Source organism: Oreochromis aureus, linkage group 22, assembly GCF_013358895.1.
Source record: "Oreochromis aureus strain Israel breed Guangdong linkage group 22, ZZ_aureus, whole genome shotgun sequence".
Taxonomy (NCBI): domain Eukaryota; kingdom Metazoa; phylum Chordata; class Actinopteri; order Cichliformes; family Cichlidae; genus Oreochromis; species Oreochromis aureus.
Genome location: NC_052962.1, coordinates 33,225,735 through 33,297,823, shown reverse-complemented (window position 1 = coordinate 33,297,823; position 72,089 = coordinate 33,225,735). Strand labels below are relative to the sequence as shown.

At 39.7% G+C, this 72,089-nt stretch overlaps 2 protein-coding genes across 4 annotated transcripts in view; both read left to right on the top strand.

Moving 5' to 3' along the window:
* The first annotated feature begins 16,809 nt into the window (after positions 1–16,809).
* On the top strand, positions 16,810–45,180 carry LOC116332706 (major histocompatibility complex class I-related gene protein-like). Of its 3 annotated transcripts, none has more exons than XM_039605537.1 (6): positions 16,810–16,967; positions 17,590–17,856; positions 32,761–33,039; positions 38,896–39,222; positions 40,676–40,780; positions 44,143–45,180. In XM_039605537.1, the coding sequence occupies exons 1-6, from the start codon at positions 16,910–16,912 to the stop codon at positions 44,241–44,243; spliced, it is 1,137 nt and encodes a 378-aa protein (XP_039461471.1). In that variant the 5' UTR covers positions 16,810–16,909; the 3' UTR covers positions 44,244–45,180. The 3 variants fall into 3 exon arrangements, with proteins under 3 accessions (XP_039461471.1, XP_039461470.1, XP_039461472.1); XM_039605536.1 differs by having other exon boundaries at positions 40,673–40,780; XM_039605538.1 differs by lacking the exon at positions 40,676–40,780.
* Positions 45,181–61,982: 16,802 nt separating this feature from the next.
* The window catches only part of LOC116332660 (major histocompatibility complex class I-related gene protein-like), a 14,926-nt gene continuing 4,819 nt past the window's right edge, over positions 61,983–72,089 (top strand). The window contains exons 1-2 of the mRNA XM_039605463.1: positions 61,983–62,066; positions 63,147–63,416. Coding sequence (XP_039461397.1) covers positions 62,021–62,066; positions 63,147–63,416 — 316 coding nt within the window. The 5' untranslated portion in view covers positions 61,983–62,020. The remainder of the gene's footprint in view (positions 62,067–63,146; positions 63,417–72,089) is intronic.

Here is a 72,089-nt window from a genome sequence, read left to right as displayed (position 1 = left end):
AAGACACAAATAAGGAAACAGAAATTTGTGGTGCGATGTTACTTATAGTGTTCTAATAATCAAGACCAGGTGACCAGCACACACAGCATTATGGACACTCGTGGTTTTCTCCAGTTTTAACATTATAACATATATTCTTTATAGTTCTACACTAAGTCTATGGATATCTATCCACTGGGTAGTTTTTATCCTTTATTTGTAGGTAAGGGGCTTCTCTGAAAAAAGTTAGATATTCATAACTGATAATCAGTTATTTGCATGGGCAGAAAAATGTCAAGCTTCAACAAAAGAAACAAAAAAACAAACTCAAATGTAGACCTGAACTGAGAAAACAGGAGCTCTGATGAAAGCTGATCAGAACAAACTAATGCCGAAAAAGAATCTAGAAAAGAACAAAGACTATGGAGTCGACTACTGGGTCAAATCAAAGTCAAACGGACAAACTGATAACTGTCACAGGAAGAGACACACACAGAGCTGATTGGACACAGGTGAAACCAGGGAGGAAAAGTAAAGCCATAAGAAGAAGAAGAAGAAGCTCAGAACGAGCTGCTCTGTCTCTGTGGATCCAGATAGAGTGTACGATCATATGACAGATGGAACCAGGCAGGAGTCTCTGTGGGTTGTGATATTTGCAAATAACGTTGTGATCTGTAGTGAGAACAAGTGGAAGAGAGCCTGGAGAGGAGGAAGTGTTCTCTGAGGAAAAGAGGAATGAAAGTCTGTTAAAGCAAGACAGAATATACATGTGTGAATGAGTGGGAGGCAGGTAGAAAGAGGCAGAGTGGAGTGGGTGGAGACGAGTGTCAGGAGCATAACAGCAAGAGTGAAAGAGAAGGTTTACAAACTGGCAGTGAGACATGCTATGAGGTATGGTTTGGAGACAGTGGCATTAACGAAAAGACAGGAGGCAAAGCTGAAGATGTTAAGATGTTCAGAATGGACAAAATTAAAAATGAATCCTTCAGAGGGGTAGCTCAGCTCAGGCAGGGCAGTTTGGAGATGAAGCTAAAGAGGCGAAGCTGAAATGGTTTGGACGTGTGCACAGGAGGGATAGAAGATATTTTAAGATGAAGGATGTTAAATGTGAAGCTGCCAGGCAGAAGGAGAAGAGGAAGACCACAGAGGAGCCTCATGGATGTAGTGAAGGACAAGCAGAGGGTTGGTGTGACAGAGAGGTGAGACTGAGGTAGATAATCTGCTGTTGGGCCCTGTAAGGAGAGGAACTGAAAGAGTTCTTCAGCGTTTTCCAAACAGTGTATTCTCCAACTTTTCTTTTAGCTGCAGCTGCTGGTGGATGTTGAACGTTTCAGGAAAAAGTGAATAAAACAAGCAAAACAAGCAAAAACATGAAATGAGCAGTACCTCAATGACACTCAATGATGTTGGAAACTGCAAAGCTGAGTGCAGAATTTATAAGACTAGGAGCTGGCTAAAGTTATACCTGATTTTATTTTCAGTCATTTTCCTTTGTAGAGGACAAAAGGTTTCAAACTTGTCCAGGCCTTAAAATTCATCTGTGTTCTCCCTGGTAAATGCATAAAAATAACGCTTTTATGAAAACAGAGAATAACAATAGCTTCCTTGGAAAAAAATAAATTTTTAGTTCAGTATTGAATATTACACAAAATATATACAGGATGTCTTTGAATGGCAGAGGTGCAGATATGTGTGCATGTAGCACAGAGCCATGGCTCTCACAGGCCTGGATGTGTGCTTGACTTGTTTGGTCTGCTGCTCACCACACACAAGCAGAAGGAGAAATTTTGGATTTTTAACTGTAATTTCATAAGTTTTACACATTTTCCAGATATAAACTTCCCTTATGGCCATTTATACTACAAAAAGTACTTAGGCAGTTAACAGTTTAATCAAAAATAGGTTTCTGTTTTTCTCTTTCTATTATAGAAATGTCTGTTTTTTATGACTACAGTTATAAAAAAAAGTAATGTGAGACATTTATTTCTTACAATTTAACTCCAAAGATTCGTACTGACAGATTTCTTTCTTTGTCACGGCAGCCTTTTCTTTATCATGTAGAAAAACAGTTAGATATGTAACTTCTTTGGTGACTATAACTGGTTCGGCCCACTTAAGATCAAAGTGGGCTGTATGTGGTCCGCAATGTAAAATGAATTTGACACGACTGTTTTAGACCATCCATCCCTGAAAAGGACCGAGTGGAACGTCAATATATCAAAATTCCTCAGAGGGAGGCACAGAAATAATTAACTTGAAGTGAAATTTCACTCTTCTCATATGTGAGCAGAGAGCGTGAAACAGAAAGTCCAGCTGAACAGAGAAAGTTGATAACTGCTGCTGGGTGCGTGGGGTGTTTTTTTTTTTTTCAAGCTAACAAACACAAATAAAGCCTGGCTGTGTTCTGCTGTAATATACCCCACCCGATCATCTAATACAGACTACAAAACTGAACTTGAGGCGACTTTTGTTGTGATTTGGCGCTATATAAATAAAATTCAATTGAATTGAGTTGAATTGAATTGAACTTATGTGGGATTTTAAATTCTTTTTTCTTCTTTTTATTTCAGAAAAACACTTTGCACCACTCTGATCTGTGCATTTAAAAAAAGGAAAAAGTTTGATACATATTTTATATAAAAGTTAGTCCAGGACTAACGGTGTGTTCTGTACCTTACAGCTGCTGTCAACATCTGTGAACTCTCTGAGGGACTGGATGGACACAACACATAAACAAGCACAGTGCCTCAGAGTATACATGAGTATACACACCTCCAGCTAAACAAGTTAAGAGCAAAGATTGTTGTTCATTTTGTTCTTTATATTAATGTCAGTGCTACTTTTCTCATATTCTTCTGATGTGATGCATGTGTCATTCAGTTATTTCTGAAATAGAGAAAACCTGAATCGGAATTTCAAAACTGCGGTTTGTATGCAGTTTCTAGGTGATTAAAGGGGTGTATTTCTGTTCAGTTAATTTCTTCACAGAGACAGAGGCCTCCCCATGGACTTCAACACTATCCACTAACACTAAGCAATCTGCTCTACTTTCATTGTATTCTTACCTGTGACACAGGAACCTTCATTTTTATAAAGGTAAATATTTATTCGTCAGTTGCTCATTTTAAATGTGGTTTTCCTGTGAATATATGTTGTTGTGATTGTATGTATCACCAGTCATAGCAGGAGAGCTACAGCCGTCTTCGGTTCATCAGTCCTAGCTGATTTTCTGAAATTTTTAAGAATTTTGTTTTGTTTTATTTCTTTTTATCTGTGAAGTATTTTATTAGGCATTAATAAGCATTAAGAGTGTTACGGGTTCGAAATTGAGGATGAGAGTAAAACAATGATAGTCCAGAAAAAGGTCGTTCAAACAATTGATTTTAATGAATACACGCAGCATGGAGAGGTGCAAACTGCAAAACAGTTGTACATCTCTGCCCAAAATACACTCTAGATTGCTTTTATAACATCAGGGTATTTGTAACGCCCTTCTTGCGTTTACAAGCAAATCATTTGCATGTACAGAACATTCATGTATTTTAAGAATTAAATGCAAACACAGAAGTTCCTCCTTGTGGCATACTCTTCCAAATATGGTGATGATCTAAGGCCTTTGAGGTCACCATGGACTGGACATCCTTCCGTCACCTGTAACTAAGCAAACTCAAATACCACAAGAAGCTGAATACATTCAGGCCTTTGCTCAGCTACTATTTTACTGTAACAATGTACTCAGCCTATGAGTTATGATACATATATATTTAACTCAATCATTTTAAAGTAGTTATACTGCACCTGTAATAAACATGTTAATATTTGATTATGATAACCCCTATAATATAAATTATAACATAATGCCAACAGCTTCAATAAACACTTTGATAAATGATAATTAATGCAATGATAAGATGATGGTTATGTAAAATAATCCCTGTAATTCCACAATTCCCTCTTTTGACGTCTTCCAAAGACGTCACTACACCATTCCCAGGTCCACTACCTTCGCTCTGACCCTCTCTCTGCTACACCTTACTAACCTACTGTGTTCATCTAAGGTTCCTGTCATTATTCAAAGTTGGTTCCCAATATCATATCAGGCAAAATGATAAACCCTACTGCCACGTCTGCTTTGTTAAGCTCTTCAGTTAGACTCTGTACCGGTTTGCCAATCTGTGTGTACATGCCTCTACACTTTTAATGTCTAAATGCACATCTGGATGTATGTGCACTTGTGTGTCTATCTGCATCTATGAGTCAGTGGTTTTTCAGAAAAAAGGCGTTAAAGTGAAAAATGTTTCCTGTCTATAAACTCCTGATACTGGAGGGACTTTCCTGTTTGCCCCACCTCTTAGGTTTGGCCTTTTACACTTTTACTAAAGAAATTTTAACAGAGCCCAAAGAGATTTTTATTTTGCTCCTGTGCTTGACAGGATAAGGGAAGTTGTTTTTGTTTTGTTTTGAAATTTTTCCCTTCTGTGTGTGTGTGTGTATACATAAGTAAGGATATGATAATCAACGTAAGATCCCTGGTTTGCAAATGATTTTCTGCCCCGCTGCAGGGCAACATCATGTGGTGGTGAGTCTATGTTGGCTAGTTTAATACAGATATGTAACAGTTGCTTGATTACATGGCCCTCTCAGAGTTGCACAGTTTTAATGTATGTGGAGAGTTCAATACACATTTCTTGGCTAATTATTTTTAAAATTATTTATTTTCTATATTTTGAAACTATTGAGGTGCCATTTAAAATAATTATCAAAACTCCCTATCTCTACATATATATATCAATATCAAGCGCATATCTACACTTAAACACACACTCAACCATTTCTCCTTCACTTGTTTAAAATACTCGTCCAGTCTCAGCACACACCAACAGCAGATCTCTTCATGAGACCATCTTCAGGTGCATTTTCTAACTTGGTCCTCCTGACATGAGGTCTTATTTTTTCTACAGTTTTCTATGGAAATGAACCCAGGTGTTTTCACAGTTTAAACATAGGTTACTCACATTTCTAACCTGATTATTTCCCAATAAAAGTGAAATCGAACATTGCATTTGATTTCACTTATGTATTATCATGTTCTGGGCTCTATCCATTATATTAACTTTATTCAATCTCAATACTCTTTATGTGTGTGAGCAACGCTTTTAGCTTTATTAAACACAACCCGAGTAAAATACACACCATCCCCTGTCAGCCTAAATCTCCGCTAAAAAGCACACTTCAAAGTTTTCTATCTGGATTTACGCCTCTTTTGGCCTCAAGCATATACATAACATGCAAAGGTTACTGTTAATGCCCGTTAGACAAGTTTCCATTATCTACAACATTTTGTTTCACCCGGCTCGCCCTCACACGTTTCCTGTTCACTTATTGCATATTTATCTTTAAGACCTTTTACCTCAGTAGTTGCTAAGCAGAAACAAAGCAACCTGTGGTCCACCTTTACCCTGTAAAATAAACCCCTGTCATGTTTGTGTCTGTAAGCATGTTTTGCATTCATTCATTACACTCCCCGCCGTTCCTGCAAGTTAGGAGCTGTAAAGTTGAAAGCTGCATCAAGTCCAGGCCTTTGGCCTGGCCTATATATAAATCATGTGTGTTTGTAAGCGTGCATGCAATTAACCTGCTATGTTCTCATCTTCCCTCAACATGTATCACCTGGACACTCTCACCAGTGAAGCTTAAAACCCTTTTGGACGGAACATCAACTCTAAACAAGCACAGTTATGCATTGTGTATAAAATGAACTCAACCTGTAAATAGAGACGTCACTGTTATGACCAACATCGACCTCTGCACAGCTCAGACGCCAGTTGCAAGAGCTCTCTAACATTAGAATCATCAACTGTGACTTATATAGTGTTATTTCGGTACTTTATACTTCACACATTTTGAACGTTGTTTATATGGGGAGTTCTCTTTTTGTGTCTATATTTATTAATATGCCTTGTGCACTAAAACTTCCTGTTTTCAGTCTGGCTGAGCACTTGTTTGTGAGTAAAACTGGCCTCTACAAGCCTTCACAATTAAAGTACATGAAACAAGATAATGAGCCGATAGACATTACAAATGCTTCATATATACAGAGAAAAACCCAATAATCCACATTTCACTATTTTGTTCTTTGGTTCAGATTTGGATTCTGTATTGTTCTTTATTTGTTATTATTTATATTCAGATTGTTTTTTTGCTAGTCTTGGTTTGTTGTTGTCTGTTTGGGAGCTGACATAGTCTCTATAAATGAACTTCTTTTGGTGGAGTAGCATCAGGAGAGAAGCTCCAGAGAGGCATCTTCCATGTTAAAACACTAAAATATAACAAAAGAGATCTTCTCAACGTGTTGTATATTTTCAATATCTCCTTATTATTTTGTCATAAAATAAATCAACCAAATAACTTAAGCTGTGTGACCGCACCTTGCGTTTACGCCAGGCTGTGAGCTGCCCTGAATCACTTACTACACCCCCTTTCACCCAATTTAATTTCTCAATCTTAGTTTAAACTATTCCTGACCTTCTCCTTCTCTCGTCTGATCATCTCAAGTACGTCCTGTACCAAATTTGCTTCCTCTTTTCAAGTCCCACATTTAATTACAAGCTCCAACACATTTGCCCTATATGGCTGTTCCGACGTGTTTCCTGTCAACTTAACAGAGTTATTCTCAAAACTCAGAGCTGAAGTTCCCCTTTCCTAAGTCTGTATGTTCTACAAGAGAGCAAGTCGGTAAACAAGTTTATCATCACAAAGGTTGTTAGGTAAAGGTCACGTAGACATTTGCTTAGTAACCCTATAAGAGCACCTTTCATGTAGCTAATCGCATATATTAACACCCCCTTTTGTGACACATCTTATGTGTTACAAACTCAAAATCCTTCACTCGAGCTTAGGAAATTAAAAGAAAAGTTTAATCCTATCATATTATGTATAAATGCTCCGGAGCTTAAACCTGTGTTATAAGAAAGAAAACTTAAAACAGAAAAGTTATCAGTCATGTGTCTAACCTTAGTCCAGTCTTTATCTCAGTGTCCAGTCGGTCCAACCTATGGTCTGCCTCGTCCGTCCAGTCACCATCCATTTACACACATTCACTCACATGCATTAACATCAGGTATTGCTGACAGTGGAGACTATCTCGCAAATATTCAGTCTTCACTCCCAGCAACATCAACTCATTTATTTGTTTTACTTTGTTTTTAAGAAAATAGTTCTTTCTGCTTTTAGACTGGATTGGCTCGCGGCAATCCTTTTAGACAGAGACTTAGCCTTCTCCTCTGCCTATTGTAATCTGGAGAAGGTCACCGAGAATTTTTCAGCGCTGTTATCCACTCTTTTGCAGGCCTGCTTAGAACAAAATGAGAGAAAAAAGAGAGCTGAGTATTAGCTCATCAAAGTACAAAACAAAATCACCTGACAGGTTTTTTCTTTATAAGTGCACTGTTACAAAACCCCTTAAACATGTCCATGTTTATTAAAACTCCCTCTTTAAAAATAAAACAACAACCTCAAAAATCTTCAACAATCTTAAATTTCACCCATAGAACACACCCAAAACGTAAAAAGCTACACCGTTTCGTACACAATATCCCCTTTAAGCATTTTACCAAACTCACATTCAACCTTACCTATAAGCACGTTCTCACAATATGTCAACACTAATTTATAAACCTCTTAACCAAATTTGCATCTCTGAACAATCTACCCTCCTTTAAGGCCTCAATCACACACACACAGCAAGCTCCTCTGTCCACATTCACACGAGCTCTCAAACTTTTTGCATACTCAGCCATATCTCAACAATTTAACTTGGCAAGAGAAATACTTTTTTTTTTTTTTTTAAACCTCATGCCATTATTCAATTATTTTCATTTTCTTTCTATACTAATCACTTGTTTTGATCACTCAGTGCAAAAGCACTGCTAAGTCACTCTTTTTAAACTACTTTAATCACTTATCTTTTTTTTTTTTTTTTTTTTTCCATAGCTCACTCCCCTGTCATCTAACTTCTTTGAATCAACCTCAAGCTTTAAGTCTGTTTTAATAACCATTCACACCATTCTATCACTCATACAATTAGCAAGCTGATCTTCATTGCGTATGCTTGTGTTCTTAGCCAGGTTTTAATCACTATCTTATGCATTAATCCTCATGAGCTTGTCTTTGTAAGGTTAATACATTCTCTGTTTGTATGTGTATGTGTACGTGTTATTTTGCATATATGGCTTCGCAGTCTGTCAGACACCTTTCCAATCCTCCAGTTAAACAGTCAGTTTTCTCCTTCCCCGAATTACTAACCCAGACTTTTGATCTCCCACCTTAAATGGTAAATGGTAAATGGCCTGTATTTATATAGATAAATAAAGCACTCCTGGTCTTCAGCCAGGAGTTAGGGCTTGCTTTTCAGGTTCATGGACACATCATTCTGTGAACAATTCAACCAGAAACTTGCCTTAACTTATCCATTGCTGTTAACCTCTAACTTTCTTCCGACTGCTGCTGTGGAGAATTGATCCGGGTCTGCTTTACTCCTGAAAATAACAAAACTAAGACATTTTCATTATTATCACAAGTGCTTAAATGACCCATTTCTCTATCTCTGGTCAGAAATACCAATTATGCCATGCATGTAAGCGTGTTCTTCCTTGCATTTTATGTTAATTGAGTGTAAACTGCTTCTTCATTGAATTAATTCATTGAGTTCTTCGTTGCATTTCTATGTATTCATGTTAATGTACACTACGTGTAAGCTGTTTCTTCATTGCATCTTAAATTATAATCAGTTTTACTTCATGCATTTTTCACTGAGGTTTAGATTCAAACTATCTCACTTCTAATTCATTTCAAAAATAATCTCACATGGAACAATTTGTGTATGTGTATTTTCAATTCGTGTTTACCTCTTTTAAACGTGATTTGGTGGACATCACTAAACAATCATGAGTTCCCGCTTCAATTTTTATTCCAATTATATCCTATATTCTCGCAGTCAAACTCGTCCAGCTTCATCTCTCACTGGTCCTTTTCCATTCACAGTGTCCTGTTCGGGCTTCAGAGCCCCAGCAAACACAGTCTGTTTCTCCTCTGTTTTGATCTTTCAGTATTTCCTCTTCCTTCAGTCTTATTTTCATTTGCTCTGTTTTCTTCTCCATTCATCTTTTCTGTCTTTTCTTCCAAGATTGCTCCAAGCTTGGCAAATATGACAGTCAGTGCCTTCAAGCAGACATATCACGCTGTTCTTCACCAGCATGCATGTTGCATCACGTGCTTTCTTCCATGCTGCTGGACTCATCAGTCGTTGTCAGTGTTACTGCTTTCGCCTGCACTGTCTTTTAGCTTCCGTTACTTCTTCACGTCCACGATGTTCTATCGGTCTTCATCAGGCGATTGACTGTCCTTTGAACTTCTTCTCAGTTTAGGGACAAAGTGACAGGTGAAGCTGTAGAATTTCAGCCAAAAGTGGCCTGTTTTTCCCAATTGTTCCTCTATACTTTCTGCCGGTTACTCAAGGTTCAATGTTGAGAGAATTCCACCTGTATTGGCACACTAAAGCATACAATTAGTATTATATTCATTTTTTATCTTAAAACCTCGATTTGCTTCATCTTCTTAGAATTTAACTCTGTCCATTTCTCTGGGTGCTCCCCTGACATCATCAGTCACACACACACCTTCCTGTCACACACACAGCAGCACAGTATTTCCTATTTCTCTTTCCTGTTTCTACAGATTAATCAAACACTTGTTTTTCATATTTACAGTCTACAAACCCTCTTTAGTTTTACTAAGTCTTGGTCTAAAAACAATACACCTTCCTTTCATACACACTTTTAAATAGAGCTCTTTCAAACATAAAATAAACTCAACCTCTCATACCATCACTCAAGGTCAAATATCTTCATAGACCCAAAAGTAAGCATATTATTTCCCTAGTCAAAAGTCAAACCGTTACTCACAGTAATTTTTAATCTAACAGCCTTTGTGTTTTGAAACTAAAAGAGGAAGGACAGTGCCCAATTTAAACTGCGCATGTTGTCACTCAACAACACACACACAGAAAATGTAACTGTATATATTATCTCAAACTGAAACAAAACCCATCTAAAAATCCTAAAACATCTTACTTGACACCCCAAAACACACATAAACACAGACATCTTTATTAATTAAATTATCTCAAATTCAATTTCAGTTCTCAGAACCCAGGTAACGGTCTTAAGTATCAACAGTTTATGTATCCTATCTCAAAACCCATAAAAGTCATACAGTCCTGGCAAGAAATAAAACTTTACTTACAATATTGTCATAAACAAATCCAGCGTCTTAAATACATGCATCAGCCATGTCTAGCAGTCTCTATAAACTTCCTCATACTCTATTGACCTCTCAGCTGCCTTATTTGCATTCTCACACACACACACAATCTAAAAATAATACCAGCCTGACTCACAGACTCAGACAAGTCTCTTAATATATTTACACAGACGTCCTATGATTACAACTGCACAGATTTTAGGCCTCTCATTTCAAAACCTACACAATTTAGACAATTTTTAAGTTAACCCTCCAAGGGACAAACTCCCTGAGTTTTTGTCATCAATTTAACCAGTCGCCCGGGCCGTGGTCAAATATCTAAGACCCTACACAATTTAAAAGCGTCAACCAACTCAACCCCTGCCGAAAAGCTCTGTTTTGGGGAAACTTCACATCCCAGGCTTCCCCGAAGTTTTAAGTTAAAAGTTACACGCCCGAAACCCGGTTTCTACTGACCAAAAAAGTGCAAACCACCGTCCCGGACGGCAAAGTGGTCCAACCACTAGTTATTCTGGAGTGCCCCAAGCTCCACAGTGACCAACTGACTATCCCTCAACTGAGGACAAGGTCTAAGCGTCCTTGACCTTGGCAAGCGTTACCTCTGAGCAATGCACTTGTTAGACTCCCAGAGTCCCGTTCTATACAATTTAATTATTTTGAAGACACCCCAAAAATCACAAACCCACCATATCGGTGTCCAAGCCCGGCTTTATATTCAATTGAGACTTTAATGTCACAAACTTCACCAATTACCTATTATTCTAAATTCTCTTTATTCTAAATCCTCTTGTCTTCGCAGTCCAACTGCTTTTCCTTTAATCAGTACTGTCACTTAACCTTACATTACCATAACTTCAACTTCAATTCTCATGAGATTTTCACCAAAATCAAAACAGACCGTTACCAGTAATTTTCAGTGAGTAGACTTTTAATTTCGTCATAACCAATCCGGCACTATTTGGAAATAATTCAACAGGTAGTGCCTTACCTTTAAATAAGCCGGCTTATGTCCACTCACTTCGACCACTGACTCGTGTCTGTTCGTTCGAGCGCCTCGGACCCTCTCGGTCTCAACCTCCAACTCTCTCTACTCAACCCTCGGTCAATGCACCAAATGTTACGGGTTCGAAATTGAGGATGAGAGTAAAACAATGATAGTCCAGAAAAAGGTCGTTCAAACAATTGATTTTAATGAATACACGCAGCGTGGAGAGGTGCAAACTGCAAAACAGTTGTACATCTCTGCCCAAAATACACTCTAGATTGCTTTTATAACATCAGGGTATTGTAACGCCCCTTCTTGCGTTTACAAGCAAATCATTTGCATGTACAGAACATTCATGTATTTTAAGAATTAAATGCAAACACAGAAGTTCCTCCTTGTGGCATACTCTTCCAAATATGGTGATGATCTAAGGCCTTTGAGGTCACCATGGACTGGACATCCTTCCGTCACCTGTAACTAAGCAAACTCAAATACCACAAGAAGCTGAATACATTCAGGCCTTTGCTCAGCTACTATTTTACTGTAACAATGTACTCAGCCTATGAGTTATGATACATATATATTTAACTCAATCATTTTAAAGTAGTTATACTGCACCTGTAATAAACATGTTAATATTTGATTATGATAACCCCTATAATATAAATTATAACATAATGCCAACAGCTTCAATAAACACTTTGATAAATGATAATTAATGCAATGATAAGATGATGGTTATGTAAAATAATCCCTGTAATTCCACAAGAGTTAAAGGGAATGCTTTAACATTTTTATTGTTTAGAAAGTCAGGTATTATCTCAAAACCCTTTTAAAACCAGTGATGATGTTATATGACCACAATAAATGCAATTATTTGTAAATGTAATTATTTCTTTTTAAATTTAAGAGAAGCTAAGAGAAGTGCTTTATAAAGAAATAAAAATGTGTTTTATATTGGAATATTTCCTGTTCTTTACTTTAAATGTGTGAATGGATGTATTAATTCTTTATTTATTTATCATTTGTTGTTTACCTTAAGTTACACATTTAGAGAAATTATACTAATGCTCAAGAAAGATCTTCAGATAACTTAAGGGAAAAATACTCTTTCATTTTGTAGCTACCATCAGGCCGGGGTCTTTCTTCTACTTCCTCCCACAGTCCAACTGGTAACTCTAAATTGCCCATAGGTGTGAGTGTGAATTTGTTAGCCCTGTGACAGACTGGTGACCTGTCCCGGGTGTACTCTGCCTTTTGCCCTAAGACAGCTGGGATAGGCTCCACCAACCCCACAACCCTGACAAGGATAAGTGGAAAAGAATGGATGGATGTATTTCAATTAGTTTCCGTATTGTATAAAGAAAAAAGAAGAAATCTACAAAACGGTGGTCCGCCAGTAGCCCTGTATGGTTTCGCATGTTGGCCCACATTGACCACACATGAACAGGCCCTAAACACCATGGAGATGCGCATGCTCCGATGGAGCCTGGAAATGACAAGACGGGACTGTGTTACGAACAAAGACATACGGAAGCGACTAGGTGTAGTCCCAATTAAGGAAAAGATGCTCGAGTCCCGCCTGAGGTGGTATGGACACGTGATTCGAAGCGATGAGAACTCTGTAGCAAAAACGGCAGTGATGATGTTCGACCCAGAAGGATGCCAGCCTCGAGGCAGACCGAAGAAACAGTGGATGGACAAAATTAAGGAGGACATTAAGACCATCAACGCATCACCTGAGGACGCCTTGGACAGAACCAAATGGAGAAACCTTTGCCGAAGAGCGGACCCTGCACCAGCGGGAACAACGCCAGGATGAAGAAGATTGTATAAAGAAAAAACAAGTACTATTGTTGGGAAGCCTATCAGTGACACCTTGTGAAGTTAATCACAATCACTTTATTGGTTACCCTTCCAGCTTAAGCAACACAGCAGCCAATTTAACTAGTGATTCTGAGCCTTACAGTGCACTGGACATTTCCTTCTGTGTGGTGGCCAGCATTGTTATGCTAGTCTAGGCAGTCTAATGAACATTCTTGTGTCTTTCTGAAGATGTTATTAATTGTTCACATTTACAAATTCTGTTTGCATTGTTGTCTAATTATTGTTGTCCCACCGGGAGGAGAAACTTGGGTCCAAAATGGGATCCTATTGGTGGCTCAGCTGGTTAATAAAGAAGGACAATTACTTACTTAAAACAAATTCCTTGCACTATATAATTTTCCAGTCAGTGTTCGGGAATTCTCAGTGGTGCTTGGTGCCATTTCCTCAGGTACTTTAATGTTATATAAAAACGCTGACAGCTCAATATCTACCTCAGTCGCTCTCCCTGATCCAGCTGAGTCAGCAGTGGGAAAAATCTGCTTTTCCCAGGAACTTGGTAACAACAATAAGAGAATACGTAGTTTATTCCAAGAAGATATCGTTTCTCTCCCATATATAATATCGTACTGAAATCGATATGTTCCAGATATCAACTGGAAGACAGTCTGGATGATCCCCCATAAATATCTAACTGTAAATAAGGTGAAGGAAGTTTAATTTAAAATTCTTCATAAATGTTACCCAGCCAGTCACCACATTGTAAAATTTAAAAGAGACGTAAATACTAATTGCACTTTCTGTGGGGATCATTCAGAAACTGTGACACATCTTTTTTGGTACTGTTCTTCTACACAGAGATTCTGGAAGGAATTTAGCAGGTTTGTTTTTGTCCATATTTCAAGGGAGTTTTCTTTAAGATGGGAAAATTTTTTATTCTGTTTCTTTAAGTTCCCCAAGAAAAACGATAAATGTTTTTTTTATAATACATTTTTTAATACTTTTAGCTAAATTTTTTATCCATAAATGTAAGTTTTCTGATAAAACATCATATTTCTGTCATTTTCTAAAGGATGTGGAATTCAGGGCCGTGCAGAGACGTTTATAGGGGCAGTGCTCAAAGCTAAAAAGGGGCACATTGAACCAGGCTGAATAACAACAACACACATTCATCAAGAATCTAATATGGGATCGCATCATACTATATCACTGTTGTGAGGCAAAGCAAACGTAGCCTATGTTTTAGCTGATGGGTACAATGTTGCTGTTGAGGGGTTGCTGCTGCTCCTGCTGCTGATAGTGCTGGAGGGCAGCGCTGTGTTGATCTGAGACTGTAGACATTAAAAAGTCCACAGGAGAGATGGTAGCTGATTAAACAAGTGTCATGAGATAATAACAAAATGCAAAGATTGGTAACAGAGCTTGGAACCATAAGGCAACAAAAACTGAGAAATAAACTAGACCCTGCCTGTGAATCACTCTTTGCCTCTCTTCCTCCTTCCATCCCTCATCTCATCTATCACTCTCCACTTGCTGTCCATCTGAGAACAAGGCACAACTTGCTATTGCAATAAACTATAATTTAATTATCCACACTTAACAACTCCTACACTTAATCTATAATAAAATGATGACAGAAAAATGTTATAGAAGCAAAACATTTCAGTTGTGCTTATTATTATTTTTATACTGGAATACCTCTCCAACAACTGGTACATGTGTTAATGTTACCTGTGCTCTTTGTAATCCAGCTGCTGAGGGATCCACTGCCTTTAGTAGCCTCACACAGCTCCTACTGTTTCCTCCTCATGTCCTTACCAGCCATGTCTGGACAATGTTATATCATGAGTAATAATTCAAAAATCCATATACATAAACACACACATGCATGCACACACAGTGACATTTTAGACCTTCTTCAGAATACTGTATATACTGTGGGCATATGTTTCCATCATGGTGCTGATCCAGAATCCTTCCCTTATTATTTATTACTAGAGCTACAATAATAAAGCAATGAGGGGAAAAAAAGTAATAAATTTATAATAATGTATTTATGATGATTCCATTTGTTTCACTATCCACTCTGTGCAGGCAGAAAGCTTATTACATTTTTAAACTGTAGAGATACAATAATTTTGCTGCTGTAAAATCAGCATTTTGTCTTATTTAAAATATAAATCTAATATAATCTGTTTCTTAATGTATGTTCTTTAAAATACAGCGTGTTTTTTAAAATATTATAATTATAATAATCCATTATTATGTGGACATGCATATTAGATCGTTTTAAGTGAAATATAATCCCTCCAGAAAGGCAGGAAAAGCCCTGTAACTTACTTTAAAACTAAATATGTTCCTAAAACGGTGACAGAGCTACAGACCCATGACAGCCTTACCCAGTGACCCAGCAGCTATGACCAGCACTACTTGTGCAGTTAATAAAAGGACAGGTAAAGTTTGTCGCACTGTTGCACACACAGGACGCTCATTTGTTTCAGTTCGTCAGTTGCCACAAGACAGCTTACCAACGTGTACGTAATAAGCTAATACTCCGGTGTGCTATAGACTACAGTGTGCGCTGTACAGCTACTTACTGGTTTTGTCGCATCAGTCTGTGTCTCTGAGTTAATTTTGTGTTTCTCCTACAGCTCCGGACCGCAAAAAAATGCTTGGCGTGCACTTTGTGAGCTCGTTCGGCTCGTAACCAGCGCGTTCTGCCGTCAAGAGGCGATCATTGGTTAATGGTGATCATGTGACTGATGCAAGCCAGATCCTTTTATTTAGCAAAAATGTGATTAATAGTTAAATATTATTGTTGAGGGGCACAGACAGGACTCCACGCACACACACATTTAAAAAAAAATTAAAAATTTAAAAAAAATTGCCTCAACAAAAGGGCACTTTGGGCACCCATCAGGAAAGGGGCGGGTGCTCAAGCCCCTTCCGCCCCCCCCTCTGCACGTGCCTGGTGGAATTGTACATAAAATCAATATCAGACTCCACCAACAAAAAGGCTCTCAAAACAATACAAATATGTGAATTTTTGCATGTATTCATATAATTATTTCTTTGCCCCTGGTTTTGTGTGTTCATGTCCTGTTCTTTTGTATACTTCATCTGTTTGCATGTTGTGTACTCATTTTTTGTTCAATAAAGTTCATTAAAAAAAATCCCACTGACAGTCTATACAAAGTTTGACCATGGTTCAGAGTTTGCTCAGCAGAGAGTGATTTAACCCTTTCATGAATGAATTATGACAATCTTATTCAGTTTTTTTTTTCATAAGTATTTTTATTCATCTTTAGGCATGAAAAAAAGATGTTGGAACTTGATTTTTTTTTTTTTTTTTTGTCATTTTCAAAGAGTGTTTTACATGTCCACTTAAATGGACAACATACGTTTTGACTTATGAAATTGACAAACGAATGAATAATATACACTGTGTGTTGTGTTTATGAAAAGAAAACAGCTGAATAGCTGTCCACTGTAGTGACAACTATGCGTGAAAGGGTTAAAAATGTGCTGGTCAACTAGAGTGAAATGGACTGCTACGATTGGTCAGAATTAGCACGTGAGAATGTGATAAATGTTACCGTTTAAAAAAAAGAAGGAAAACACATTCTGTCTTTTTTTAACACTGGATGCTAGTCTTGATTTCGAGGACTTTTACTGTGAAAGAAATCAACAGGAAGACGCTATTTTACGTCTTCCTGTTGATTTCTCTAACGGGTTTCTAAAATGGGACCTCTCAGCGAGAACTAACAGCAAAATTATTCTAGCAGTAATCACAGGATCACGATGAGGATAATATGTTTTTATTCATGTTGCTTCTTTTTGTATTCCACGTCATCTGCAGGTAAAAAGAAAATCTTTTGAACTCATCTGACCCAGAGCAGGGCGTCAACTTTCGCTTACTTTAAAGCTCTTTTTAGCCTCAATTTCACGAAAATAAATTACTAATTTTCCGGAAAACTGCGGATAAAAACCTCACCAAAACGAATACCTTTTTTATTACTCACTGTGTGATAACGGAAACTACAGCTGTGTTTGATTATCGTTGGCGGTAGCAAAGTTTTTACTATATAACGTGGTATATTACATGCCATAACATATTTGCCCCGTTGAAGAAGTGTTTAGAAGGTTTTTGGCTGAATACACACATTACACACAATTTTATAGATGTTGGTTTAATAATTTATTGTCGATGTTACAAACGCATGCAAAACAGCTGCAAACCAGATGAGCAGATTTGGTCAAACATCTTCATCAGAGTAAAAAGAATGGGGTTAATTTTGTTGTTTTGCTTTTCTCCTGTTACATTTGATCACCGATCAAACAGTCCTCTTTTAGACTAATTTCCTTTGACTCCAGCGCCAATAATGCTAACTGAATCATACTGAACCAATCATATTTCTGAGATTTTCTCTGAATGTTTTATTTACTTTCATTTAACACTTTAAAAATTGTTTATTTCACAGTGAAACACTCACTGCAGTATCTGGTCACTGCATCCTCTGGGGTCCCAAACATCCCAGAGTTTATGGGTGCTGTGATGCTTGATGACATTCAGATGGGTTACTGTGACAGCATCAACAAGATATTGGAACCAAGACAGGACTGGGTGAAGAAGATGCTTGAAAATGAAACTCAGCTGTTGGAGATATTGACTCAGGATTGCTTTCAGGATCTGCCAAATAACTTTGGAAAGCGTATTTCTAGTCTGAAGGAGCAGTTCCAGAGTGAAGGTGCAGTATTACATATTTTTAGAACAATTATGTCAATAAACAAGCAAAAAGAAAACTAATTGATATAAAATTATTTTGTTAATTATCAATTCAAGATTTTTGAAGTCTTATTTTTGTACTTAATCATAAACCTTATTAGTGTGAGTGTTCTTTAAAAAGGACGATGAAGCAATAGTTTGAGTTTTGCAATAATTAGATAATAATTAGATATAGACAGTGATATAGTTTTTTTTTTTTTTCTGTCAAAAAATGTTTTAGTACGACTTTGGTAAGCTACGAAGCTGCACCATGCACCCAATGGATTGTCGGAGGATTACGGCTACCGTAGTCAGGAGCCTTGTGGACTTGGAGTAATCTGGGTCTAAACTCCGTCCTCTTCAGGCCCCAAAGAACACTGGAGCATCATTGAGAGTTAAAAACTCATTCTTTGACCTTTAATAAAATGATCAGTGTTGCTCTGGGCCGGTTCTAGACAGGCATATATGAGGGGGCAGAAATGTAAAGGGGTCACCTGGTGGCAATGGAAGCGAGAAAGGTGTGGGGGTTGGGTGGGGTGCTCTGGATTAGGGCTGCCACAAATGATTATTTTGATTGTCGACTAGTCACTGATTATTTTTGCGATTAGTCAACTAATCAGATCATGCATCCATTGGACGTAAAACGTACATCTTATTGCACCAGCATGCATCTGCTCTTATATAACTAAGATTAGCTTACAGCTTTAAGTGTTTAAGTTATGTGCTGACTAAAAATAAAGAAAAGATGATAGTTTTTAAAATTTTTAATAAAATTTGCAGATTGTCTTCGTGCAATTTAGTAAACACAGCCGCCTGCTCCTTGCTATCCAAAATATAAAAAACAGGACACTGGAGTAAATTCTCGACAACCTCACACTTCTGTTTAATCAGTTTGACTAACCCTCTGTTTGACATTTATTCTTTTGTGTGAAAACTATAACTTTAATCTCAGCCAAACTGATTTACTCGGAAACAAATAAAACACTGAAAAAAGCCAAACAATAGGTCTGAAAACGATGTGCCAGGGGTTCGCTGTTCTCGCCGGCTCTAGTGAGCCTTGAACCCCCACTAGCTATCGAGTTGGTGGGTAACAGACGTCTCTGAAAACGTTGGAGCACTTTTGCAAATATGTGATGTCTTGATAAATCAAGCAGATATTTGAAGTTTACACAGCTACTTTCTCGCCTGAAAATATCTTAAAAGTTTATTTTGTGACCCAAAAAGAGTAATATTAAAACTAATTTCCAACAATGGCGAATTTGCTGGCCTGCGCTATAAATTCTGGGATAGGTTGGGCCACGAAGAATACACCCGACCAATCTTTTAAATCTGCAGAAAAGGAGGACGCATTTGTCGGACGCATTTGGGGGAGTCTTCAAATTTGCTGCATCGCTGTGATGTAACAGGCCTACAAATGCAGCCTCCGAAGGATGTGGCCCCTAAATTTGGACACAGCTACGATACCAGAGACTGCTTATTCTTCTTCTATGGTGCTGACAGCTGGCATCCTTGTACATGCATTGCTGCCATCTTTTTTTAGTCCGTTATTACACTCTTAAATCCTACTACTTATTCCTCGTCTTTCAGGATCTTACAAATGACGCGCCGACTATTAAATTAGTCAAGGTGCGTTTTTGAAGGTGCTGAAGCACCCCCAAAATGGATCAAAGCACCCCCAAAGATTTCTTACTTTTTTTTGGCAGCATTTGCTGTTTGTGTCACACACTACTAAAAATATAAAAACCATACAGTAGTTGTTTGAGACATAATGTTTTAACAACAAAAGTATAGATACACCCCCAAAAAAAAAAAAAATAAAAAAAAAAAAAAATGGTTTGTTCCAGCTCCCCTACTCTGGCTCTAGCGCCCTTTCTGCCAGAGCGATGGTGGCTGAGACACAGCGGAGCGGAGGTGTAAGTGCCTGGCTTAAAACAGGACATGTTAATTGCATTTAACCTTCAGTTCCTCTTTATATAGTTAAGTAGGAGTCAGACCATGTTTCTTTTTAGTTGAAAAACATTACACCAGGTAACCTGCAGTGCTGAAAACATGTTTCCCAACAATGTTTGCTACCCTACAATCTGTCCTGCTCTGTAGTAAAATCAGCTACATTTGACCATCCTGTTGCTCCCATTGAAATTTATATAGCCTATTAAAAATCGACAACTTAAAATTGTCCGTAGCCTGCTGTTGTTACCACTGTCCTGTTTGAAATGGAATGAGAGAAGCTGCTTATTTTGTCATATGTGCCGATATTAAACCCAAGGTACTAACTAGCTAACTGACTGGATGTCCATTAACCTTATAACTCCTGTTGTGTGTGTGTGTGTGTTTGTGTACAGAGAGACAGCCAGGCTCATGATGGATATAAGGAAGTTTTTTCAAAAAAAGAGGAGCCACATTCAGGTAAAAGTATAAGATCAAATGATCCATCAATAAAGGATAATGTTGGATCAGTGTTTGAATATTTATATCTTTTCTTAGATGTACATGTGGTTTGGTTATTTGCCTTTTAGTCTAAAGTACACTGAGAGAGGACTTTTTTTATTAGTGATCTTAATCATATTTTTTCATATTAATGTAATTTTTTCATCTAATTGAATAAAATCTATTTGTGTATGATTGTCAGTCCAAAGAGGGAGAGAGGAAAGAGGGGAACATGAGGAGAAAGTACAAGGTCAGGAAGAACCAGGTAAGAAAACAGACAGGGAACAGTGACAGGCACAACAGAATCTGTTAAACTGACGAAGAGAAAAAACCCTAATTTGACTCATACAATCTGGAAGTTGTGTTTACTTTTTACTCACTATGAGCATCATTCATTATTCTCCCCCAGTAATTAAGGTTAGGATTCTTCTTTAGCAGCATTTAAATAACCTTTACCAGATTTAATGGTTTTGTTACAGACTTTTCAAAAAAGTGTTTTGCTTTTCTTTCACAAATGTGGGGATTAAATTGTGTTAAAATGTACAAAATAGTTATGTCACGTTTTGTGACGAGGACCCAGGCACAGAGAGACTTGATGAATTTAAGAATCTTATGATTTAATAAAGAAATTTGCAGACTTGCACAGAGATGGTAAAATTATGATGACTGATAACGGAGATGAAGACAACAGACGACGAGGACAGGGAGGAACAGGGGTTTAAATGCACCCAGGAGACAGTCAGAGAGAACTCGGGACAATTGGAGACATTTAAGGATGCAGGGACTGACAGAGACAGGGAAGACGTCTCATCATAAAGTTTATCTTGCCTGGCTGGGCAGCTCTCTGGGTACTCAGCACCCCCAAAGCTCTGATCCTAGAATCACCCCTGAATTAGTTGTTGACGATTTTTGATAGTCGACGTAATTCTGACTATTTGACTAATTGTGGCTGCCCTACTCTGGATAACTGTTTATGTCATGTAATTGGATTGCACTTTGTCAGGCCTCTACCCTAAGACTTGACCAATTTGGTGGTCCCACCTGAAGGCTAGGCTTCTGCTGGTCTAGCTTTTATGGTCACTAAGGCACGTAAACCCCCTGACCGCGTTAAGGTGGCAATCCCTTGGGAAAACAGAAAAGCAAAAAAATACAATGAAATATTGCTCATCAGATTCTAACAATTAAAACAGAACATTTACCTTAATTGGATGGCCTAATTCAAATAAATTTGCAAAATGAAGTAAGATATAGCCAATACTTACAAAACTAAAAAGGGTTGGCATAGTAAAAAAACTACATAAATACCTGTTTATCGTGGTTTCATGGAAAATCAAATTAACAGAGAGACATTAAACGCACCTCAGTGCCTGCCGTAGCTAAACGGGAGAAAGTACGTTCTTCGCAGCTGCACTTCGTCTCAGAGGTAGGTTAATAAATTGGATTTAACCTAACCACAATACTTTGACATGAGTTCTTTATAAACTTGAGTCTAACGTGAAGGCAGTGGCAAGATGCGTCGCATGGATGTTTAGCTGGGGAGAGTGGCAGTTCTCTGCTGAGTGCTGTGTGAGCCTGCGCACAACAGAGCACGGAGGCATAGAGTGAACGAGGCTTGAAACATATCATCTCATTTGTGCCTTTTTCAGTGGATTTTTCAGCTACTATAATAAATCTTGTCCATATTCAGTTTGTGGGTAATCTATTATTTTCTTTCTCAACTTTTAAAAGTTTGACTTAAGGGGGCAGGACGTTTGTTTAAGGGGGCATTGCCCCCTCTTGCCCCAGCGTATAGCCGGCCCCGGTGTTGCTGCTTTACCAGGTGTAACAATTAAGTTTAGCATCCAGGCATCCATGAAAATAGAATTTATTAAATTTAACAGAGTTCAAAGTTAGCAGGAAGTTTGCTCGCTAGTTTCCACCTAAACATGATATAGCATGTTCTGACTGAGAAATTTGTGAAAAAATTAAAACGTACAGCTCTGCTATCACTGCCAACATAAATGAAGACAGGAAACTAAACAGCAGTGATGTTTGTAGGGTTACTGAAGTTGCACTAGCTGGTATATAAAGATGTGCTACGTGAGATAATCTATCCACAATATGAGGTTAGTCATTAATATACTGAAACAACATGGGAATAGAGCAGCTGCGAGAGAATTCAACATCAGTGAATCAATGGTACGGAAGCAGAGGAAGCAAGAATGAGTTGAGTAAAGTTTGACTTATCTGACTGTTTTGTTTCGCTTAATGCGCCGTCAGTTTCTGTCAGTTTCAGTCAGTAGTCAGTTTCGATCTCTTGTTTTTCTTTTAATCTTGACACATTAAGCCTACTTTTACATGTTGCACATATTCATATTTTATTACTTATTCTTTTTACCTCCTTTGTGGCTTTGTGTATATTTAGTTTATCATTTGTATCTCATGATTCATTCTTGTTGTAGTTAGTATTTACTTTGTTGTGTGGTTGCTTTAGTTTATTATGTGTGCCTATGCCAAGAGGCACACATATTACTATTCCTCGGATTTATTATGTGTGCCTATGCCAAGAGGCACACATATTACTATTCGTCGGATTTATTATTATTATTATTATTATTATGTGTGCCTATGCAAAGAGGCACACATATTACTATTCGTCGGATTTATTATTATTATGTGTGCCTATGCCAAGAGGCACACACATTATTATTCCTGATTTATTATTATTATGTGTGCCTATGCCAAGAGGCACACATATTACTATTCCTGATTTATTATTATTATTCTTCAGTTTCCGCCTGAAATTTTGCAGCTTAATCTCGCCCGCAGTTTTCAGACAAGCTTCATATATGTTACCTCATTTTGTGCGGCTGGATCTGGAATGGTGTGCTATGACTTTTGGTGTTTATGACTATTATAGTTTTTTAAATATTAATATTTTAGTGAAAATTTTCCCAGCTCCTCTGCCAAACAGTTTTGACAATAGGGTTACATATGTTAGATCATTTTGTGCGGCTGGAGCTGGACTACTATGGTGCGACTTTTGGTGTTCATGACTTTTATAGTTTTTTAAATATTAATATTTTAGTGCAAATTTAGAAAGATTCTACTTTTGGCGCCATAGAAACAGACTTCATTTGTGGTGTCTTGGCTCTCTCTAGTGGTATACCCGGAGTAGTACAGGCGAAAAGATCTATCCTCGGCCCAAAACTCCATATCCCACAATTCATAGCACGCCTCTACAGAGGCCTCTACCGAAGTCAAACAATGGCGGCCACCACTTCGTTTTCTATGTCTTTTATTCGTGTTTCTAGGTCACAAACTAAACTTTTAAGACATTTTCAGGCGAGAATATAGGTGTGTAAACTTCAAATATCTGCTCGTTTTATCAAGACATCCCATATTAGCAAGAGTTGTCTTATGTGTTGCTGATAGCCAGCCCGGCTAGCATAGCGCCGCATAGCATAGCTAGCTAGCGCTGCTAGCGACCCTCAAAGCACCCAGGCTGGGCTTATAGTGACGCTGCTAAAATTTGTTGCAACACCCGATCGCCGCCAAGTCTGTGTTTTAGCTGGACTCATTTTTCGCTTATATGGGCCGATGATGGTGGTCGATGTGGAAAAAATAACTGAGTTGTTTGGTGGTGGAGCTGGCGGAGCTACAACAGAGGGCAGCTATCCACCGGTGTGTGACAGAAAGGACATGCCGCGAACCACACATAGGAGGTGGGGCAGGCCACCGCCGATCGACCGGTGGTTGCTAACCTGGAGGTCAATCGTGGATCAGGAAAGCGAAGGTGGTTGCTAACCTGGAGGTCAATCGTGGATCAGGAAAGCGAAGGCAGGAGCTGAGGGTGAACTGAATTTCAGGTAAGAAGTTATGAACTGCACTCTATTTGGGTCAGATATAAACAGAGTTTAGGTGTAGTTTATTTTCGTTGTGCTGACCTTTTACAATCGTACTGCATGCTAGCTAGCACGACAGCTGTGTGCGTGTAAGTTACTGATGTTGAACTTTATTATATTCATAAGGGTTGGTTCGTCAGAGTTGCCGTACAAACGGAATCGTCCCACATTCAGAGAAAACATTACGATTTATTCTGTCGTTACGAAGCCTCCCTGTCATTCTCTCGCCAGTTGCAACTTCACTCATGAAACTGATCAACGATCGGCTTTTCGCTCTTGTTTATCGCGCTAAAGAACAGCAGCACGTTTAAGCTTGATCAGCTGTTGTTAGAATTCATTTGATTTTAATTTCTAGCAGCTCCTTCAGTGGGAGACTGCGGCACCACGGTGTGGGATGGAGAGATTTGCAGGTCTTTCCTCCCCACTGCTGTCAGACTCACAACAAAGACTTTAACTGATCAAACACACACATGTGCAATAACACTAAGTGCAATAATCTTCCTGGCATCGTTGTATTTTTTACTCAGTTGTATATAGCATTTGTATTCTATTTTTATCTTATTGTATATTTTATTCTATTTTATTCTACTGTATATAGTATTTTATTTTATTCTATTCTGTACAGTTGTGTACTGTATTTATTCTTATTTTATTTTATTCTAATTTTTGCTTCATAACTTTTGCACTGTCCACTTCCTGCTGTGACAAAACAAATTTCCCACATGTGGGACTAATAAAGGTTATCTTATCTTATCTTAGTATCAGCTGATGTTTGCTGGGGCACAGCTGTAGAAGCGGCTGGTCCAAACCAGGAGATGTCCTTACTGAATCATCAGAGCTGAACTGGTGATGGAGAAACAGGTTTACCCTTTAGGTGACATGAATGAGTTGAAGGAAGTTATGAACTGTTTCTGACAGACAAATATACACCAAGCTCCTGTTTTTTGTGTAGCTGACAGCTGGTAACTGTGCAGGGGCGGATCTAGCAAAGCTTTGCCAGGGGCCAGGTAGGGCATTAACAGGGAAAGGGGACACAAAGATATACTTTTCTTTCTTACTCTCATATAAAATATTTAGCTTTTATTAAATAGTTATCTGCATCTTACAACCACAGTTTGTATAATAATACACAAGATTGGCTGTAGACCATTGTTCATCATTCAGAACACTGTGTAAAAATAACAAAAACAAAAAGTGAATGCACAGCCGGCTGTGTGGGTAAACCAACCATGTGTGAAAAGTGGTCCATAATGTAATGCTTCAAAGCGTGTTCATGCAAAATTGTCGGGTCTGCCATGGTACAATGGGACTTCTGCTCATGAACCTGTGTGCACAGCATCTGCAAATCGGCGCTGTCTGAAGTAACTTCATCTTTACACAAAACTGTAAGCTGTCATCTGTGAAGCGTGAGCGGTGTTTGTTTTTACCATAGTTCATGGTGGAGAATGGCTGCTCTTCTGAGTTTTGCTCTCTGTAGCTGTATGAATGGGAAACTACAGTGATTAGCAGCGGCATAGGCACACATAAAATTTCTTCTGAAATTTTCGCTTTCTAGTTATTATTATTATTATTATTCTCCAGTTTCCGCCTGAAATTTTGCAGCGAATCTCGCCCGCAGTTTTGAGACAAGCTTCATATATGTTACCTCATTTTGTGCGGCCGGATCTGGAATGGTGTGCTATGACTTTTGGTCTTTGTGAATTTTATAGTTTTTAAATATTAATATTTTAGTGAAAATTTTCCCGCGCTCCTCTGCCGAACAGTTTTGACATTAGGGTTACATATGTTAGATCATTTTGTGCGGCTGGAGCTGGACTATTATGTCATGACTTTTGGTGTTCATGACTTTTATAGTTTTAAATATTAATATTTTAGTGCAAATTTAGGCCAATTCATCTTTTGGCGCCAAATAAACAGACTTCATTTGTGGTGTGTTGGCTCTCTCTAGTGGTATGCCGGGAGTGGTACAGCCTGTGTACCCTTATTTGGATTACCGTAATGATGACAATTTCAACGGTGCGCACAGCGTCGCTGCTTTCAGGAGCCATTGGAATTTTTAAGGTTGCATAAATCATTCAAAAGTTACGGTAATGCTTGGTGGAAAACTCAATATCCCACAATTCATAGCACGCCTCTACAGAGTGAACAATGGCGGCCACCACTTCGCTTTTATATGTCTTTTATTCGTGTTTCTAGGTCACAAAATAAGCTTTTAAGATATTTTCAGGCGAGAATGTAGGTGTGTAAACTTCAAATATCTGCTTGTTTTATCAAGACATCCCATATTTAGCGACAGTGCTCTGACTACGTCGGTCCTGCCTGACAGCTAGCCGGCTACCTAGCTAGCTGCCGCGACTTGGCTGCAAATGGATAGCGAGGGACTCTCTCTGTCGTTTCACCTCCCGGTCTCTCGCAAATGCTCGCATAGAATCGGAGTTACAGCTGGATGTGGAAAAAATAACTGAGTTGTTTGGTGGTGGAGCTACAACAGAGGGCAGCTACCCACCGGTGTGTGACAGAAAGGACATGCCGCCAACGAGACATATGAGGCCGGGCAGGCGATTGCTAACGCGGTGGTCAATCATGGATCAGGGAAAGCGAAGGCAGGAGCGTGAGGTGAACTGAATTTCAGGTAAGAAGTTATGAACTGCACTCTATTTGGGTCAGATATAAACCGAGTTTAGGTGTAGTTTATTTTCGTTGTGCTGACTTTTACAATCGTACTGCGTGCTAGCTAGCACGACGGAGTTTATATACAGCTGTGTGCGCTAAGTTACTGACGTTGGACTTTATTTTATTCATAATGGTTAGTTCGTAGAGTTGCCGTACAAACGGAATCGTGCCACATTCAGAGAAAATATTACGATTTATTCTGTCTCACGAAGCCTCCCTGTCATTCTCTCGCCTGTTGAAACTTCAGTCATGAAACTGATCAATGATCGGCTTTTCTCTCTTGTTTGTTTATCGCGCTAAACAACAGCAGCACGTTTAAGCTTGATCAGCTGTTGTTAGAATTCATTTGCTTTTAATTTCTAGTATCAGCTGATGTTTGCTGGAGCCACAGCTGTAAAAACGGCTGTTCCAAACCAGATGTCCTTACTGAATCATCAGAGGTGAACAGGTGATGGAGAAACAGGTTTACCCTTTAGGTGACATGAATGAGTTGAAGGGAAGTTATGAACCGTTTCTGAGAGACAAATACAGGGAGTGCAGAATTATTAGGCAAGTTGTATTTTTGAGGAATAATTTTATTATTGAACAACAACCATGTTCTCAATGAACCCAAAAAACTCATTAATATCAAAGCTGAATGTTTTTGGAAGTAGTTTTTAGTTTCAGCTATTTTAGGGGATATCTGTGTGTGCAGGTGACTATTACTGTGCATAATTATTAGGCAACTTAACAAAACCAAATATATACCCATTTCAATTATTTATTTTTACCAGTGAAACCAATATAACATCTCCACATTCACAAATATACATTTCTGACATTTCAAAAACAAAACAAAAACAAATCAGCGACCAATATAGCCACCTTTCTTTGCAAGGACGCTCAAAAGCCTGCCATCCATGGATTCTGTCAGTGTTTTGATCTGTTCACCATCAACATTGCATGCAGCAGCAACCACAGCCTCCCAGACACTGTTCAGAGAGGTGTACTGTTTTCCCTCCTTGTAAATCTCACATTTGATGATGGACCACAGGTTCTCAATGGGGTTCAGATCAGGTGAACAAGGAGGCCATGTCATTAGTTTTTCCTTCTTTTATACCCTTTCTTGCCAGCCACGCTGTGGAGTACTTGGACGCGTGTGATGGAGCATTGTCCTGCATGAAAATCATGTTTTTCTTGAAGGATGCAGACTTCTTCCTGTACCACTGCTTGAAGAAGGTGTCTTCCAGAAACTGGCAGTAGGACTGGGAGTTGAGCTTGACTCCATCCTCAACCCGAAAAGGCCCCACAAGCTCATCTTTGATGATACCAGCCCAAACCAGTACTCCACCTCCACCTTGCTGGCGTCTGAGTCGGACTGGAGCTCTCTGCCCTTTACCAATCCAGCCACGGGCCCATCCATCTGGCCCATCAAGACTCACTCTCATTTCATCAGTCCATAAAACCTTAGAAAAATCAGTCTTGAGATATTTCTTGGCCCAGTCTTGACGTTTCAGCTTGTGTGTCTTGTTCAGTGGTGGTCGTCTTTCAGCCTTTCTTACCTTGGCCGTGTCTCTGAGTATTGCACACCTTGTGCTTTTGGGCACTCAGTGATGTTGCAGCTCTGAAATATGGCCAAACTGGTGGCAAGTGGCATCTTGGCAGCTGCACGCTTGACTTTTCTCAGTTCATGGGCAGTTATTTTGCGCCTTGGTTTTTCCACACGCTTCTTGCGACCCTGTTGACTATTTTGAATGAAGCGCTTGATTGTTCGATGATCATGCTTCAGAAGCTTTGCAATTTTAAGACTGCTGCATCCCTCTGCAAGATATCTCACTATTTTTGACTTTTCTGAGCCTGTCAAGTCCTTCTTTTGACCCATTTTGCCAAAGGAAAGGAAGTTGCCTAATAATTATGCACACCTGATATAGGGTGTTGATGTCATTAGACCACACCCCTTCTCATTACAGAGATGCACATCACCTAATATGCTTAATTGGTAGTAGGCTTTCGAGCCTATACAGCTTGGAGTAAGACAACATGCATGAAGAGGATGATGTGGACAAAATACTCATTTGCCTAATAATTCTGCACTCCCTGTAAACACCAAGCTCCTTTTTTGTGTAGCTGACAGCTGGTAACTGTGCAGAGGCGGATCTAGCAAAAGCTTTGCCAGGGGCCAGGTAGGGCATTAACAGGGAAAGGGGACACAAAGATATACTTTTCTTTCTTGCTCTCATATAAAATATTTAGCTTTTATTAAATAGTTATCTGCATCTTACAACCACAGTTTGTATAATAATACACAAGATTGGCTGTAGACCATTGTTAATCATTCAGAACACTGTGTAAAAATAACAAAAACAGAAAGTGAATGCAAAAGTGCATAAATATTTATTTTACGTGTTTGATGTGTGTGGCGGGCGTGGTCTGCAGTGCCGCTGCAGGGAGGTGGACCCACCTGAGCGGCACCTGCAATCACGCCTCTCGGGCGTAGTCTGTGCTCTCTCGGCTGTTTTTGGGTGTGTGTCGGGCTGTGAGTTGAAAAGCTACAGCCAGCTGTTTGGGTACCGCAACCATGTGTGAAAAGTGGTCCATAACGTAATGCTTCAAAGCGTGTTCATGCAAACATTGTCGGATCTGCCGTGGTACAATGGGACTTCTGCTCATGAACCTGTGTGCACAGCGTCTGCAAATCGGGCGCTGTCTGAAGTAACTTCATCTTTACACAAAACTGTAAGCTGTTATCTGTGAAGCGTGAGCGGTGTTTGTTTTACCATAGTTCATGGTGGAGAATGGGTGCTCTTCTGAGTTTTGCTCTCTGTAGCTGTATGAATGGCAAACTACACTGAATAGCAGCGGCATAGGCACACATAAAATTTCTTCTGAAATTTTCGCTTTCTAGTTATTATTCTCCAGTTTCCGCCTGAAATTTTGCAGCGAATCTCGCCCGCAGTTTTGAGACAAGCTTCATATATGTTACCTCATTTTGTGCGGCCGGATCTGGAATGGTGTGCTATGACTTTTGGTCTTTATGAATTTTATAGTTTTTTAAATATTAATATTTTAGTGAAAATTTTCCGCGCCTCCTCTGCCGAACAGTTTTGACATTAGGGTTACATATGTTAGATCATTTTGTGCGGCTGGAGCTGGACTATTATGTCATGACTTTTGGTGTTCATGACTTTTATAGTTTTAAATATTAATATTTTAGTGCAAATTTAGGCCAATTCATCTTTTGGCGCCAAATAAACAGACTTCATTTGTGGTGTGTTGGCGCCATCTTTTGGTCCCATTGAAACAAATTTCAAACTTCATTTGTGGTGTGTTGGCTCTCTCTAGTGGTATGCCGGGAGTGGTACAGCCTGTCGACCCTTATTTGGATACCGTAATGATGACAATATCAATGGCGCCGCACAGCCTCGCTGCTTTCAGGAACCATTGGAGGTTTTAAGGTTGCGCGAACCATTGAATAGTTACGGTAAACACAATGGCTTCTATGCTTGGTGGAAAACTCCATATCCCACAATTCATAGCACACCTCTGCCGAGTTAAACAATGGCGGCCACCACTTCGTTTTATATGTCTTTTATTAGTGTTTCTAGGTCACAAAATCAACTTTTAAGATATTTTCAGGCGAGAATGTAGGTGTGTAAACTTCAAATATCTGCTTGTTCTATCATATTAGCGACAGTGCTCTGACGACCTCGGTCCTGCCTGACAGCTAGCCGGCTACCTAGCTAGCTGCCGCACTTGGCTGCAAATGCACAGCGAGGGACTCTCTCTCCTTTCACCTCCCGGTCTCTCGCAAATGCTCGCACAGAATCGGAGTTACAGCTGGATGTGGAAAAAATAACTGAGTTGTTTGGTGGTGCTATAATGCGGAGCTACAACAGTGGGCAGCTATCCACGGTGTATGACAGAAAGGACATGATCGCGACCGCCGATCGACCGGTGTTTGCTAACGCGGAGGTCAATCGTGGATCAGGGAAAGCGAAGGCAGGAGCGTGAGGTGAACTGAATTTCAGGTAAGAAGTTATGACCTGCACTCTATTTGGGTCAGATATAAACCGAGTTTAGGTGTAGTTTATTTAGCAGCAGTTCTCTTATGTGTTGCTGATAGCCGGCTAGCTAACTATAGCCTAGCATAGTTAGCTCGCGCCGCTAGCGACCTTCGTGAAAAAGCACCCAGGCTTGGCTTATATTGAGGCGGGTGAAACTCGTGTCAGCACCGTCGCTCGCCGACAGTATGTGTTTTAGCTGGACTTATTTTTCGTTTATATGGGCCGATGATGCTGGAAACCCGAAGGCAGGAGCGTGAGGTGAACTGAATTTCAGGTAAGAAGTTATGAACTGCACTCTATTTGGGTCAGATATAAACCGAGTTTAGGTGTAATTTATTTTCGTTGACCTTTTACAATCGTAATGCCACGGGAGTTATATATACAGCTGTGTGCGCACTAAGTTACTGACGTTGGACTTTATTTTATTCATTAGGGTTAGTTCATAGAGTTGCCGTGCCGTAAAAGCGGAATCGCCCCACATTCAGAGAAAACATTATGATTTATTCTGTCGTTACGAAGCCTCCCTGTCATTCTCTCGCGTGTTGAAACGTCAATCATGAAACTGATCAATGATCGGCTGTTAGCTCTTATTTATCGCGCTAAACAACAGCAGCACGTTTAAGCTTGATCAGCTGTTGTTAGAATTCTTTTGATTTTAATTTCTAGTATCAGCTGATGTTTGCTGGAGCATGAAGATGAAATCAGGAGATGTCCTTACTGAATCATCAGAGCTGAACTGGTGATGGAGAAACAGGTTTACACTTTAGGTGACATGAATGAGTTGAAGGAAGTTATGAGTTGTTTCTGAGAGACAAAGACCAAGCTCCTTTTTGTGTAGCTGACAGCTGGTAACTGTGCAGGGGCGGATCTAGCAAAGCTTTTGGGGGAGCTAGGGCATTAACAGAGAAAGGTGGACACAAAGATATACTTTTCTTTCTTACTCTCATATAAAATATTTAGCTTTTATTAAATAGTTATCTGAATCTCACAACCAAAGTTTGTATAATAATACACAGGATTGGCTGTAGACCATTGTTCATAATTCAGAACACTGTGTAAAAATAACAAAAACAAAAAGTGAATGCATGTGTGAAAAGTGGTCCATAATGTAATGCTTCAAAGTGTGTTCATGCAAACATTGTCGGGTCTGCCGTGGTACAATGGGACTTCTGCTCATGAACCTGTGTGCACAGCGTCTGCAAATCGGGCGCTGTACAAAGTAACTTCATCTTTACACAAAACTGTAAGCTGTCATCTGTGAAGTGTGAGCGGTGTTTGTTTTTACCATAGTTCATGGTGGAGAATGGCTGCTCTTCTGAGTTTTGCTCTCTGTAGCCGTATGAATGGCAAACTACAGTGATTAGCAGTGGCATAGGCACACATAAAATTTCTTCTGAAATTTTCGCTTTCTAGTTTGAAGTTTAGAACTCTTTTCTGTGGTTTCTTGTGAATTCATTATATTAATTTCAGTTTCAGTTCTGGTTAGTGGTGTACATGTTGCTTCTGCTTAGTTCACCTTTGTGTCCCAGCCTCGTCTGCATTTCTCCTTCCTTGTTCCCCTCTCTAGTTCTTCAGTCCTCTATGTCAATTTAACCCTCATTTACTAATCAGTTGTGGCTTCCTGTTTTATGTTGGTAACTGTTATTCTCAGTTTCTTGTGTTACATTTACTTCCTCTGCCCCAATATTTATACTTTCCAACCATGCATCCCACGTGTGCTCTCCTCTCACTATCCCATGAGTGCGTTTGGGTCCACATCCTACCTACCATGCATCATATTCATGACGCAGTGCATCCATGACAATGTGCAATATTAAAATATTATATTGCTCTCTCTCTTTTCTTTGTTTCTCTCTTCAGGTGTTCACATTTTACAGAAAAGAGAAGGCTGTGAATGGGATGAAAATACTGGAGAGGTGACTGGATTTTCACGGTACGGTTATAACGGAGAAGACTTTGTTGAGTTTGAGCTAAAGAGACTGACATGGATCGCACTGAAACCAGAAGCTGCCATTACTAAACAGAGATGGGATGCTGACAGTGGTAGAACAAAATACAAGGAAAACTTCCTCACTAACATTTATCCAGAGTGGATGAAGAAGTTTTTGTCCTATGGGAAAAGCTCCCTGCAGAGAACAGGTAGAGTCACAGGACCTGATGTGGTTTCATGGACACAGTAGTGTTTATTTTGTGTTGCATGGTCTTCCAAGAAATACAGTTGTATAACAAAACATTTTGGGATTAATTTTGTATTTAATCATTTTTGTTTACAAAAAACAATACAAGAACACATTATACATTTTCATAAATTAAGAAAACCACGTGCAAGGATAGTTGTAGATAATATAACATTTCAAAATATTGTAATGAAATCAGTTTCACATTTTTTTGTAGCTCAATCCATTTAAAGGCAGCAAAATATTTTAGTTTAGCGTAAACAAGAGGTACACCTAATGTTAAAATATACTGTGATGTGTTTTCAGATCCCAATTATCTCTGTACAGAACTCTGGATCGGCTCTCGTTCAAGGGGTCAGAGTCTCTGAGCCTAGGAGTATTACCACTATAGGTACCACAATAGAAACTAATTTAAACAGATGGTGTTGGGAATTCACCTAGCAACTAACTACCTCAATCTGAATTTCTACCCTGCTGCCCCCTAGGTGACGCACTCTACTAGCAACCCTAAGTAAGGTATAATCGACAGCCAATCTAGGTACTAGTGGTAGAGATGAAGATGGAGGCTTGAATGGAGCCTGAGTGATGAGGGAGAGACAGAGATGGGGAGGAGGTGGATTGCACCAAGCTGTCTGTACGGAAGACTGACAGATGCGCAGTGAGATTTAAAGTACGAGGAGTGAAGACTGATTGGCCTGACGAAGGCCTGGAGAAAAATCATTGGTTTAGACCCACCATGTCACAATTAGCTTCACAGTGCGGGAAAGTGGAAGTTATGTAAAGATTAGATTTGTCACTAACACATAGGAAGCAAATAGATGACTACCTTCAATTATTCCTTATTGAATTTACGCATAAGCTTCATTACATTACTTCATTACTGAGCCTAAGAAGCTTCTGATAGTTTGAGTCCATTTGAGTTAATTGGTGACACACCTGTGGATGAAAATAAAGGCGCACCCCAAACACAGAGCCTCTTTCTTTGACATCATGTGAAAATCAAGAGAAATCAACCAAGACATCAAGAAAAGAAATGTCAACCTCCACGAGTGTGACTCATGCTTAGATGCAATTTCCAGATGCCTGAAGGTCCCACGTTCATCCATTCAGACAATAATATGCAAGTATAAAAAATATGGGAATGCACAATCATCATACTGCTTGAGAAGAAGACAGATTCTGAGTCTCAGAGAGGAACTATTTTTGGTCGAAAAGTGTGAATCAACCCCAGGACAACAGCAAAAGACCCTGTGAAGATGCAGGCTGAAGACAGTGTCAAAACAAGTCCTGTACCACCATGAGCTGAAAGGTTACTCTTGGAGGAGAAAGGCATTACTTAAAAACCACTATAAAAAAGCTACACTACAGTTTGCAAATGCACAGGGAGACAAAAACTTTAATTTCTGGAGACATGTCCTGTGGTCTGACGAAACCATTGGCCAATGATAAACTGTATATTTGGAGGAAAAAGGGGGAAGCTTTGAAGCCTCAGAACACCATGCCAGCTGTGAAGTATGGGGGTGTTAGCATCATGTTGTGGAGCTGTTTTGCTGCAAAAGGAACTCATGCACTTCACAAAGTAGATGGCATCATGAGAAAAGAAAATTATTTGGACATATTGAAGCAGCATCTAAAGACAGGAAGATGAAGCTTGGGCGCAATTGAGTTATCCAAAACTAAATAAACTGACCCGCAAGGCCAGTAATATTGTGGGGATGGAGCTGGACTCCCTTAGGGTGGTGTCTGAGAGGAAGTTGTTGTCCAAGATAAGGAGAATGCTGGATATTACCTCCGACCCACTCCATGACATGCTGGCTCGTCACAGGAGCTCGTTCAGTGAGAGACTGAGACTACTAGCAACACTGAACGACACAGGAAATCATTCCTGCCCGTGGCCATCCCCCTGTACAATTCCTCCATCTAAAACACTGTAAGCACTGCAATACAGTGTATTGCAGTGCAATACACATTCTACAGTAAAATAGTAAATGACAAAGTTCACAGGTTAGAGTCAAATGTCAATATTCTGCCTCTGTAATATTCTTTGTCAATATTCCTGATATTTACAACAACCTCTGTAATATTCTTGATATTTATAATTGAGCAGTTTGTATATATTAGTGCCATTTCTCAAATGTGTAAACTCCGTAACATATTGTATTATTTAATAGTTTAGTCTGTTACCGTTACTGTCTTGGAGCAACTGTAACCCACATAACTTCCTTGGGGATTGATAAAATATTCTGATTCTGTTCTGATTAACTGTTTATCACCTCTTCAGACACTTTCACTTCAGACCATAGGAGAAACACACCTTTTCATCATTTCCAAGATTTATTGATGATTTATTACATTCATTAGTTAAAATTCTTTTGAAAAAGAGTTACCATATTGCACTTTATTTAGGATTACATTTAGCTTAAAGAGTGCAGTGTTACATCTTAGCATAACTGCAAGAAACCTGGTAACTCTTTGGCTTGAATAGATTGTTCTGTTTTAAATTACAAATTCAATTTTGTTTTGATTTTCAGATGTTTGCTTTAATTATAGTCACAATTGTCTAAGGAGCTTGGAAACAAAGCGACTGGACTTCTTTAAGCTTCTTGAAGACGTTTCACCTCTCATCCAAAGAGCTCCTTTAGTTCTAAAACGAAATGGTATTAGTATTTAAACCTTAGTGGGGGTTTGGTGACAAATGTAGAAGTTCTACATTTCTACATTGGTTGCTTTTATACATTAAACACCTTTCTTCAACCTATCATGTGACCTATTGAGGCCACATGACGCAAGATGTGAGTAGGGGTTGAGGCACCTGGGACTGGATCTCCAAATTACAGGGTGGGCCATTTATATGGATACACCGTAATAACATGGGAATGGTTGGTGATATTAAAGTCCTGTTTGTGGCACATTAGTATATGTGAGGGGGAAACTCCTCAAGATGGGTGGTGACCTTGGTGGCCATTTAGAAGTCGGCCATCTTGGATACAACTTTTTTTTTTCAATAGGAAGAGGGCCATGTGACACATCAAACTTATTGGTAATGTCACAAGAAAACAATGGTGTGCTTGGTTTCAACGTAACTTTATTCTTTCATGAGTTATTTACAAGTTTCTGACCACTTATAAAATATGTTCAATGTGCTGCCCATTGTGTTGGATTGTCAATGCAACCCTCTTCTCCCACTTTTCACACACTGATAGCAACACTGCAGGAGAAATGCCAGCACAGGCATCCAGTATCCATAGTTTTAGGTGCTGCACATCTCGTATCTTCACACCATAGACAATTGCCTTCAGATGACCCCAAAGATAAAAGTCTAAGGGGGTCAGATCGGGAGACCTTGGGGGCCATTCAACTGGCCCACGACGACCAATCCACTTTCCAAGAAACTGTTCATCTAGGAATGCTCGGACCTGGCACCCATAATGTGGTGGTGGACCATCTTGCTGGAAAAACTCAGGGAACGTGCCAGCTTCAGTGCATAAAGAGGGAAACACATCACCATGTAGCAATTTCAAATATCCAGTGGCCTTGAGGTTTCCGATGATGAAGAATGGACCCACTATCGTTGTACCCCATATACCACACCAAACCATCACTTTTGTTGTTCCAAAAGTCTTGGAGGGATCCATCCAGTGTGGGTTAGTGTCAGACCAATAGCGGTGGTTTTGTTTGTTAACTTCACCATTCACATAAAAGTTTGCCTCATCACTGAACAAAATCTTCTGCGTGAACTGAGGGTCCTGTTCCAATTTTTGTTTTGCCCATTCTGCAAATTCTGTGCGTTGATCTGGGTCATCCTCGTTGAGATGCTGCAGTAGCTGGAGTTTGTAAGGGTGCCATTTGTGAGTAGCTAATATCCGCCGAAGGGATGTTCGACTAATGCCACTCTCCAGTGTCATGCGGCGAGTGCTACGCTGTGGGCTCTTGCTGAATGAAGCTAGGACAGCCACTGATGTTTCTTCATTAGTGACAGTTTTCTTGCGTCCACATTTTAGCAAATCCAACACTGAACCAGTTTCACGAAACTTAGCAAGCAGTTTGCTAACTGTAGCATGAGAGATGGGTGGTCTCGTAGGGTGTCTTGCGTTGAAATCTGCTGCAATGACCCGGTTACTGCGTTCACCAGATATCAGCACAATTTCGATCTGCTCCTCACATGTTAACCTCTTCGACATGTCAATGGCTGTGAACAAAGAGAAACTTGTAAATAACTCATGACAGAATAAAGTTACGTTGAAACCAAGCACACCATTGTTTTTCTTGTGACATTACCAATAAGTTTGATGTGTCACATGGGCCTCTTCCTATTGAAAAACAAAAGTTGTATCCAAGATGGCCGACTTCTAAATGGCCACCATGGTCACCACCATCTTGAGGAGTTTGCCCCTCACATATACTAATGTGCCACAAACAGGACTTTAATATCACCAACCATTCCCATGTTATTACGGTGTATCCATATAAATGGCCCACCCTGTACATTGTAGATGACAGACAGTTGGTGTCGTAAGCCACCCCCTTTTTTCATCAGAAACCTCTGGTAATAATGACCCATAACTATTTTTTTCATACTTTGGGTCATGTGACGAGGCACATAATCAGTAGTGGGTCAATGACCGTCTTAAGCGACATGGTTTAGATACCTGGGAATCTCCACTATTTGCCCCATGGTCATGACAATTTGCATATTAATGATCATGAAACTGACCTCACGGTCCATTGTTATTCAGTGGTGCTAGTTTCAGTCATTATGCAAATGTACTTTTTATTTATAAGGTTGGGGAATCCTACAGTCAGCTGAGACTGTGAAGGTCACTTGTGATAGGTTTATAGCTTAACCCTATTCGCTGGAACGTTGAAGGCAATGTAATTACACAGCAAGCAAGACACGAGTAGGCAACATTCTTTATGTTTCACGTGCACGGGAGAGAACTGGACAGGCGCCGTTCCTTCGCTTGACCCCAGTTGCTCTCGTCCGCTCCCCTGTAACACTGCTCTTTTATTGTGGTTACATGAATATGCATAGGTTCATTAACATATGACCTCTTTCATAGGTATACATGTGAACAAAGAATACCTTGTGTGTGTGTGTGTGTGTGTGTGTGTGTGTGTGTGTGTGTGTGTGTATCTGTGTGTGGGGGTCAAACCCTGACCCCAGGAAGACTCCCCAGAGCCGTCCATCTAAACAAAAGGCACTTAGACTAAAACAGTTTATCCTACCATAAAACAATAAGACAAGGTACGACCTCTCCCATGCTCCTAAAATGTGGGTGTGAAAGTCAGAGAGCTCTGGAATGCACACAAAGCTTGCAGACTATTAAGGATCAAACCTCTACCAATCTACAACTAATTATAAAACTCTAAGAATATATAAGTAGATATTTCTAAGCATAAATGACAATCACAATACAAATCTAACAACTTGGATTAGTGACAAAATGTTTCTCCCACTGAAAACGCTACGTCCAGATGAACAGACAAACTTTTGGGGATTACTTTACCTGGATGATTGAGCATACATAGAGACATTTCCGCCATTTGGTTTCTCGGATGAGAGCTGAAACGTCTACAAGAAAGTTTCTTTCCAAGCTTCATAGACTATCATAACTTGGAAGCCTGAAAACCTACACAGAAAATCAGTCACAATTATTTTCCGCTGGTACTATAATGTTTTATATGTAACACATACACTGTACATTTCTTCCTATTGAATTTCTTTTTCTTTGTTTTTCTTTGTATCCTCATCTGGTTTCTTTTCTAATTGCTATTTCTTCCTTCCCTCTGCCTGCATTGCCTCCATCTGTCTCTCCAGTTCTTCCCTCAGTGTCTCTTCTCCAGAAGACTCCCTCCTCTCCGGTCAGCTGCCACGCTACAGGTTTCTATCCTAACAGAGTCATGATGTTTTGGAGGAAAGATGGAGAAGAGGTCCATGATGGTGTGAATCCTGGAGAGATCCTCCCCAACGATGATGGGACCTTCCAGATGAGTGTTGATCTGAATGTTTCATCAGTCACACCTGAAGACTGGAGAAGATATGACTGTGTGTTTCAGCTCTCCAATGGTGAACATGTCATCACCAAACTGGACAAAACAGTGATCCGAACAAACTGTGCAAAAACAATACTTTGCAATGATGGAGGTGAGAGAAACATTTTGTTTGCTGATATTCTTAATGTAATGCTTGATTTGTTTATCCTATATTGGATCCCAGGAGGCATAACTGTCATGTTGGGAATAACTCTTGTAGATCTTAATAGGGAAGAATTTCTTCTTTTTTTAAATTATTGTATATTCCAATCATTTTCTCTCTCTTTCATTGTACATATAAGCTGTTACTGTTAATATTAGTAAGAAAAATTTCATGCCACCCTTAATGTGATATTAGAACTTCTACATTTGTCACCAAACTACATAAATCCATGACCAAAGGGGCAGAAACAAAATAAGTAATCGATCGATCAAGTAAGAGCAACTCATTTATTTCCCATGACTGCTAAAACTGTGTATTGTCTATAATGTGGTGCTTGAATGTCCATCCACCCACTTTCTTCCCCTTATTTGGGGCCAAGTTGTGGGGGACAGCAGACTAAGAAGGTCTGGCAGAAAAGTCAGACCTCCCTCCCTCTCCCTAGCCGCCTGCTCCGCCTTATATGGGGGAACACCAAGGAATTGCCAGGCTAGCCAAGAGATGTAATCTCTCCAGTGTGTCCTGCCCCAGCGCCTCCATCTGGTGAGACATGCCTGGAACAGTTGCCAAACTACTTCAGCTGGCTCCTTTTAATGTAGGCGAGTAGCTGCTCTCCTCTGAGCCCCTCTTGAATGGCTGACCTCCTCACCTCATCTCTAAGGGAGGGGCCAGGCCCTAATTTCTGTCGCTTGTATCTGTATCTCATTCTTTTGGTCACTACCCAGAGCTTGTAACTATAGGTGCTCAGTTCTCTCTTCACCATGATGGACTGGCACAGCATCCGCATTACTGCAGATGTCGCCCCAATCCATCTGTCAATTTCTCGCTCCCGTCTCCTCGCCCGTCACTTGTGAACAATACCCTGATAGATTTAAACTCATCCACTTGGGGCAGTGATCCCCAAGGCCTCCACCTCTGACTGCCACACATTGCAGCCAACACCTATTTTCCCTGCGAGTGGTAGGCTTACAGGAGGGCTTCTGGTTGTTTCTTTGATTCAGAGTATGTGAGGTGTTACTGGTGTTAAAACTTGTAAGAATACCCTTTTTAAAGTTTACACTTCATACCATGTAACTCTGACAGTGAACTTCTACATTTTAAAATTCAACAGTGTCTCTAATTCATAAAATCCTCAGTTGTTTATTTATGGCTTTTCACCGAGGCATATGTTACTGAATGCAATTAGAAGTGAAAACTAGAGCTCCTGCTAATGAGTTAAAAAGGTAGTAATATAATTTTAGTACATTTGTCCTGCTTCATTGAAATATGTAGTGTAGATGAAACCTATAGGATGGAATGTGTGATTTTATTATAATGTTTTTAGGCAACTGTTGTTGTGATTTGGTGCTATGTAAATAAAATTGAGCTGGATGTACTGTTTTAAATTTTGTTTTTTACTTAGTAGAGACGCCCCTTGCCAGGATGACTGCTGTCATTGCTGTAGTGGTTGCTGCAGTGGTTGTTCTTTCTGTGGCTGCTGTTGGATTTGTTGTTTACAAAAAGAAAAAAGGTAAGAGATTCAAATGAGCGGAGCTGGCACTCTGATACAGACTGTTAACCTGAACTCATCTGGCATTTTGAAATCCTTTTTTTATTTCAGAAAAACAGTGTACCTTGAAAGTAAACGTCTATATAGTGGTCCCTCTCTATAATGCAGTTCATCTTTCGCGGCCTCGCAGTTTCACTGATTTTTTTTGTAATATTTTGCATGCTTTTTTTTTGTGGCATCCTGATAGGCTGCAGACCATTGTCAATCAATCTTGTGCCGTGTCTCCTGTACAGTACAGATTGCGTTCAGCTTGTCAAATTTACATAATTCTTCGATCTCTACAGTGTGACTCTGAAGTGCTGTACTGTATGTATGTAAGTTTTCTCCCCAACAAATACAACAATGTCGCCAAAACTTTTTGCACCGCCAAAGGCACCTGCGGTAGCACCCAAAAGGCAGAGGAAGATGCTAACCGTCGCACAAAAAGTTGGACTAATAGACATGCTAAAGGACGGTAGAAGTTACCGTATTTTTCGGACCATAAGGCGCACAGAATTATAAGGAGCATTAAGCAAAACAAAACTGTCAGATAATTCAAACTTTACTCAACTCATTCTTCTTGCTTCCTCTGCTTCGGTACCATTGATTCATTAATGTCCAGGGGTGTCCAAACTTTTTTCGCTGAGGGCCACATACATAAAAATATAGGAGGGGCTGGGCCACTTACTAGAAATTAGGTATATAACCTTAACTTTAGTGTATTAAAGTTAGAAAAATCACTTAAAAGTGGTCAAATGTGTTATATTGTTGAATATAATTAAAGACAAAACTGCCTTCATCACAGCTTTCCATAAATGGATCTTTATTGATTTATTCAGAGAAAGCTTTGGTAGCTCATTCTCAGAACAGCAGCAGATTTCTTCTTAGACAGAAGATTTACAGCACAGAGAAAAAACAATAAAGGGGAAAATAGGACGGGTACATTTCAAGTTTGTTATTTAAGTTATTAGTCTTAGCAAAACATCTATTAACGTTGGTTTGAAACGATTATCAGCATTAACAGACTGAACTGGACTTAATAACAGGAGTCCATATAATTTTAGTCAATTATTCTGGTGAGTATCAGCTGCGCTGGGTATGTAAATCGGGCCATCCAGCCGCGTTGCTGATCGTACGCCACTTGTGGCAAAAATCCGGACAAATGTCACTTGATCAAGGAGCAGATCTGCATCAGATGAGATCAGCTGACTTTGCGTGTGCGCACGCTGTGCACAGCGGTGTGTACTCTGTGTGTTAACAAGATAAACGCATATAAGAAAGTGGTGCGCAAAAGCAGGGTAGTGACAGAATTGATGCGCATTGTTGATATTTGAAGCATGTGGACCTGCACATTAACACAGGGGTACTGTGGAATATATTTTTTACTCACCTAAAGCGCTCGTGCTCTCGTCCACTCCCCGCAAAAGATTAGCAGCTGTGCGGTGTCTGTGGCATCGGTGCTCTCATCGCATGCGATGGAGTAAAAATCAAAAGCACAGCTTTATCAGACAGTTGCAGTTTAATGTTGGCTGGCGAGTCTTCAGTGCGTCGCACAACTGTATTTCTGGACATGCTGACGTTGTTGAAGTCCTGCACTTTTTTCGGGCACATTATTTCGGTGACTTTAACGAGGCAGTGTTTAATGAGGTCTCCATCTGAAAAAGGCTTGCCATGTCTTGCGATGAGTTGGGCGACCTCGTAGCTGCTATTGGAGCCTTTTTCTGGACAATTTGAGCACGAAAAAAAAATACTGTTGCTGACCCTGCAGGACAGCTACCATTTGCTTTAATTTCTGCTCTGCTCAGCACCAGTGTAGGATGCATAGGCCTGATGTTTGGTTTCATAATGACGTCGTACATTATACTCTTTCATAACTGCCACAGTTTCAGTGCAGATCAAACAGACACACTTCCCCTTGAATTCTTTGAAGAAATATTCACTCTCCCACCATGTCTGAAATTTTCTGCACTCACTTTCTACCTTTCGCTTCTTTGGTTCTGCCATGTTTGGTAACTTGGGGTAAATTTCTTCTGTGATTGTCCTTTTTGGTAGAGCAACTGCCTTGATCAACAGCAGCTCCCCCTGGTGTTAAAACTAAGAAGTGCAATAAACTCAAGCAAAACTTGAAGTGCGGGCCATATTCTATTCTATTTATAAAATTACTTGCGGGCCAATTAAAACTGGACTTTGGACACGCCTGATTAATGTCGAATTCTCTCACAGCTGCTCCCATGTTCTGAACCTGAAAACAGGGTTTGATCTTTGGTTTCATTTTCATTCAAGGTTTGAACTTTGAGAGTGTTTAAACAAGAGAGAAAAGTGTGAAAATGTTCATGCCTGTTTGAGAAAAGTGTATAAAGCGTGTAGTGAGGGGTTTTACAGCCTTAAAACATCTATAATAATTTGAAGAAATAAAACTGGCTACTTTGCAGATTTCACCTATCGTGGGTTATTTTTAGAACGTAACTCCCGAGATAAACAAGGGACCACTGTAAAGCAATTTCACCCTGGTTCTTTTTTATTCCTCAGGCCTCCAGAGATGGCACCGGACTCAGTAGTCATTTCACAAAACCTTTATTCATCTTCAGTTACGCATGCACCTTCTAGAAGGGGAGATGTGCAAGGCCGGTGTCCCTCTGCAGTTCTTCACTCCTTTGTTTGTTACCACCAGTTTTATAGAAGCGACCCCATCGTAAAACCCACATGGTGTGAGTGCCTGTGTGTGCGCGTACCTGTGTGTGTGTATGTGAGTGCACGTGAGTGTGTGTGTGGGTGGGTGTGTGTGCGTCGTAACAGTTAAAGCACTGTGTGTATGTGACTTCCTGCCGGTCATAAAAGTCATCTCCCCTCACCCAAGCTACACCAAATTCCTCTACAAAACATACAGAACATATTACAAGCACTGAGACCCCCACTCTGCATCCACTGGGCCACTGGCCTCTTGTTGTCTTACTTTTACAGCTAAGCATGTGGAGGGTCTCCTGCAAACCTACTTCTAAGTTGTGATAGTTATGAGCTTTTATTACATTCAGGGACAAAGGTAACAGACTTCTCCTCTCTTTCCTATCTGTTCCATACAGTCCTAACATCCCCCAACTGTCGCTTCCTGTCTCCTTTTATGACAGGCAGACCCCCAGTGTCAATAAATTCCTCTCCCTCTACACAATTACACACACTCTCAGGCCTATAGCTAAACCAACCTAAAACACAGACATTCACAAATCCTTTCCTATTCCTCTGATCTACAGCTGGATCCTCTCATCTAAGCAAATTTAAGCACATTATATTCTAATTATGTTTTCTTTTACTCACAACATTCATTTTTTTCTCATTATCCACTTCAGGGGGACGGGGGCTGCAGCCTATACCATGTGTCATAATAGAGCAAGAGGCAGTACTGAACAGAGATAACACACAGAGACAGACAAGCATTCATACCAATTGACCCCATGGATGTCTTTGGAATAGAATGTGGGAGGAAGCTGGAGTACCGGGAGAACACACAGGTGGACACGATGAAACTTCACACAGAAAGGCCCCAAACTGGATTCAAGTCCAAGACCTTCTTTAAAAATGTGTTTTATTGATATTGTATATAAAAGTCAGTCCAGGATCAGTAAGACTAAACGTGTGTTATGGACCTACTTTCTCGCAAGATTTTTGAATTCTGAGACTGAATCAAGATGCCACATGAACAAAGCACAGCACACTACAGAGTATACATAAGTATACAGACATTCAGTTAAATCCTGCATTATCTAGAACCCCAGCTTGGTATTAAAGGATCTGCACTTCCGTTGCCCATTTTAAATGTGGTTTTTACTCAAGTTTCTGCCCTCAGTGCTCTACTTTTTTTCAGTTTCAGTTTCCTTTAGGCCAGGTCATTTGAAATATAGTACAGTTATGGCCAAATGCTTTTGCAGTGTTATTCTTTGTGATTTTAAAAGTCTTTGAAACTTATGAAATGCTTCTGATTGTTCCTGTATATCATGTCAAAATATACAGGAACAATCAGAAGCATTTCATAAGTTTCAACAAACAAAAACAAAAAAAAAAAACAACAAAACAAAAAAAGCTGAAGCTACAAACTGTATGAAACACATCATTTGTGTCACACTCAACTGTTGCCTTGACTGTATATCTCACCAATGATGGCAGAAGATGACTGATTTATCAGGCTAATGAAATCTTAATAAGCCAGTAGGAGGAGTGAAAGGCTCTGTCAGTATTTTTTCTGCAGCATATCATATGTTAAAGATGAAGAAATGTGGTTTATTTCTGAATTTGAGATTTTTATTAATAATAAGCCATACATGTGTTTGGGTACATAATATCAATTTCAGGATCATTGACGATGTGTTTTAATAAAGCTCCTGACTTCACCTCTGAACTCTCAAAGACTGAATCCAGGAACCACATAGACAAACACAGCACCCTGAACATATAGTGACATTAACTGTTCACTCCTCCAAATAAACAAGAGCAGATGAGCTTTTTAATTTTAATGTAATTATAAAACAGTAATTAATGAAACTGTCATGGTAGTCGGTGGTGGAAATGTGGACTTGCAGATGGAGGAGAGTTGAGTTTATATGGTGTCCAACAGAAATGAAGTCCGTAAGTCTAAATTGAAGGCTGACTCAGGGATACTCTCAGACTGACTGACAAAAGAAATAAATATACAAACACAAAAAATACCAGTAAACCAAGTCTTAAATACACAGGGGCTAATCAGGGGAACACAGCGCAGCCGGGGAAAAACAGGTGAACGAAATCAAACTGACAAGACACAGGAAATGCAGAACTAAACAACATGCACAAGACAAGACACAAGCAAAATAAAACAAGAAGTAACTAAACAGCAGACACAGAGTTGGAGACTGAGAAAGCCTGAGAATATAAATAATGAACACTAATAGAAAACCAAACAAGATGTCAAGAACCAAGGGCAGCACTGCAGCATTTTGAGCTTAATGGGTGATCACAAAACTAATGAAAACAACAAAACTCAAACAATAACCCAAAAAACTTAATTCAGATGCTAGAAAATCTTAAATAAAAGGAGTTCAAAATGTTGGGTCAAAGACCTAAGGCAGTGACTGAAGTGTGTTTTTGTTACTCTATTGCTTTAGATTTGTCATTAATGTGTCAGTTCAGCTGAAATGATCAACAAATACAAATGATCAACCCAAAGATTGTAGTATTTCTTTTATATTAAGTGATTTTTTGTTATTTTTTCTTTTTTATATTCTTATTTGTAATCAGAAATTGCTTGATTTACTATAGGTCAAAGCAATTGTTATCATGGCATTGTTGGAGCGAATCAATAGCTTAAGACAAAGTAAAGAAGGATGTAAAAGAGCTTAAAGCATTTGCTGGGGATTAAGAGATGAAAAATGTTCTAGCATTTACAATTGTAACAAAATGACCTGTTATCTTTTATTATCATCCAAATTCCCGCTTTTTTTTCCCAGTAAAACTTTTATTTTACTTTCAACATTTTGTATAGTTTATTAGATAAATTGTAATAATAAAGTGTTGTGTATAACCTGTGTTTCTATGTCACACTTCCAGACAACGGCACTGAGTTATCTGAGAACCTAGAACCCTGTTTGACAAACAAGTGAATCAGTTTTCTCATGTGGAATGAGAAAAATGTGGAAATATGGAAAAAAAAAAAAATTTTTTACATCGATCAGACTATATATCTAAAGGACTCAAAAAAAAAAAAAAACCCCACAAGTGAGAACGTAAAGGAAAAAAAAAAAAACGTAGATTCACATCTTCAAGAGCATTTACAACTAATTAAGCTATAATTAATTATCCTGATATGTAAATCTTAAGTATATTTTTTACCTCATGATATTCACAAATTTCATTTACGTTTGTTTTCACATTATTCTTTTTTTTTTTTTTTTTTTTTTTTTAACTATTCATTTTAACACTCAGTAAATGTACACTAATGCAACAATGTCTTTTTCCATGGTCTGCAGCTATAGCTCAGTTTTCGTTTGTTTATCATTCTCACTAAAACCCAGATGATGAAAGAAACTAAATCACATCCAAAAAGTTGATTCTGTTTATCTGGATCTAATTTTTTTCAGTGGGAGAAATGTTTATTCACTCATCCAAGTGGCTTCTTCAGTCTGTCTTGAGTGTGTATCAAGACATAAAACACATCCAAAACTGGCAAACTTTAATTACGTGAAAAATTTAAATAATTTGATTCTAAAAAGCATGAATATCGTAAACAAAAACTATTCTTTGATATTCTTTAAGAGGCAGTTTATATTGGGCATTGGCATGCAGAGGTACGCAAGCAACTGGAGGGCAGATCAGAAGATATTTCAGTGGAAGAAATCTGGAACAGATGAAGCAATAACCACCTAAATTAAAAAGTCACATTTATATGAGTATTATTCCCCCTTTGTTAGGTGTAGGGTGTGTGCAGACAGGAATCGTGGACCCAAAAGTGCAGACACTCGGAGGCACAAAGTAAACTCAAAAACAGCTTTAATGCTGAACTAAAAAAAGTTACCAGAACTGAGACTTCAAACATAAACTCAGGCAAGCAGACAAAACACACAGCATAATAAACAGTAGATCACGACAATGACAAACTGAAACACAGGGAATGGGCAACAGGAGGGAAACACAGCTGGGGCAAATCAGGCTTAACGAAACAGGGGAAGCAAAACCAGATACATTAACATCAGACATGGACCTTCAAAATAAAACAGGAAACATAACACAGACTGAACTACAGACACAGACTGACTGGAGACAGGGAGACAGCAACTAGAGAACACAGAGACATAAACCATAAGACAGAACTTAACAAAGAAACCAAAGACTAGAAATGATAAATAATATAATAAACTCAAAACCCTGGGTCAACGACCCAGGCATCCTAACACCCTTTCTTATTGGTCCAGTTTCGTTTGATTCCAAATTAATAATGAGCTGTTCCATCTATCGGACTCTGCAGTAAGATCATGTCACTTACCTTTCCACTTTATTGTCATCCAGGTATTTTAATTTTCTGAAAAGCCCCAAATTGTTAACATTCTTTTCTTCTGTTATTTATTATTGACATGCCATCACTACATGCAGACTTTGTAGTGAATAAAAGTAATAAAGAGTAATAAAAAAAACAAAAAAACTCCAATAAAAAGTTATCACAGCCCAAACCCAATAAAGATGAGCTACTAATAGGTAGATTGGAGACCATTCACCTTACTAAACAATGACTGTAAAATGTACGCTTTCATTTTCAGTAAAAGACTGAAAACAGAATTGGAAAAAAACCCCAGAAAGACATGGATGAGCAGGTTTGGTGTGGAAGAACTTGACTGAGCTGCACAGAGTCCTGACTCAACCCAACAGAACACTTTTGGGTTGAATTAGAGTGCAGACTCCGAGCCAGGCCTTCTCATCCAACATCAGTGTCTGACCTTAAAAATGTGCTTCTGGAAAAATAGTCAGAAAATTCCCATAAACAAACTCTTAAACGTCTTGATGCATTCTCAATCATCCAGGTAATTCTGTTATCCAGGTTAATTCTGTTCATCTGAACCGGAGATTCCTCCGAAGAGTGGCTGGGCTCCACCTTAGAGATTGGGTGAGAGGTTCAGTAATCTGGGAGAGGCTCAAAGTAGAGCTGCTGCTCCTCCACATTGAAAGGAGCCAGTTGAGTTAGTTCCGGCATCTGGCAAGACACTGACATGGATCGCACTGAAACCAGAGGCTGACATGATCAAACTAAAATGGGATGCTGACTGGATCAGAAAAAAAAACAGAACAAAGTTTTTTCACTTTTAAAAGATGTATGTGGACGATGGGAAAAGATCTGAGCTCAAAAGAGGGAAAAAAGCATGCTAGATATCTATAGTGATATATATTTCATTTGTAATGATAAATGAAAATTATCATCCTACACAGGGCTGAAATGAAAGACACCCCCAAAATCAGGGTGGCAGGCTAGTCCATTTTCCCAAAATGTAACTGGAGCATCAATAATTTTATGACAACAAGTGCTTGGACGGTATCCTGGTGGATCTACTCCCAAACTGTCTTAAGTGGTTCTTTGGATGGACTGAAAGATAATGTCCCAGAGGTGTACGGGATTTAGGATTTAGGTCAGGTGAGCTGAGGGGCCAGTCAATGGTATCAGTTCCTTCATCCTCCAGGAACTGCCTAAATACTCAACTTTTTATTTGTTCTTTTATTTTAACTTATTTTTGTTTTATTGTTTTATGATCAAAATGAATGCTCAAATATTTTATATTATGTTCAAACCTTTATATGATGTTTTATTATTTCATATTTGTTAATTGTTCCTTCCATTAATGATTTTACTTATTAATTCATTAAGTAGAGAAGCTCATTCAGATAATCATCTCTTGAAGTCCCAGAAGAAACAAACCAAAGTCTCTGAATGATCTTCATCCTATGGCCCTCACCTCCCTGGTGATGAAGGCCATGGAGAAGATCATAAAACAGCACATCGTAAGAGCAACTGACCCCCTGATGGACCCACTCCAGTTTGCTTATTGTGCACGCAGAGGTGTCGATGATGCAAAAAATCTTCATCTTGAACTCCATCCACAAACATCTGGAACTCCCTGACTCCTCCGCAGACTTCTGTTTGCTGATTTCTCATCAGTGTTCAACACTTTGCAGCCTCATATCCTGGCCACTAAACTTTCCACCCGATTTCACCTGGATGATCAGCTAATCCTGTGGATATTGGACTTTTTGACCAACAGGACTCAGAAAGTTCGGGTGAACAAGTCTCTTTCCGGGTCCGTTCCACCTCCACTGGCTCCCCCCAGGGCTGTGTGCTCTCCCCCCTGCTCTTCATCCTCTACACTGATGACTGCAGATCCACACAGCCCAACTGTCACCTGGTGAAATATGCTGATGACACAGTTCTCCTGTCACTGCTGTCAGGCCCCTCACAACACCACGGGCCCACTCTTCAGGAGTTTATAGAGTGGTGTGACAGCTCCAAACTTGAACTGAACATGAGCAAAACCAAAGAGATGGTGGTGACCTTCTCCAGTAGGCAGAGGGATCTGGCTGCTTCAGTCACCACCACTATCCACGGGAAGCCAGTGGAGGTAGTTGAGGAGTACAAATACCTGGGAACCATCTTTGACAACCTCCTGAAATTCTCTGCCAACACAGAGGAGATTCTCAGGAGGTGCCACCAACGGCTATACCTCCTTAGGAAACTCAACTCCTTTAGAGTCAGCACACCCATCATGATGACTTTTTACTATGCCTTCCTGGAAAGCATCATGACCTTCTCCATCACCTGCTGGTTTCACTCCCTCAGCCTTCAGAACAGGAACAGACTGCAGCACACTGCATCAGTGTGCTCTAAAATCATTGGACTGCCTGTCAGAACTCTGGCACAGGTTTCAGCCAACAGGCCCTTAGACAGGCAGCCAAAATCATCAACGACCCCTCTCACATTCTTCACCCCGCATTTCAATTGCTTCCCTCTGGGCGACGCCTCCGCTGCATTTCCTGCAGGACTGTGAGGAGGAGAGCCACCTTTGTCCCCAAAGCCACTCTGCTTTTTAACTCCAGCAGATAAGACCATTTCCCACACCAAAAACATAAACAACTCTACACTCTTTTTATAATACCAACACTTTATTCACTTTTAGTTACTTACAGTTATTTATTCACCTTTCAGTCACTTTAATTTTAAAACTGTGTAATTTTAAAACTGTATATACTGTATATTCTGTGTATTTATTATCTCACTCTTATTGCCTGTTCTTATTTTCCTTATCTTCAACGTTATGCTGCTCTGTTGTATGTTAATGCCCCTTGGGGATAAATAAAGTTTGCTTATTCTGATTCTGATTCTGTTATTACTGTCATGGTCCTGGGTCGGTGACCCAGTGTTTTGTGTTGTGAGTTACCTTTGCTTTCGTTATTTTTTTAGTACCTCTCGTCTCTTGGTTTTGTGCTCTGTCTGTTGTGTATGTCTCTTCTGTTTCCTGTTTTACTTTGAAAATCCGTGCCCTAAGTGAATGTATTCTGTTTTGCTTTTTTTTGGCTGTCGCCTCATGATTAATTAAGTTCATCTGTGTCCCCCTCCTGTTGCGCATTCCCCTTGTTACCTTGTGTGTATTTATAGTGTGTGCTTCCCTCTGTCCCTAGTTGGTCCATCTGCGTGTCATCTTCCATGTTGTTTCCTTCTGTCTGTTTCCCTGTGTCTCCTGGTTTTTCATTCCATGCCTCTGTTTTACATCCCCAGGTTATGTGTTTGTCTTAGCTTTTTCCCAGTTCAGGTTTCTTGTTAAGGTCTCTGTACCTCCAGTTTCTTTGTATTTTTTTCTTAGCCACAATAAAGGCTTGTTTTTTGTTATCATTCCACCCTTGTCTCCGTTTGCCTGCACTTGGGTCCTCAATCTCTCCACGCCTCACCGTCTGCCTTCACAGACATGACAATTACAGGGGCTTGTTATGACTGGATACATAACTTACAAAAAGAATGAAAAAAATGAAGGAGGACATTCAGAAGGTTAGTGTGACATAATAGGATGGTAGAGATTGAATAAGATGAAAGCAGATGAACTGCTTTGGTGACTCTAAAGCAGGGGTGTCGAACTCCAGGCCTCGAGGGCCGGTGTCCTGCAGGTTTTAGATATGACCCTGGGTCAACACACCTGAATCAAATGATTAGTTCATTACCAGGCTTCTGGAGAACTTCAAGACATGTTGAGGAGGTCATTTAGCCATTTGAATCAGCTGTGTTGGATCAAGGACACATCTAAAACCTGCAGAACACCGGCCCTCGAGGCCTGGAGTTTGACACCTGTGCTCTAAAGGGAGCAACTAAAAGAAGATCAACAAAAAAACAAACAAAAAAACAACAACTTTTCATCTTTAGGCTTATTTCCCCGTTGAACTTAAAAATATAATAGTAAAATAAAATGTAATAGTTATTCATAATACATATAACTGACCTGCTTTTTATCTTTTAAAGACTACATTTCAATAAGGAGTGATCAGAATTGAACATGATTTATTGTGTGGAATTACAGGGATTATTTTACATAACCATCATCTTATCATTGCATTAATTATCATTTCATCAAAGTGTTTATTGAAGTTGCTGGCATTATGTTATAATTTATATTATAGGGGTTATCATAATCAAATATTAACATGTTTATTACAGGTGCAGTATAACTACTTTAAAATGATTGAGTTAAATATATATGTATCATAACTCATATGCTGAGTATATTGTTACAGTAAAAAAGTAGCTGAGCAAAGGCCTGAATGTATTCAGCTTCTTGTGGTATTTGAGTTTGCTTAGTTACAGGTGACGTAAGGATGTCCAGCCCAGGGTGACCTCAAAGGCCTTAGGTCATCACCATATTCGGAAGAGTATGCCACAAAGAGGAACCTCTATGTTGCATTTAATTCTTAAAATACATGAATGTTCTGTACATGCAAATTATGTGCTTGTAAACGCAAGAAGGGCGTTACAATACCCTGATGTTATAAAAGCAATCTAGAGTGTATTTTGGGCAGAGACGTACAACTGTTCTGCAGTTTGCACCTCTCCACGCTGCGTGCATTCATTAAAATCAATTGTTTGAACCACCTCTTCTGGACTGTCATTGTTTTACTCTCATCCTCAATTTCGAACCCGTAACATTTGGTGCATTGGCCGAGGTTGAGGGAGATAAGTTGGAGAGTGAGATTGAGAGGGTCCAAGGTGCTCAAACAGGCAGACACGAGTCAGTGGTCGAAGTGAGTGGACATAAGCCGGCTTATTCAAAGGTAAGGCACTACCTGTTGAATTATTTCCAAACAGTGCTGAATTGGTTCTGACAAAATTGAAAGTCTACTCACTGAAAATTACTGGTAACGGTCTGTTTTGATTTTGGTGAAAATCTCATGAGAATTGAAGTTGAAGTAATGATAACGTAAGGTTAAGTGACAGTACTGATTAAAGGAAATGCAGTTGGACTGCTAAGGAAAGAGAAGTTAAAGTAGTTGGACTACTGAATTTAGGATATAGGTCATTTGAAATCTGTATATGGTCATACAGTTATAATTGAATATAAAGCCGGGCTTGGACACCGATATGGTGGGTTTGTGATTTTTGGGGTGTCTTCAAAATAATTAAATTGTATAGAACGGGACTCTGGGAGTCTAACAAGTGCATTTCTCGGAGGTGACGCTCCCAACTTCCTGAGGACGCTCAGGATTTTCCGTTGGACGGGATAGTCCGATTGGCGATCGTGGAGAACTTGGGAACCTCCAAAATAGCTAGTGGTTGGACCACTTTGCCGTCCGGGACGGTGGTTTGCACTTTTTTGGTCAGTAGAAACCCGGTTTCGGGCGTGAAACTTTAACTTAAAATTTCGAGAAAGCCTTGGCTGTGACATGCCATAAATAGAGCTTCAGGGAAAGTTTGGGTTGGTTAACGCTTTTAAATTCTGGTAGGGCAGTAGCAATCGGGCCACCGTCGGGGACGGGATAATGGCTTAATTGATGACAAAAAACTCAGGGAGTTTATCGGTCGGACTGTTATGGTAAATTTGTCTAAATTTGGTAGGTTGTTCGCTTTAAGGCCTTGTAAATATTATTTAATTTATCAGACGTCTCTGTGTTATAATTTCTATGTTTGTATATAGGCTCTGTCTGCCACGGGCACTGCAGCAGGCTGGTTATTTTGAGAGTGTGTCTGTGTCTATGTAAATGAGATGCCTGTGACTTATTTAGAGTGACATTTCCTGTTTACTAATGAGTGGCTAATGACAGACTGCAGAGCCTGGGTTAAGGGACGACTTCAATCTGTGTTTTAAGGAAGAAATGCAGTTTATGTTTATTATATTTGTGTGACTGTTGTTGATTATGATAAGTATTTCATGATAACTGTAGAATATGAGTATGGGGTTTGCTTGACACGTGTCTGTACTAGGTAAAACTGTGTAAGACTGATAGGAAGTTTATAGAGACTGCTACATATGGCTGATGCCTGTATTTAAGACGCTGGAGTTGTTTATTACAATATGTAAGTAAAGTTTTATTTCTTGCCATGACTGTATGACTTTTTGAGGGGTTTTGAGATAGGATACATAAACTGTTGATACTTAAGACCGTTACCTGGGTTCTGAGAAGTGAAATTGAATTTGAGATAATTTAATTAATAAAGATGTCTGTAAGCGATGTGTGTTTTGGGGTGTCAGTAAGTAAGATGTTTTAGGATTTTTAGATGGGTTTTGTTTCAGTTGGAGATAATATATACAGTTACATTTTCTGTGTGTGTGTTGTTGAGTGACAACATGCGCAGTTTAAATTGGGCGCTGTTCCTTCCTCTTTTAGTTTCAAAACACAAAGGCTGTTAGATTAAAAATTACTGTGAGTAACGGTTTGACTTTTGACTAGGAAATAATATGCTTACTTTTGGGTCTATGAAGATATTTGACCTTCAGTGATGTTATGAGAGGTTTCAGTTTTCTTTTCTTTTTCTTTTGACTTGCTCTTTCTGATCATGGAAGGCATGTCCAAGATACTCGTATGAAAGCGTATTTCGAGTGATTTAATTGTGTGAATGCTGTCAGTATTTGATTTGAGTGACTGTGTGATTTGTCTGAGTAAGTGAAAAGGGGAGTTTGAAAGAAAAGGCAGTGTGTGAGACGATTACTGAATGACTAAAGAGGTTAGAATCTTTAAACGTGTGTATGGAATAAAGGAGTGTGAAATATATTTCTTGTGATGAAAAGTAGGATGTGCTAAAGTTTGAAAGTGTTTTTAATTCAAGAAAACAAAAAAAACAAAGGAGTTAGATTAGTTTGAGGAACAGGAAATATTGCTCTGTGTACCGGGGCTGCAGCGACAGGAAATAGTGAACAGGAACTGTGCATGCCCATATATGGGAACTGAGTGTGTACAGAAAGAACACAGAGAGACAGACGAGGCCCATGGAGCAAATGAAGCCTTTAAGAAAAATGAATATATTACTAATTGTATGCTTTAGTGTGTCAATATAGGTGGACTCTCTCAACATTGCAATCTTGAGTTCAGCAGCGGAAAAGTAGATTAAAAGAATTGGGAGAATAAGCCAGTTTTTGGCTCGAAATTGTGCGGCTGGATCTCTCACTTTGTCCCTGAAGCGGAGAAGAAGTTCAAAGGACAGTCAATCGCCTGATGAAGACCGATAGAACATCGTGGACTTGAATACAGCAGGCAAACGACAGTGCCACTGATCCATTAACACTGATGACGACTGACGACCAGCAGCAGCATGTAAGAGTAATGCAAGATGTACTGTGAAAATACAGGCTGGGCAGTTGAACAGTGGGATAAAGAATTGTGGAAGAGCACTGGACATTGAGTGATATTTTGCCATGCTGGGACTAAATCTGAAAGAAAGACTGTAAAGAAACAGAGAAGAAGACAGCAGCTGAGTTGAGACTGTGTTTGCTGGAGTTTTGAAGCCCGAACAGGACATTGTGCAGAGAGGACCAGTGAGAGATGAAGCTGGACGAGTTTGACTGAGAGAATATAGGATATAATTGGAATGAAAATTGAAGCGGGAACTCATGACTGTTTAGGGATGTCCACCACCGCATAACAAAGAGGTAAACATTAGAAAAGGTAAGAATAATGAACGAAGATAATTGTCATTACCTTAATGAATAGAAAACACACATACAAATTGTTACATGTGAGATATTTTTGAAATGAATCAGAAGTGAGATAGTTTGAATCTAAAGCTCAGTGGTGTAATGCATAAATTAAATATGAATATATAGGATGCAATGAAGAAACAGCTTACACGTAGAGTACATTAACATGAATACATCGCAAGGCAACGAAGAACTCAATGAATTAATTTAATGAAGAAGCAGTTTACACCCAATTAACATAAAATGCAGGGAAGAACACGCTTACATGCCTGGCATAATTGGTGTTTCTGATCGGAGATAGAGAAATGGGTTATTTAACCACTGGTGATAATAATGAAAATGTCTTAGTTTTGTTATTTTCAGGAGTAAAGCAGACTTGGACCGGCTCTCCAGATCCGGCAGTCGGAAGAAAGTTAGAGGTTAACATCTATGGATAAGTTAAGGCAAGTTTCTGGTTGAATTGTTCACAGCATGATGTGTCCATGAACCTGAAAAGCAAGCCCTAACTCCTGGCTGAAGACCAGGAGTGCTTTATTTAAGGTGGGAGATCAAAAGTCTGGGTTAGTAATTCGGGGAAAAAGAAAACTGACTGCTTAACTGGAGAGTTGGGAAGAAGTCTGGGAGACTGTGAAGCCATAGATGCAAAATAACATATACCCATACACACACAAACAGAAAATGCATTAACCTTATAGAGACAAGCTCCTGAAGCTTAATGAACAGATATTGATTTAAAACCTGGCTAAGAACATAAGCATATGCAATGAAGATCTGCTTGTTGCTGGTATGAGTGAGAGAATGGTGTGAATGGTTAATACAATTGATGGAAAGATTTAAAATAGATGGAAAAAAACAAAAGAAAAGTGTTTATAAGAGAGACTCAGGAGTGCTCTCATGCTGAGTGATCAAAATCAGTGATTATTATAGAAAGAAAATGAAAATAATTCAATAATGTGATAAAGTTTAAACATGTATTTCTTTTGCCAAGTTAAATTGTTGAGATATGGCTGAGTATGGAAAAAGTTTGAGAGTTTGTGTGAATGTGGACAGAGGAGCTTGCTGTGTGTGTGTGATTGAGGCCTTAAAGGAGGGGTAGATTGTTCAGAGGTGCAAATTTGATTAGGAGGTGTATAAATTAGTGTTGACACATTGTTGTAAGGTGTTAGGCTGAATCTAAGTATGGTGAAGTGTCTAAGGGGACATGGTTGTGTGTAAAACGGTGCAGTTTGGACAAGGTTTTCAGTGCGTTGAATGGGTGAAATTTAAGATGGTTTAAGATTTTTTGGGGCTGTTGTTTTCATTTTAATAGAGGAGTTTTGATAAACATGGACATGTCTAAAAGGGCCCATAGTTTTTATAACAGTGCACTTAGAAAAACCTGTCAGGTGATTTTGTTTTGTGTTTTGATGAGCTAATAATCAGCTCTCTTTTTCTCATTTTGTTCTAAGCAGGCCTGCAAAAGAGTGGATAACAGCGCTGAAAAATTCTCGGTGACCTTCTCCAGATTACAATAGGCAGAGGAGAAGGCTAAGTCTCTGTCTAAAAGGATTGCCATGAGCCAATCCAGTCCAAAAGCAGAAAGAACTATTTTCTTAAAAACAAAGTAAAACAAATAAATGAGTTGATGTTGCTGAGAGTGAAGACTGAATATTTGCGAGATAGTCTCCACTGTCAGCAAGACCTGATGTTAATGCATGGGAGTGAATGTGTGTAAATGGATGGTGACTGGACGGACGAGGCAGACCATAGGTTGGACCGACTGGACACTGACAAAAGACTGGACTAAGGTTGGACACATGACTGATAATTGTTCTGTTTTAACTTTTCTGTTATAACACAGGTTGGATCATAAGTGGAAAACTGAGTATAAAAGGTGATGTTCTGGTTAACACACAGGTTTTGTTTCCAGGTCAAGGATGCAGGCTGTGGATGGAGCCAAGAAAGGATTTGACATGATGATTAATTTGATTTCATTCCTTAAATACAGGTTTGAAGGGCCGGAGCATGTATGCCTAATATGATAGGACTAACCTTTTTCTTTTAATTTCCTAAGCTTGAGTGAAGGATTTTGAGTTTGTAACACATGAGATGTGTCACAAAAAGGGGGGTGTTAATATATGCGATTAGCTACATGAAAGGTGCTCTTTTAGGGTTACTAAGCAAATGTCTACGTGACCTTTACCTAACAACCTTTGTGATGATAAACTTGTTTACCGACTTGCTCTCTTGTAGAACATACAGACTTAGGAAAGGGGAACTTCAGCTCTGAGTTCTGAGAATAACTCTGGTATTTTTGTAAGTAGACAGGAAACACGTCGAGACCGCCGTATAGGGCAAATGTGTTAGAGCTTGTAATTAAATGTGGGACTTGAAAAGAGGAAGCAAATTTGGTACAGGACGTACTTGAGATGATCAGACGAGAGAAGGAGAAGGTCAGGAATAGTTTAAACTAAGATTGAGAAAGTAAATGGGGTAAAAGGGGGTGTAGCTTCAGGGCAGTTCACAGCCTGGCGTAAACGCAAGGTGCTGTCACACAGCTTAAGTTATTTGGTTGATTTATTTTATGACAAAATAATAAGGAAATATTGAAAATATACAACACGTTGAGGAGATCTCTTTTGTTATATGCCTCTCTGGAGCTTCTCTCCTGATGCTACTCCACCAAAAGAAGTTTATTTATAGAGACTATGTCAGCTCCCAAACAGACAACAACAAACCAAGACTAGCAAAAACAATCTGAATATAAATAATAACAAATAAAGAACAATATAGAATCCAAATCTGAACCAAAGAACAAAATAGTGAAATGTGGATTATTGGGTTTTTCTCTGTATATATGAAGCATTTGTAATGTGTATCTGCTCATTATCTTGTTTATGTATTTTAATAATAATAATAATGGCTTGTAGAGGCCAGTTTTTACTCACAAACAAGTGCTCAGCCAGACTGAAAAACAGGAAGCTTTAGTGCACAAGGCATATTAATAAATATAGACACAAAAGAGGAACTCCCCATATAAACAACGTTCAAAAAATGTGTGAAGTATAAAGTACCGAAATAACACTATATAAGTCACAGCTGATGATTCTAATGTTAGAGAGCTCTTGCAACTGGCGTCTGAGCTGTGCAGAGGTCTCTCTTAAGACAGGTACTTATGTGGGTTAGCATGAGGTTGAGTCCAACAGAAGCAAGGCACCCTAAATGTGCACAGCATGAGTCAGGGGTTGCCAAAATAATATAGGAAACAGCACATGTAGGGAGAGGACACTCACTAAAAGTTCTGACTACACATAGTGTGGTGGCATATGTGAACTCGCAGGCGTTCACTATGACATCATTAGCACAACAGAGACTGAGTAAAGTTTTAGATGCTCCAAATCTGACATTTACACATGAAGGAATTAATATGGCAGATTTAATGGGATTGGGGATTTAGAGATTTTTTATTGCTATCATATAATCTGCCTTAGGATGACTGTATTAATAACGGGGTGTACAGTATTATTTTATGTTTGTCATAACAGTGATGTCTCTATTTACAGGTTGAGTTCATTTTATACACAATGCATAACTGTGCTTGTTTAGAGTTGATGTTCCGTCCAAACAGGTTTTAAGCTTCACTGGTGAGAGTGTCCAGGTGATACATGTTGAGGGAAGATGAGAACATAGCAGGTTAATTGCATGCACGCTTACAAACACACATGATTTATATATAGGCCAGGCCAGAGGCCTGGACTTGATGCAGCTTTCAACTTTACAGCTCCTAACTTCCAGGAATGGCGGGGAGTGTAATGAATGAATGCAAAACATGCTTACAGACACAAACATGACAGGGGTTTATTTTACAGGGTAAAAGTGGACCACAGGTTGCTTTGTTTCTGCTTAGCAACTACTGAGGTAAAAGGTGTTAAAGATAAATATGCAATAAGTAAACAGGAAACGTGTAAGGGTGAGCCGGGTAAAACAAAATGTTGTAGATAATGGAAACTTGTCTAACGGGCATTAACAGTAACCTTTGCATGTTATGTATATGCTTGAGGCCAAAAGAGGCGTAAATCCAGATAGAAAACTTTGAAGTGTGCTTTTTAGCGGAGATTTAGGCTGACATGGGGATGGTGTGTATTTTACTGGGGTGGTGTTTAATAAAACTAAAAACGTTGCTCACACACATAAAGAGTATTGAGATTGAATAAAGTTAATATAATGGATAGAGCCCAGAACAGGATAATATATAAGTGAAATCAAATGCAATGTATGATTTCACTTTTATTGGGAAAATAATTAGCCAAGAAATGTGTATTGAACTCTCCACATACTTTGAAACTGCGCAACTCTGAGTGGGCAATGTAATGAAGCAACTGTTACATATTTGCATTAAACTAGCCAACATAGACTCACCACAAAATGATGTAGGATGTTGCCCTGCAGTGGGGGCAGAAAATCATTTGCAAACCAGGGATTTTATGTTGATTATTATATTCTTACTTATGTACACACACACACACAGAAGGGAAAATTTCAAAACAAAACAAAAAAAACAACTTCGCTTAACCTGTCAAGCACAGGAGCAAAATAAAAATCTCTTTGGGCTCTGTTAAAATTTCTTTAGTAAAAGTGTAAAAGGCCAAACCTAAGAGGTTGGGCAACCCGGAAAGTCCCTCCAGTATCAGGAGTTAATAGTCAGGAAACATTCTTCACTTTAACGCTTTTTTTTTTTGAAAAACCACTGACTCATAGATGCAGATAGACATACAAGTACACATACATCCAGATGTGCATTTAGACATTAAAAGTGTAGAGGCATGTACACACAGATTGGCAAACCGGTACAGAGTCTAACTGAAGAGCTTAACAAAGCAGACGTGGCAGTAGGGTTTGTGATTTTGCCTGATATGATATTGGGAACCAACTTTGAATAATGACAGGAACCTGTGATGAACACAGTAAGTTAGTAAGGTGTAGCAGAGAAAGGTTGTTTGTTTTCTATCCCTTACAGGAGAAGATTTCCACTAGAGAGGGACCCAGAAAAGGAGCAGAGACCACTTAAGCATGAAGTGTTTTCAAGTGGGAGCTGGTGTTTTATTGCTGGACCACCTAGAGGACATGAGGTTGTTGTCGGATTTGCTGAGCCAAGGGGGCGGCTAGAGAGGGTCAGAGCGAAGGTAGTGGACCTGGGAATGGTGTAGTGACGTCTTTGGAAGACGTCAAGAGAGGGAATTGTGGAATTACAGGGATTATTTTACATAACCATCATCTTATCATTGCATTAATTATCATTTCATCAAAGTGTTTATTGAAGTTGCTGGCATTATGTTATAATTTATATTATAGGGGTTATCATAATCAAATATTAACATGTTTATTACAGGTGCAGTATAACTACTTTAAAATGATTGAGTTAAATATATATGTATCATAACTCATATGCTGAGTATATTGTTACAGTAAAAAAGTAGCTGAGCAAAGGCCTGAATGTATTCAGCTTCTTGTGGTATTTGAGTTTGCTTAGTTACAGGTGACGTAAGGATGTCCAGCCCAGGGTGACCTCAAAGGCCTTAGGTCATCACCATATTCGGAAGAGTATGCCACAAAGAGGAACCTCTATGTTGCATTTAATTCTTAAAATACATGAATGTTCTGTACATGCAAATTATGTGCTTGTAAACGCAAGAAGGGGCGTTACAATACCCTGATGTTATAAAAGCAATCTAGAGTGTATTTTGGGCAGAGACGTACAACTGTTCTGCAGTTTGCACCTCTCCACGCTGCGTGCATTCATTAAAATCAATTGTTTGAACCACCTCTTCTGGACTGTCATTGTTTTACTCTCATCCTCAATTTCGAACCCGTAACAATTGATATACAGAGTTCAATTAAGGTATTTAGTGATTACAGTCCCATGCCCCATCACAACAGAAGGGAATCCCAGCTGTGATAGAGATTAGGGCAGGACCCCTCCGGATTCTAGACACTGTTGCTGGAGGCTTGGACGGAGCATGAATAACAGGGGGAGGAGGTGATGCTGCAATGAGCTTGACAGTGTTGGAAAGTTAAAATGATGATGAAATAGCTGCAAACACCTCAGAAGAAGACAGATGTGTGATGACAGATCTTTATTGAACTTGCGCATAAGCTTCAATTAGTAAGTTATAGACAGCAGAGTTCTAAAGAGTGAGGAAGAGGACCCAAATGTAGCTGTGTAGGCAGATTGTTTAAAAAAAAAAACTGAGATGATTTATTATGACTTTGGCAAGGAATAAAACGAAAATGACAAAGTAATTGGCAAAGTCAGAGAGAGGAAAAGTAGTCCTTATAACAGCAAGGGAGACACACGAATACCCAAGTACAGCAGGAAATGAGTAACCACAATATTGAAACTCAAATTCAAACAATAACTGTATTAAAGAAAGAAAGCGATCCATATAGATGACTTTTACTTTGAAAAACGGGGATAGTAAAACGCCCTTTTCGCACAGGCACTGAACAAATCTGGTTGTAGCAGCCAGAGTAGGCACGAGTTCTCGAACAATAACTACAGGGTGAGGATAAGATGACTTTATTCTTGCTGCTTCTTTTTTGTTCTGTTTCGTCTGCAGGTAAGAACACCTTTTGACTCTTTAAGCTCTAAAAGCTGTTTCATCTAACCTAGAGGCAGGCATTTTTTTTTCGTTTTACTTTAAAATTGTTTTAGCCTGAACTCTATTAACTACATTTCAACATTTGTTCTGGATTAATGATAATAAGCCATAAAAATGCATAAAATGAAGACTTTTTTTTATCACTCATGGTTTGACAGTGGAATTTTGTTCGTAATTAGGTAGTTGAATAGCTAAAGGTCTGATAAGCGATTCACTTGTCTCGCAATCCTTTAAAGCTGACGGCTAATCGCTTGAGGGCGTATATATGCCAGGTCATGTATTGCTCAATCGTCTCCTGTGTTCTTATAGCTTTAAGCACTCGCCTGGGAGTTGAGGAAAGTACATCTTGGGTCCACTTCCACGTGACCAGCGTTTATTTTCGTCCACAGTCGATTGAATTCGTGAAATGCCTGTGGTATCTGCTTCACACGTTGCTGGCAGTTCCTTCCAAGTGTGTCCACAGCGGTCTTTTAATATCAGATTCACCCTGTTATAGTATGGCGTTATTTTTGTGCGTCTATTCTGAGCGCAAGTTAAAAAAAAATGCAAAGTGGAAATGCACTTTGCATTTTGAGGAGAAAATTATTTTGAGCGAAGAAAAGTTTAATTTGAGCGAACAGAATTCATTGCTGCGTACAAGAAATGTATTTCATTGTTTGCCATTATCCACATACGTATGTGGATAATACGCAATAACAGCCCTCTCGCTCAGTTGTTGGCATTTGCTCTTGCTCAGATCTTTGATCTGTGTGCTGGCAGACATCTGCGGACCTGCTCTCAGTGTGTCGTTCTCGCTCAACTCTCTGTAGACCGTTATAAATGTGCCACAAAACCAACCAATCACAGACTTGGATGCGAAAATTCTGAATGCCTGTTTTGGTCTCCAATCATACATATATCACCATAGATAGAGTGATCAAACTGAAAAACTAGTAGTGCCATTGTCCCACTTAGCGGGATTTCCCTTGAACCTTTTTAACTATTTGCATATTTTATTTACTTAATGTACTAACAGTCTAAACATTGTTTGTTCCACAGTGAAACATTCATTGCAGTATTTTGTCACTGGATCTTCTGGACTCCCAAACATCTCAGAGCTCACGGGTGTTGGAGTGGTTGATGGCATTCCTGTGGCTTATTGTGATGGCAGCAACAAGGTAATAGAACCAAGACAGGACTGGGTGCAGAAATTGTTAGATAATGACCCAAAGATGTTGGAATGGCACAATGAACAGTGTTTCAAGATTCTGCCAAACTTCTTCAGAGACCGGATTTTAAGTTTGAAGCAGCAGTTTAACCAAAGTGGAGGTAAACTATTCAATTTTATCTATGTGTGATCAGTATAAATCATGGGATATAGCTAAACTGATTGTTGTAAACTATTTTATTAATAATTTGTAAAAGGTGTAAGGTCTTAATTTTGTGCTTTCCAATTGAGACCAGGAATCAAACTTTACCAATAATCCCTTAAAAAGCATGATAAAACAGTTATTTACATATTTCTTTTAAATTTTAGTCTCATATTAAAAATATAGTTGTTTCAGATTTTGCCTTAAAAAATTATGTCTCAGTGTTTTCTGCTTGTTAGAATTTAGCCATATCTATCACATACGTCTTCGGTTGAATCTGTTTGTATATTCAGTTCAATTCAATTCAATTCAGTTCAGTTTTATTCATAGCGCCAAATCACAACAGCAGTAACCTCAAGGTGCTTTATTATATTTCTATTTCTATTATATTTATAGTATATTTTATATATATATATAAGGTAAAGACCCTACAATAATGAAAAGAAAATCTCAACAATGAGATGCATATGTGTCTGAATGTGGGGGTAGAGTGTTTGCATGATGTTTGTGTGTTATAATATTTTTAATTTGTTGATACTGGAGAAATGTACTATGGCTGCAACCACAGTAAATTGACAACAGAGCCTCCCATTATAAAATTCCAGAGCCTCCCATTCTAGTTTTAAATATCCTAGGAACGACAAGTAAAACAGCAGTCTGAGAGCGAAGCGCTCGATCAGGCTGATACATTGCTGTGAGGAATTTAAGATAAGCTGGGGCCTAATTCAAGATCTTGTATGTTAGAAGGATTTTAAACTAAACTCTGGATTTAAAAGGAAGTCAATGAACAGAAGTCAGTATGGGAGAAACATGCTCTGAAATAGAAATATCTCTTTCAGTACTTTCACTGTATGGATCAACTGAATGTTTTTTTTCAGGGAGCTTTTAGGACAGTCTGATAATAATGAATTTTAATAATCTAGCCTAGAAGTAAAACCATGCATGAACTAATTTTTAGAGGTATTGTGCAAATGTAAAGAAACAGTCTTACATATTTGTTTAATTTGTGCATTGGAGTCGAAGGTAATGCCATCCATTGTAAGCATCTGGTTAGAGACCAAATGCTGCACTGAGGTCTAGCAAGACAAGCATAGAGTCCTCTGTCAAAGACAATAAGGAGATCATTTTTTACTTTCACTAATTCTGTTTCTGTGCTGTGGTGAGCTTTGAAATCTGACTGAACTAGTCAAAAATAATAATAATAGCAAAAATAAAATAAACATAAACAAAAACAAAAAAACATTCCTCTGCAGATGATGAGTTAACTACTCATAATTAGCTAAGAGAGCTAGATCAAGTGATGGCTTTTTAAGTAAAGCTTTGACTATTCCCACCTTAAAGATCTGTTGTATGTATCCCATTAATAGGGATAGATTGTTCAAATTTAAGATTGAAGCATTAATTAGTAGTAGGACTTTGAGCAGTTTTGTAAAAATAAGATTTAACAGACATGTTGATGGTTTTGAGAAAGTCATTATTAAAGTCAACTCAGTGTTTACAGTAGCTGTATGTGATATGTGAGATGGTTGTGTATAATTTTTCTCTAACGGTTAAAATTTTGTTTGTAAAGACATTCACTTCTACCAGCATGTCTCGTGTCCGACCAGGGGGGATCGAATTTTGGACCATTGTTACACGCCATACAAGCAGGGCTTGAAAGCTGTCTCACACCCGGCTTTTGGAAAGTCTGACCACAACGCCATCTTCCTCATTCCTCAGTATAAACAAATCATATGGAGGGAAGAAGTAACCACGAGGGAGGTGAAACGCTGGTCTGCCCAATCAGAAGCTATGCTACAGGATGCACTCAACAACGTAGACTGGGACATGTTCAGATCATGCTGTCGACATCAACGAGTTTACGGAAGTAGCAGTAAGCTTCGTCAACATGCTAGTCGAAGAGATCATCCCCACTGTGAGAGTCAACTTATTCCCGAACCAGAAACCGTGGGTGGACAGATCGATCCGCGCTGCAGTGAGCGCCAGGACCGCCACCTACACCGTGGGTCTCGCCACTGGCGATATGAGCACCTACAAAGCGGCCTCATACGGCGTGTGGCACTCAGTGAAGATGCCAAATGCTGGTATCGGGAGCGCGTGGAGTCTCGCTTCCACCAGGGCGATACACGAAGCATGTGGCACGGACTACGCACCATTACGGATTACAAAGCCAGGGACACTGCGCAGATCAACGCCAACTCTGTATTCACCAACGAGCTAAACCAATTCTACACCCATTTCGAGGTTAGCCAGGCGGCTAATACAACCTGACAACTGAGGACAGTGACGTCATCAGTGAGAGACCGGTGATCAGCATCGCGGAGCACAACATCCGAGCGGCACTGAGGAGAGTGAACACAAGGAAAGCGGCGGGGACAGACGGCATCACCGGCAGTCACCATTGATGTCATGAAGGATCTTCAGCGTGCTATGCCTACCAAAGGCCTCCAGTTGATGACTGAGGTCCCAGGGGCCCCATGCTGGGGCATTCTCATAAGTTTATGGCCATTCGTACAAAAAAAGCAAATAAACAAAAAAACTGGACAGTCTGGGCAAAAAGCTACCACAACTTTTTTTGTAATTATACATATTTATTTCTTATAATTTAATTCCAAAGAGTGGTTCTGACAGATTTATTTCTTTCTCACAGCAGCTTTTTATTTATCATGTAGAAAAACAATTAAATATGTAACTTCATTACACTGACAGAAAGGGGAGTTTTACTGGTCCAGCCAAGTTAAGATCAAAGTGGGCTGTATGTGCCCCACAGTGTATAATTAGTTTGCTCTAGGTCCATCAGTGTGTCTATTAGAGCCCATACATACAAGAATGCTCAAAGAAGTTCTACCATTAATCAATGCTTCTGTCCTGATCCTGGGTCATTTGACACAGCGTTTTGTGTATATTATTATGATCTTATGTTCTAGTTATTCTGATGATGTATTCGGGTTAAGACTTTCTAGTTCTTTGGTTTTGGTTTCTGTGCTTCCTTGGGTTAATGTCTAGTCTCCCCTGCCCATGTGTTCCCTCTGTTCCCGATCGGTATCGTCAGTGTATATTTCCTGTTTTACTTTGAAGGTCCGTGTCTGGTGTCAGTGTATTCAGTTTATGTCCCTGTCTCATTATGTCAGTTAGGTTCAGCCATGTCTCCCTCCTGTGTGCAGTTTCCTCATTTCCTTATATGTATTTATAGTGTGTGTTCTCCAGCACTCGTCATCGGATCGTCTGCTTATAATGCTCTGTGTTGCCCCTGTGTTTCATGTTTTCTGGTTTGTTTTATTAGTTATCCCAGGTTAGGTAGCTCTTAGTTCTGTTCTGACCATCTCCGCTTCTGTTTGTGTTTTCACTGTTTGGAATACAAGCTCACTCACATCACAGCCTGTGCCTGCATCTAGGGTCCTTCACAAACACCACACGACTGCTGCTGCCGCAGCCGTGACAGCTTCAACTTGAAATATGATCATTCTATCTCTATTAATAGGCTGCGTAACACAGGCCTTCAAGCTGGCTATTGAAGGTTGAAAAATGCAAAAACAAAGGGCAGAAGGAAACTAAGATGAAGTGAATTGCAGCTGACATGAAAAAGATATGAGAACATATGAGAAATAGGAAAGCAATGTAAGAGACATTAGAACAAGGTTAAAGCAAGTATGCTCTGAGAGTGACATGTATAATATGATCGATGAGGCTGAGAGAGTAGAGTCTGAATTAAAGAAAAAGTATGACATAATTTGACTCCAAACCTCACCAAGTCAAAAAATTCAGAGGAAGGTCGATGCATGCTTAGCTGTGACGACAGACTTGCTGCAGTTGATGAGAGTGTGTCTAACTGAAGATGAAGGTGAGTTTGACATGGTGGCAGAAAGATCAAAGTTATGCATGCTACTTAATAATGAATATGCTAGGTCCATATATGGATGCAAAGCCTCCAGGGTTACTGCACTCAGTTGTCATCATTCTAACCGTCTCTCAGAGTCACCTAGCATTTCAGCTATGAGGGTGGACCAGGACGCTCAGCTGGCTGCAAAGAGAGCTGAAACTGATATAGAAGCTGCTATCGAAGCTCAACGTCAGCAGCTGAGGAAACTTGAAAATCAGAGAGACATTGATTGATGTCATTCAGGCAAAGTTAAATGTTTACACTAAAATTCATGGACATTATATATTCTAAAACTTTAGAAATGATATATCGATTGATGAAAAAGAATGTTCCAATTTGTATTTTAAGTATGTTTAAACTAAGAGATGGAAAATATGATTTGAGGGGGTCTTATGTGTTTGAAATACCTAAAGTGAGAACCAATGTGAAGTATAGATGTGTGTCAGTTTTGGGAGTGAAATTATGGAATGGACATAAAAGAAGAAGGAAGGGATGGGACATGCAGTCCTCTATTCAGTAAAGTGAATGATGCAAGTCCCTTTGCTCACTACATCCCAGATCAAGAACGGTAGGTTGTGCAAAACGAGACATCGTTGGTCCAGTCGCTACAAGAGTCATTAGCTCTCACTCTCTTGCCAACCTCAGAACCTACTATATTCTTGGGTGATCCTCTGAAGTTCACAGAATGGAGCATAAGGTTCCTAGCCCTTATAGAGATGATACTCTGACCCTGCAGATAGGCTATTCTACCTACAAAAGTACATAGCAGGGGAGGCAAAATCTTCTCTTGAGGGCAGCTTCTACAGAAAAGACAAAGAAGCCTATCAACAAGCATGGGATAGGTTAAATGCTAGATATAGCCATTCCTTTGTAGTGCAGCGGGCTTTCAGAGAGAAGCTAAATGGGTGGCCAAAGACTGGTGGAAAGGAATATCTCAAGCTAAGAGAGTTCAGGGATTTCCTCCAAACATGTAGTAATGCCATGCCTCACATAAAGGGCTTACAGGTTCTGAAGGACTGTGAGGAGAACCAGAAAATACTAATCAAACTTCCTGATTGGGTGACATCTATATGGAACCGTTATGTCACAGAGCAGCTGGATCAGGGCAATGACTATCCAAGCTTTCATGAGTTTTCTTTCCTTCATCTCTAAGGAGTCACGCATAGCATGCAATCTGGTGTCATCCTTACATGCCTTAAGGCACTCTGCAGAGGCACCACCAAGAGAGATGAAGCACTCAAAAGCAAACACGTTTGCCACAAATGTGAAACCCCCAATTCCATCAAGCTCCACCGCCAAATCTGACCTTGGTGAAATCAGTTGTGTTTTGCATGTCTAAGAAAGGGTAACAATTCTAAAGACTGTAGAAACAGGGCCATGTGTGGCATATGCAGAAAGAGTCACCCAACTCCATTGCATGAAGCTCATTCTCTAGCAGGAACACCAACAAAGCAAGGCGCATTTGAAGAAAGTACATCTTCATTATCATGCTGTGTGAGTGGATGTGAAGGTACGTCGATGATAGTGCCAGTGTGGATCTCGGCACTTAGTGCTCCGGATACTGAAACGCTAGTATATGCCCTATTGGACACTCAAAGCAGTCACAGATTTGTTGATCAGGAGGTGTGCGAAAAGCTACAGGCAACAATGGAACCAGTAAAACATAAACTTTCGACTATGATGGGGAAAGACTCAGTTGTGAAAAGTCAAAGAGTATGTGAGCTCAAAGTTAGAGGATTTTCCTCTAACATTTCCATCAGCTTGCCTCCAGCCTACACAAGGGATTTCATTCCTCTTGACTGTGCAAATATTCCCACTTGTCAGACAGCCAACAAATGGAAACACCTTGCCAGCATAGCCCATCAGATACCCCCGTTGATGGACTGTGCTGTTGGATTGATTTGATTGGTTATGACTAGTCCAGGGTGCTAATTCCAAGAAGAGTCATCACTGGGGGTGACTTTGAGCCTTATGCTATTGAGACAGACCTCAGATGGAGCATTGTGGGAAGCGTGCCACAGTTTGTGAAGGCTAAAGATGTGACTGGTGTTTGTCATCGAGTGTCTGTCAGGGAGGTGCCACCCATAACACCATCTGCTGTCATCAAGGCCCTTGAGTCCGATTTTGCAGACACAAAACTGGGTGGCAGAAGCATATCTCAAGAAGATATTTGCTTCCTGCAGATCTTGAAAGAAGGAATCCAACAAAATGAGCATAGTCACCTTGAGATGCCTCTTCTTTCAAAGCACATCCTCATCTCCCAGACAACAAAAAGCTGGCATTAGTACGGCTGAAGCACCTAAAGAGGAAGCTAGACAGAGATCCCAAATTCAAAATAGACTACGCGAGTTATATGGAAGGCGTTTTCAAGGATGGTGATGCAGCAGAGCTGGGGAAAGTCTGGTATATCCCATATCAAGGGGTTTACCAGCTGTGCTGTAAATATCCCATCGCAGTCATGTGTGATGTGGAGAAAATGTTCCACAGGTTTCATGTGAGCAAGGATGATAGAGCTTACTTGTGGTTTCCTTGGTTGGAAAACGGAGACGCAAACTCTGAACCCATCATCCTCCCCTTGCTGTACCAATCATGGCATGAAACACCTTGCCAGTCAATGTGAGGAAGAGTGCCCCTCCGCAGCTAGCCTTATCCGGAAACATTTCTATGATGATGATGGTCTCATAAGTGTGGAGTCGGTTGGTAAGGCAATTGAGCTGATCAAGGAAGCCCAAGCTTGTTAGGAGCCAGGTTATGGTTGTGTGATGTTTTTGTCTGTGTGTGTTTTGTGTCTCCTTTTTTGGCATAGGTAGGCGGGGCAGTGATTCACTGAACCTGGCACACCTGTTACTCATCAGACGCTTTCTTCAGAAGCATTCTTTAGCAGCTGCCCGACAGAGGACTAGTGTCGGAGTATTGTCTTTTCTGGAGTTCCTGTAAATTTGCCTGCTTGCCTACTGGAGCCTGTGGATCATTTTTGCTGGTGACTGTATGAAGTTTTATTTCCTTCCCAGGAATTCACCTCTCTGTTTCTCCGGGTCGCCTCGTCTGGTTTGTTTCCTTCCGGAGGTTTTGGCAAACAGTACCAAGTAAGCTCTCCAACTCTCGGTAAAGTCTCTTTTATGCTTTTCTCGGTTTACGGGCAAGACCCTCCTAACTCTCATGTTCCTCTCCCCTTAGATCGCGTGCGCTACCAGTGTGCATTTCTTCACCTGCACATCCTGGCTCCGCTTTCCCATTCACATTCTGCTATATATACACTGTCCCTTAAAATTCATCCCTTCACTGTAAATAAATTTCCTTAATTACAACTCTGTGCCTCCGTGCCATCTGCTCTCTGAGTCCACCTGCATTTCCCATAGCAAAGCTGTGTGTGCTAAGGGAAAGTTGCACCTTCACAAATTTCTCTCCAACAGCCGAGAGGTGCTTGACTCTATTGATGTTGCAGAGCGTGCTATGGAGGTAAAAAACGTTGATCTTAATCATGATGATTTACCAGTTCAAAGAGTGCTAGGTATAAGTTGGAACATTGAAAATGATAGCTTGTCCTTCAAAGTGTCACTTAAGGAGAAACCAGCAACGCGCTGAGAGATTCTCTCAATTGGGGCCTCCTTGTATGACCTTTTAGAGTTTCTAGCCCCAGTCATTCTTGAAGAAGTGAAGAACCTGGAAAGGATTGAAATTCCAAGATGCTTCACACCTGACAGCCTTGGTGAGATTTAGAGAGCCGAGCTTCATCATTTTTCTGATGCAAGCAGTCAAGGGTATGGCCAGTACTCTTACATCAGAGTGGTAAGCAGAGAAAGGATTTGCTGCTCCTTGGTCATGGGCAAGGCGAGGGTTGCACCAAAATAGTTACCATACCGAGACTTGAGTTAACTGCTGCAGTAACCTCGGCAGCTGTGAGCAACATATTAAAGGAGGAGCTAGAGCTCAAGATTGGTGATGAATGCAAAGAGGATCAGGACTGCCGAGCCTTTAAACGTGGAAGAGAGAAAACAAGCTGCGCAGACTCTTATCAAGCTTCCACAACAAGATGCCTTTTAAGACGAGTTAAACACACTTAGCCATAAACCAGGAAGGCTGCCTTGCAACCACCAACTCTTTCAGCTTGACCCGTTCCTCCAGGATGGTATAATGAGAATAGGAGGAAGACTGAGGAAGGCATCTGTGCCTCTAGAGTTGAGACACCCAATGATCCTTCCTAAACATGGTGCTTTTACAAACCTCATCATTGAACACCATCATACCAAAATCCAACACCAAGGCAGAGGAGCTGTGGCCAAACCAGGTGGTGATGCATCCAGTGAGGATGCTCTCAGTGGCACAGTGGTAGAAGGTCTTGAGGATGCGGGGGCTCATGCCGAATTTCTTCAGTCTCCTGAGAAGCTTTGGTGATAAGACCCGCCACTGTTGTGTCATCCACAAACTTCACAATGATGCTGGAGTTGGTAGTGGCCATGCAGTTGTAGGTGGGGAGTGAGTACAGGAGAGGGCTCAGTACACACCCCTGTGGAGCACTAGTGTTCGTTATGATGGGGGATGAGGTGATGCTGCCCAGTCTGACCACTTGGCGTCTGTCAGACAGGAAGTTAAGGATCCAGCTGCAGAGAGAGCTGCTCAATCCTACATCCCGCAGTTTCCTGTCCAGCTTATAGGGTTATTGAATGCTGAGCTGTAGTCTACAAACACCATTCTCACATACGTGTCTCTTCTCCAGGGAAGAGAGGTGCGAGAAGGCAGTATGTAGTGTCA

Coding starts and splice junctions, on each gene's coding strand:
- LOC116332706 (XM_039605536.1), top strand. CDS start 16,910: ATGAGGATAATATGTTTTTATTCATGTTGCTTCTTTTTGTATTCCACG. Junction 16,968..17,589: donor GTATTCCACGTCATCTGCAG/GTAAAAAGAAAA, acceptor TTTATTTCACAG/TGAAACACTCACTGCAGTAT. Junction 33,040..38,895: donor AAGCTCCCTGCAGAGAACAG/GTAGAGTCACAG, acceptor CTGTCTCTCCAG/TTCTTCCCTCAGTGTCTCTT.